Raw genomic sequence first — 71,170 nt, forward strand, 5'->3', positions numbered from 1 at the left:
CAAGGTCACACAGCTGATGGTGGCAGAGCTGGATGTTAGAGCAGCTGCACAACTTATACTCTACTGCCTATGTTAGGTTTGTTCATTTTAACAAGGGTCAAATGAAGCGAGAAGGCCCGGCCCAAGCAGTGGAAACGAGCATCCTCATGGATGTTAAACAGGGGCTTTTAGGAAATGGGAGACACCAGCCCAGACCACCTCCTGAAGGCCTGGACACTCTTGAATCCGTGGGAAGGCTTTCCGGGAAGAGGCAGACCAAGGAAGAGGACCAAAGACCCTGGAGGGAACTGCAGTGGTTTGAGTCGGGTGGGGAGGGTCAGCGCAAAGCCGCACAGGGATTGAGCTCCTGTGACTGTTAAGTGTTGAAAAGCTCTCGGCCGGCTCCTTACAGCCCTGGATGAGCTTGGCTGCATCATCACCCACAGACCCGACACAGCACCATCACTTCCTCCAATCTCTTCACACCTGCCTCCTCAGGGAGGCTTTTCAGTCCTAAGCTCTGTCTCCATCTGTACCACCAGCGATCCGCGCCCTCTCCTTACACCCTGGACTTCATCTTCTTATTCTGCTTTTTAACATCACAGGCATCAAAGAGGAAACAATGGCAGTATTCCCACAGCTCTCATCACATCCCAGGGCCTCTTTTTAGTGCTTTTACTCACTCACCCCTCACAAACCACCCTAGGCTGTAGGCACCCCCATTGTACAGATTAAAAAACTGAGGCACAGAGAGGAGAGGTGAGGAGAGGAGCCAGAGCCCAAACCCAGGCAGGGCATGTGTGCTCAGCTCCTGGGCCACCTGCCTCCCAGCATTAGAGGGAAAGAAGGAGGGATGCGCACCTGGGCTGGGAGGGCCATGGCGAGGCGCTGGTCACGGGGCATCTCCTGTGAGATGCCAGTGAGGTAAGACGAGGTTATGATGCTGTTATTTCCATTTTCTCAGGAGGAAACCAAGCCTTCAGGGGCCTTGGCTCAAGGCCCGCAGGTGGGGAGCATGGTGGGGCTGGGATGTGAAGGTAGGACTCTGTGTTCAGGGCCCACACCCCATCCACCTGCTCGGGAGAGCCGGCCTGGGTACCAACTGCCACGTGGGACTGTCCGCCCATGCCTCCTCTGCCCCGGCCCCTGCCAGCCCTCCTCCGGCTTCCTCTTCTCCAGCCGGGGAAACCCGGGCTGGAGTGTCTACCACTGAGCACAGTCTCTGGCATAAGCGTAGCTCAGAAGCCCTAGGTCCCTTCCTGACTGGCCTCCACCCAGGCCACCACTTCTGCTCTCAGGACAATATCGCCCATCATGGCTCAGCCCAGACGCGACCTCCTCTCCTCCCCCTTGGCCTCCAAATTCCTCAGGGCCTTATCAGCTGTCCGTTCCTGGTGGCCATATCCCAGGTTCCCTGCACTGAGGTCACTCATGCCCACGCATCACCCTCCTGTCCAGGCGGTCAGTGCCTGCAGGATGGAAACACGGACGGTCCCTCGCTGGGGTCCTGTTCACTGAGCCGTCTCCCCAGTTTGATGTATCCCCTCCTCCTGAGGGCAGGGCCCCATCTGTCTAGTTCACCGCCTCAAACCACGCTGGTCCATGGTTGAGGCTCAAAAAGTAAATGTTGAATTGAATCAGCACATCCTAGGGTGCATGATGGCGGGGACCCCCAAGCATCGTGAGGGGGAGCGAAAACTGTACAGTCTCAAAATGGGGCGGGGAGTGGGTGTGGACAGGGCTCTCAAAGTGACAAAGGCTTCTCTGCTCTGACCCAGAAATTCCTCTTCTAGGAATCTGCCCTCAGATGAATTCACACGTGAGTGAAGGGATGGATGTACAAGCATCTTCATGACAGCACCGGTTTTAGCAGCAAAAGATCAGAAACAATGCGAATGTCCCTTGAAAGGGAGCTAGTAAAACCCACACAATGGAAAACAGTGCAAGTGTTTAAAAACGGAATGAACAAAATTTATGTTCTGATGGGGAATGATCACCGAGATAAATGAACTGAAAAAACCAGAGCACAGGCATTGAGGTAAAACGGGCGTGTGTGTGTGCGGGTGTGTGACTGCTTAGAATACACAGGGTATCTCTGGAAGGAGTCATAAGGAACTGGGGTCATGTTTGCCTCTGGGAGGGGAACCGGGCTGGGAGGGAGACTTGCACCATATAGATTTCTGTGCCTTCTGAATCTTGAAGCATGAAAATGTCTTCCCTATACTAAAGACACATGTAAAATCAAACAGGAAGGTCACAGTGGGATTGCACAGAAAGACAGCACCTTCCACTGCGGGATTATAGAAGCACATGTATATCCATCCACCTCTGGTTTCCTACCCCCAACACCACCCCAAGCCTGTGCCTGTGTGTTTGCCCCCGCCCGCAAGGACTCTCTCCCTGGCTGAGCCCTGCTCATCTGCGGGGTCCACCTCAGTCACCACTGACCCTCCCTGACGCCTCCCCCGCTGGTCAGCCACTGCTTTGCGCCCCTGGACCCTGCATTCTCCCTGCTGCACCCTGCTTACGCCACGCGGTCTCCAGCTATCTGCGCATCCATCCCCGCAGGAGCCTGGAGGACGCGGACCTGGTGTGAGACCCCTGAGACCCAGCCCCCCAGTGCCTCGTCTGCCCCGGCAGGTTCTCAGGGAAATATTTGCTGAACAGACTGCTTTGCTGCAGGAGCAAAATGCCTCCCAGAAGGGCATGGCAGTGAATGGCAGTGAATCAGGCACAGGGAGAGGCTGCACTGAGCACCTGAACCGCTTGGCCAGGGGTCAAGCCAACCCTCTCACCCGATTTGCCTAAAAGCCCAGGTGGTTCGCAGCAGCGGGGGCGGGGTGTGCATTTACCTCACTGTGTTCAGGGCTCCTTCTCTGTGTAGCTCGGCCAGGCACCCCCCAAGAAGGCGTCCACTGCTGCTTGCTGACAGCCCCGTGTGACAAATGGTTTTCTGCAGAGGCAGCTGGGCTGGTCCATCTGGCTGGTCTCCAGAGGCCTTGGGTCACTCGTGGTGGGAGGGGCGGCCCGAGCCAGCTCCTGCGGGCTGGGTTCCTGCCTGTCCCCACTCGGTCGCCCGAGCAGGTCCTGTCCCTCGCCTGGGAGCATCTGACCAGGTTGGGCCCTGGCCCAATCAGGCCCACCAAGGGGGCAGCAGGGGAACACGGGGCCCCTCCCAAGGATGGGAGTCTTCGGTCGAGGCAAGGAAAATGCCGCAGTCTACCATCCACCATCGCAAACGTGTCACCAGGAGGAATCACAGCACAAAGCAGTGACCCAGCTTGAGGAAATCCAAAGTGCAGCCCCAGGCGATTCACGGCTCAGGTTAATAGTAAGTGGCTCCTGGCTTCAGAACGTGATTTATTATGGAATCATCGGGCCACGCTGCAAAGATTGCCGCGGCTTCTTTAATGGATTTTCCCCGGTGGCCTTTCTGCTGAAGCCCAGCATGTGAGCAGAGGCGGGAGGGAGAATTCAAGGGACAGAACACGGATGTCTGAACCTGGTGGGAGAATCTGGGGACCAGAAATGGCCTTGACTGCCTCCGGCAGGCTCAGCCCTGTGGCTCAGCTGGCTGCTCACCCCGACATCAGCCGGTTCATAGACTGTCTTCAGTGTACTCCCGGTGCTCAAAGCTGATGGCATTGTCCCAGGAAAAAGGGAGGAGAGGGCAGAAGAGGTGAGCACAAACCAGCGTACAGATCAGCTCTGCAGGACGCCGCACAATTGGCAGTTATGGGGTGGCGGTGCTGATTCAAACCGTGAAAGTGATGACTGCAGTGGTTTCCAATCTGGGGACTCCTTGGTGTGTGATGGGGCCACAGGGCTCACAGGAGGTTCTGGAGGATGGAGATGGGCATCTTCTGTATTCTTGTTTCCCAGCACCTACCCGAGGTTCCGGAGTTCACATGGCAGTTAAATTAAATGCTTAATGAACAAATGAATGGGTGGATCCATTGGTGACCTAATCCAGGGAACTGTGGACGGACGTGATGACCCATGACAGCCCCGTGGGCTAATGAAGATGGTGGCGGCTTGATGAGCTGATGCTCGCTCATGGATGTGCTTTTCTTATGCCTTGATGCCCCCCCCCCCCAGTTTTCCTCAAAATAAATGCATTCATTTCTGTCCTTGGGCTATGGTTAGGTACGTAAGGTGTTAACGTCAGGGGAAGCTGGGTGAGGGTGTGTGGGAACTCTTTGCGCTTTTCATTTCCACATACAAAGCTAAAATACATTAAAATAAAATCAATATGCTTTGCCTACTGCCCTGGGAGCCCTCGGTTTCTTGTCCCGGTCCTTCCTTGTCCTTATGTGACAAGCCCCTCACCAGCCCCTCCTAAGGAGAGAGATGATGACTCTGAAGGGTGAGCCCGGGCACAGGATCTGGGCACCTGTGGCCCAAGCCCCCTTGACTCTTCTTCTACCTCTGGGTCGCACACGTGGGTCAGGGCAGGGTCCTGTTCCCGGAGGAAGTAAGCGGTGCTGGGTAGGGATGAGGCAGTGACTCTTTGCACCTGGCTTGGCAAAGGGCTACTCTGCACATCCCCCCTCTGGTGGCACACCAAAGTTGTTTCATCCTCAGAGGCTTTGCCCTCGCTGTTCCCTCCTTCCCCACCTCACCCACGTACTGAACACCTTACCTCGTTAGGTCTATGGGCTCTGCTCAGCCATTCCTTCTGGAATGACCTCCCATTCCCCAAAGCCAGGCAGACCTGCCTTCAAAGCCCTTTGTCTCACACCTCACGGCACACTTAACCATGACTGCACGGTGAGCTGTTTACATGTGTGCCTCTGCTGCCCTGTGAGCCCCTGGGGCAGGGGCCAATGTGGACTCGCCTCTTTCTCCCTCATACCATATTGCCTGGTGTATATTAGACGTCCACAAATGTCTGTTGAATGAACGGACTTATCAGAAAGTTCTGACTGGTCTTAAGGTTTTAAAATGTGAAAGAGATAATTACTTTAATTGTCTCCTTTGGTAGACAAAAACCTTTTAAAACATGGGGAAGGGCCCCGGGCAGGAAAATAACAAAACAGTTCTCTGCAGCTGACAATGTTAGGAGCTATTAGATCAGGGCAGAGTCTCCCAACCCCGGCACTGCTGACATTTGGGCTGGACAATTCTTTGTTCTAGAAGGTTGTCCTGTGCACTGTAGGTGTTTAGCAGCATCCCTGGCCTCTACCCACTAGATGCCAGTGGCAGCTTCCCAGCTGTGACAACAAATAATTTCTCCAGACGTTGTCAAATTTTGCCCTGCGGGATGGGGGCATCAGACCCAGTGGAGAGCCACTGGGCCGGTCACTCGGTAGGTTTTGGAACAGAAAATATTCCCTTTGCTGCCTGGATATTTGCAAAGCTGGACTCCTAAGAATTTGCAAGTCCAGTATTTCTCTTGAGCTCTGACAATCAACACAGATCCCCAAGCCACAGGCAAAGCCAATTGCCACTGAATGAGGGTTTTGATTGCTACCAGTTTCTTAAGACGTTCTCTGAAAGTTCTGCTTCAAATATTTACGGAGTCTAGGAAATGGCCCCAGAGAGTGAGTGGTCCTATTGCATTTATAACTCCAACGGTGATTTATTGACCTGGGAAGTGCTGTAGATGCTTTGTCGAAGTTCTTGATGCAAAGCCAGGATCCTTGCGGGGCTCAGGAGCTCGGGGGATGGTAGGAGGTGCTCAGCTTGGAGGCCAGGCCAGGACATTCCACCTTTTTCTTGCAGACGTTGTACAGGGAGCCCTGGTTCCACAGCGATGGAAGCCTGGCACATTCCAGGGTCGGGCGTCGGCCCCGAGGGCCAGGGAAGCTGGAGGCAAGAGCACAACGAAATGGTCTCTACTTTTACACGTCCATAAAAGCCCCTTTGGTCCCACAGTTTATCCAAGGAAGAGATGGCAACGATAACAAACATTTATTGAGCACTTTCTGTGCCAGGCAGCTGCTATTACATTCTCAGTGAGGCACACGCCATCAGCACTGAGTTACAGACGAGGCAGTGGGGATTGGGGCGGGGAAGGCTCGAAGCCCAGGTCATCTAAAGGCCTGACAAGAGACGATCACTGACGGTATCTCCATAGAGTCATGTCCTCTGTAAATTTTGCTGTTCAAGGCGACAAGAGATGATGACCTTTCCATTAAAAGGAAAGCAATATCCACTGGATGCCAACCTCCTACTCCCCTGTTTTTGTTTTTGTTTTTTTTCCCTCTAAGCTCAACCATAAAATAATTGTGACATATGACAAATCTGGTTACTTCCCTTCAAAAATGACCTCATTTTCCTTCTAGGTCACTAATGCCCTGGTGTCGTTTAGAGTTCGTTTTCACCATGGGAAGCTCGTACCAAAAGCCGGCCCAGAGAGACGGCTTGCAATCTGTTTTTCCTAGGGCAGAGAGCTCTGCTCCCCAATGCCTGTTATAGCTAAACAGAACCGAGGCTGTGGGCAAAATGCAATGCTGGGGATAAGGACGAGGTGCCCGCATGAACTTCTAGAGAAAGAGCCCAACAGCCTCCTCCCACCGCCTCACTCTTCATCCAAATCCACCCAACAAGGCCTCCTGTGGACCGGGTACTGTGTAAAGCACTTGAACAAAGACATTTACATTGACTATTCTGTCCTCTGGCTATAAAGAAACAAAATTATCCTGTGGCCTTGAAATTATGTCCAGTAAAGGAGGAGATTTTATCCAGCAGCATTCTACAGTGTGGTGAGAACTCTGAAGAAGGTTGAGGAACACTTGAGAAACTTAGAACCGTAAGAGTATTAAGATGCTCTTGGGTTCATCCATTCATTCAATTTACGCTCCAACTATTTCCTCAAAAGCTTTGCTATCAGTTTCTGGCCAGTATCACCGAGTGCAGACATTGGAGGGTTTTTTTTCTCACGTTGAACTCCAGATTGTAACCTCAAGGGGGGCAGGAGAGACAACTCTCATCCCCCCAGTGAAGGCCCAGCGCGATCTGGACACATAATGACCAGAGCATCAGCTCTAGAGCCAGACTGCCTGTGTTGGAGCCCCAACTCTTTAGCTGTGTGACCTGGGGCTGGCTACTTACCCTCTCTGTGCCTCACCTTTTCTCACAGGTGAAGTGGAGTGAATGTCAAGATCGATTCTGTGGGCCTATAGTGAATACTGGAAAAGCTGATGCATTGCACATAGTAACCATTCAAGAAATGGAAGCAGGGGTTTTCTTTCTCATTGTTGTTCTTATCAACATCATCATTATGATCTCCTAGACTCCTCTCTCCTTTATGCTGCAGGCTCATTTAATTGCTTACCAATCCCCCAATGCTTCAGGAGCATTCACCCCTCTGAATGACAATGTCTGTGTCATTCCCTTTGCCTAAAATGCCTTCTACCTGCTTGTAATAAGGTAGGTCAAAGATCAAAAGTCAGATGTAATTTTCCTAGAAAAAGATCAAAGCTGGAAAGAAGTTCTCATTCCTAGATAATAAGCCTGCAGATAAGTAATTTGAAATGAAAGTCACCAGTTAGAAAAAAAAAGTTTAAGGTCAATCAATAACACCAGCTGTCTTTTATTGAACACCGCCTGTGGCAGGCAGTACAATAATTATGTTACGTGCATGATTTCATTGAATTGTCCCAAAGACCCCGAGAAGTAAATATTAGCTCCATTTGTTAGATTAAAAAAATTAATATGAGCATGAAGGCAACAGAGAAGCCACAGGAATAAAAGGAAGAAGAAAAACAATAATAATAAGTTGAAATAAAATGCCAAGAATAAGATCAGTTTCCTCCTAAGTAATGGCTGCTTTTTTTTTCTTTTTCGAGCATCTCTTATTTTCCAGAGACATATTCAACTCTGCTTATCTGATTTTATCCTCACATCAGCAGTAGGCAGCATTATCCCCATTTTACAGATGAGGAGATTTAAGCACACACAGAGTAAGTAATCCACCCAACATCACACTGAATTACAGCTGAGATTTGAACTCAGGCCTGTCAGACTCCAAATATCATGAGTAAAATAGGTTTTCTCTGGGAAAACAGAGTGCTTCTCTGGTTCTGACTGGTGAGGACATTTTGGACCAAACCTCCAGTAAGAGCATCTAGGAAAGCTGGACAAAATATAGCAAAAGATCTATTTGAAACCATCTGAGAGCTACAAAGCCTGTGAGGATTTGTGGGACTAAAATTCAAGATAGGACAGAAGCCAAGAGTAGTTGGCCCAGATTGAAGGCTGCATTTCCCCCCAAGTGAAGGTGAAGCCTGTGTGTGATTGTGGTGGCTGAGAGATAGAAAGCTAAGCAGAGATTTTGACAGCCTCATGGAGTGGGAGGTGGCTGGGGAAGGACACTGATAAACATTACAGGTTTTTGCTTGGAACCATGAAAGGCTATGCCCTAAGAGTAAGAGCGAGCAAGAAATAAAACAGATCTCATAAGTACTAAAATTATCTCTGAATCAGTTCTGATGTGCAGAACAAAGGAAGTCCTGTCTGGATGAAGACACTATTAAATTACATCTTCACATTTTCACACATAATGTCTAGCACTCAGTGAAAAATAACAAGACACAGAACACATGATATGACCCAATACACAAAATTTAAAAACAGATAATAAAAAGAGACTAGAAGGGGAAAACAGAGGGGTGCTTTGTGGTCACTTTCTAGTTCTGGACCTGGTGATGGCTTTATGGGCACATACCACTCCATGACAATTCATTGAGCTGTACATTTCCAAGTTGTACCCTTTTCTGTATGTGAGTTATACTTTCAATAAAAACATTTATTTGAGAAATTAAGTGACTGACGTCCTCTCACCTTCAAAGAACCCAGTTGAGCTGTCTGTGCTGGCCACTCAGCCTCTGGAATAGGCCAGGACTCTGAATGCAAAGGTCTTTGGAGGACACTGTCCATTTCAGGATTCAGGAGGTATTTCTGAGCTAGAAGAGAATGTTCTCAGTCAAGCCTCAGTTCAGAAGTCTATTCTAAAAATCAACAAGTCAGACTTCCCTGGTGGCGCAGTGATTAAGAATCCGCCTGCCGGTGCAGGGGACGTGGGTTCAAACCCTGGTCCGGGAAGATCCCACATGCCCCGGAGCAACTAAGCCCATGCACCACAACTACTGAGCCTGTGCCCTAGAGCCTGCAAGCCACAACTACTGAAGCCTGCGTGCCTAAAGCCCGTGCTCTGCCACAAAGAGAAGCCACGACAATGAGAAGCCTGAGCACCGCAACAAAGAGTAGCCTCTGCTCACCGCAACTAGAGAAAGCCCGCGTGCAGCAACGAAGACCCAATGCAGCCAAAAATGAATAAATAAATGAATAAATTAAGAAAAACCCTATATGTCATAAAATAATCTTAAAAAATAATCATCAAGTCTCTGAGCCTTTTCATTGTCTTTCATTCCCAGATCCTTTCACCCCACAACAGAGGCCCTCTTGGGTGCATTTGAACTCTGAGTGCCACATTCACAGCCCTCTGATGGTCCTGCCATGGTCTTGGGATATCCTAGAAAATTGCCTGCCTGCTTCACTGTCCACTACCAGGCGGCAAGCTCCTTCAGCACAAGGACCACCATCTTTGAAGCTGACTCATTTTTGTAAGCCCTACAACACCTATCAGGGATCTGGTGCATGGCAGCCTTCTAGATAAGCTGAATGAATAAGTAACTAAATTAATCTAGTACATTTCCTTCTTTTAAAGGTGAGGAACTAAGCCCAGAGAAGGGATGACACTTGCATAAACTAGTGGCAGAAGCAGGACCAGCTAGAATTTATGCGCCTCCAACTGTGAAAACAGATGCCAACTCAGACTTTAGGGGTAGAAGACAAAGGTACGGAAGGGCAGGCCCATCCTGACCAGCTAAAAACTGAAGCCAGGCACCTCTTCTTGTTTGTTGGCGCCCTGCAGTGTGTCAGGCACTAACACTTCTGAAAAAGATCATGTTATCCTCCTTTTAAAGATAGGAGTCTGGGGCTCAGAGAGGTTAATTAACTCACCCAAGATCACACAGCTTTAAGAACAGAATCTAGTAATAAGAATCGCTGAGCGAGCAGTTATCAAGAGCAGCTCAGTTGCCTAAAGGTAACTCTATCCATACTTTCTTCACTTTTATATTGAGCACCTGAAAACAAAGTAACCCTAAACAAACCCTTAGGAACGCCCCTCCTCCAGTGCTGATAGTACACTGCACTTGGAAAACAAGGCCCAGGGAAATTCTCTCTGGCCAGATAGCATCTTAATTTTCTTGTTAACAACAAGAATAATAGAACAACAAAACCCCACCCATGTTACCATCTAAGTAACCACTATTGGTATTTTAGTTTATCTTCTAGCCTAAGTTGCCAATCATTCACAGATGTTCACGTACAGTTGTATCATTGTAGTCATCCGATACATTCCATTTTGTATCCTTTTTGAACTTAGTAGGATATCCTAATTCCCATGCTATCACATGGTCCTTATCAGCATCATTTTAGTGACTAGCACTTCATACTCAGTGAATATGGGTTAATTAACAATACTGGAGTTTTTCCCCACAGCTTTTCACTGTTATAAATACCCTGGCATGAATATGCCTGTCCATTGAGCTTTTCCACATATTTACTTAGGATAAATTTCCGGGACTGAAACTACAGGGTTGCAGAATTTGCCCACTTTGGCAGTGGCAGTATTTTTCTAATGTGTTCTCCTTAAGTAGTGAAATGAAAAGGCAGAGTCAGTAGGGAAGAGAGTGCAAGATAGTGGGGTCGGGTTTCCTTTAGTCATCTGCACTTGACCATGGGCTTTTCTCCACCCTGGCCCACCTGTCAGATTGTTCTGCCGGTGTGGACTGTGTCTGAGCCTGCAGACTATTCCTAACTGAAAATCACACTGACCTCTGACAACTGTTGTCTTCTCAGACTCGACGTCCAGGTGATGGCTCGTCTGCAAGAAAAGACATCTCAGCAGTTATTCTTCATGACACAGCTGGAAAAGCCTTCTACAGACAACTGCAACTGGAAAAATCAGCCCCCTCACCGCTGCAGAAAGCGCATTCTATGGCCAGATCCACTCCTCCCTGTGTGTGTGAAAATACAGGCAGGACCTCCCCTCTGCCTACAATCCTCAGAGGGGTCCAGGACTTGCTCCCAGGGATACAGGTGCAAGGAAAAGCTTCCACTTCCTTTACTCAAATGGAATCTCCAAAGGGAAACTGCATTTTAAAAGCTGTTAAAAGGGGGAAAATGAGGGCAGCCGGACGGCAGAGTCTCCAGGAGAAATACTCTCTCTGTGTGGAAGTCCCTTCGACACCTTGTGAGAGCTGATTGCTGGGCTGCACCGGGGACTCCTGACTGAGTCACCCAGGAAACCAGGTCGGGCTGGACCTGAGTCCTTGCACCACCCCCTGGTGGACTAGTTGTCTTCCTGGACCCCACATGCACACAGGAAGAGGTGAAGCGGCAATGGTAACTCTGCTCTGAGAGCACTTCACTTATATCCCCTAAAACTGTGTGTCTTTGAGTACCATGACCCTTCACACCCCAGTGCCTTTGCTCATGCAGGTCTCCCAGCCTAGAGGGCCTTCCCTCCATTCTTCCAGCTAGTAAAACTCTTCTTTTTTAATCCTTCAAGGCCTATTTTTTGTGCTTCCTTCTCCAGGGATTATATTCCCAAATAAGTCTCCTTCTCTCTGCTCATTGCTGTGTTGCAAGTGAATGCTTTTGTTCACACTTGGGTTTGGAGCTAGTCTTACTAGACACAGACTTCTTCAAAGTGATACTGAGGTTTCATTGACTTTTGTGTCCACAGAGTAGTCTCACAGGCACTGAACTACTTCTGGAGCCACTGCATTCAGTACCTGATCAGAGATCTATAGATCTTTCCCCTGCTCTCTGCTCCTCATTTATCCCATAGGCCTGGAGAGGCTTGGAGCCAGGCAGCCTCAGGTTGAATCCTGGCTCTGCTGCTTACGGGCTCCATGGTCTTGGCCAAGTGAGCTGAACTCTCTGAGCCTTGTCCTCTCCATCTGCAGAGTGGAGCCACTAATATGGTCCTTGCAGGGTTTTGTCAGAGTGAAATAAGAATGAACGTCTACTAAATGTTCCACATACAGTAGCAGACGGATAAAGACTCACCCTACACACTCCACTCCCCCACCTCTCTCCCCAGGTAAACTTTTGGGGGAAAATTCTCAACTTCATAAAAGGTAGGACATCAAGAGAAAATAATTGCCTGGATCCTTGGGGGCCCAGGCTTGGGGTCGTTGATTTAATGAATTAAGGGAGTTTAGGGCTCTCAGTCTCACTGCTTCTTTCAAAATGTGATTCCATTTCCAAAGGCCCATATATAGATCTTGTTGACCAATGCCCAGAGGAGAGCAAGATGTTTCCAGGACATGGAAAAAAGAGGAAAAAGCAGGGCAGGAGGAAGTGGAATTAGCAGCCTCCTTGCCAGGGGGCTTGCATCTCTCCGAGGCTGGGGTCTCCATGACCCTCAGGTGTTAGTACACCAATCCCCTGACCTCCCCCAGTGGAGCAATACTTTGGTTCTGCTTGAAGGGACCCTACATCCTCTGTGTCTTTATGTGACAGCACTGTGAGGGGAATTTCAGGTAGGATCTTGTTCAACCCTCACAGAGCCTTACAAGAAGTCAGCAACCCCCGCCCCTTGCTACCAAGGCCTAAGAGAGCAGGCGGCTTCGGGAGGTGAAGGACGAGCACCGAGTGGCTTGGCACAGAGGACTGTCACAGAGTGGCAGTTCTTCAGGATCTGGGGTGTCTTTGTCTGCCAGGTGAAACTTGGTGTCTGAAGAGAGGGCAATAATCCTCACGTCCCAGGAACTGCAGGGAGTCAGGCAGGGCGAACCCATCCAGGTCTCTGATGGACCTTCCATTTGTTGAGCTGACCCCAGGCTGGACCCTGCAAGCATGGGCAGGAGGGCACCCCTGAACCACTTCCCCCTGGCACCCGGGCATCTGCCTCCAAGAAGGGGATGACACCTGAGTACAAGCAACAAAGAAGGTGTCTCATTCTTGGCTTGGGAATGTCAATAGCCTAGATCCTGGTGAAATCCAGAAAAAATAGGTTTCCTGGGACTGGAGAGGGGGTAGGAACTTAAGAGGCCCTGAGAAGGTGCCCTGAGCCCTGCCCAGTCAAGCCAGTTTGGGGGATGGGGTGGAACTGAGAACCCCCCGTTTCCATTTAGGAGTCCAAGAATGGAAGGAACCCACCCTCCCTGTGCTCCCATCTCAGCTAAAGCCAGGGAGGTGGCAAGACCCCATGTTCCCAGATGGAAGACAGTAGGAGAGCTGGCCAAGCTAGCCTCATGGAATCCTCCTGCTTCAGGACCAATGCCCGAGCTGAAGAGAACCAGCAGAGCTAGAAGAAGGACACCAGGGCGGATGCAAGGCCAAACTGTGGAAGTGGCAGCCGAGATTCTAAGGGATGGACAATACACCAGCTCAGGGAGATGGCAGCTCTGAGGGCCGGCTAGCCCCCATCCACCCATGCACCTGTCCTGGTCCCTCAGTGGGTATTTGGAGGTGGGGTCTTGGGGAGGTTATCAGGTCATAAAGACAGAGCCCTCAGGATGGAATCGGTGCGCTTATAAGAAAAGGTGTGAGAGAGCCGGCCTCTCTGTTCACCATGTGAGGACACAGTGAGAAGGTGGCTGTCTGCTCCCCAGGAAGAGAGCCCCCACCACCGTGCAGCACCTTGATCCCCAGCTTTCAGTCTCCAGAACCGTGAGAAATGAATGTTTGCTGTTTAAGCTGCCCAGTCTGCGGTATTTTTGTTAAATTAGTCCCAACAGACTAAGATACTTAGATGCAGCCCCGAAGAAAGGACACAGATGCTGAGCCGACCGAGGCTCAATTTCTATCTCCCACCCAACCAGGGCAAGAAAAGGAAGTCAATGGGAGGCGGTGAACGACCCTGAGCCACCGCTGTGGGGTGAGCACCCTCTTCCTGAAACGGTAGGAGCTCAGATGGACCCCAGCTCTGAACCCCCAGCCCGCCACCCCTGCTTGTGACCTTGACCAGCTCTCTGACCACTCTGGGCCTCAGTCTCCTCCTTGACAACGTGGGATGTTGGGAGGATGAAGTGAGTGAACCACAGAAAGTGCTGGCTCAGAGGAGGCTCTGTGAGTCTCGGCCGTCATCACCGCTTCCAGTGAATAAATGAACGGCAGCCTGTCCGGGGGGGCTCCCCCTACCCCGTCCTCTCTCAGGTGTCTGTGGTTAGTGTGGGCTCCCTCCCAAGGGCAGGGGCCAGTGCACATGAGCTTCCCGGGGCCCAAGTACGCCAGCCTTAGTGCTTCTGGGACTCCCCTGCTTCTCCGCTCTGGCACATCCCCTCCGCAAGCCCATGAGTGTCCCCCCCACCCCAGCCAGCCAGGCAGCCCTCCCGGGCTCTGAGCCTAAGCCCAATGTCCCCATCAGGAATTCCATCTGTGTTCTCTGAAACGAGAATCAGCACCCATAAAACCCACGTCCTGCCCAGCTGCCAGCAGGAGGAGCTGCCACCGCAGCCACCAGGGCCTCTGTGGCCCCAGAGCTCTGCTCGGCTGCCTGGGCCTTGGGTGTTCCCGGCCGGAGCCAACTGGCTGCCGTGTGCATGGCCTGCCTGGGACTTGGCAGCTCAGTCCAGCCCACAGGCCTGCAGGGTTCCTCTTCCCGAAGCACATCGATCCTGTTCCACCCCTTCAGCAGCTCCCCATTCACTGAAGGACCAAATGCAAACACCCCTGCGGGCAGTCAGGTGTCCGTGACCTCCCATCCAGCCTCTCGGAACTCCTCCACTTGGGATCCCTCACTGAAGCCAGCCTGGAGCCCTCTTTGCTTCTTAAACACATCACAGGGTTATTTTTCCCACTGCCTTTTATCTGCACACTGAGGATTGGCCTTCCAGCGACAAGAGGGACAGACTCACTGAAGGCCTAGTCTGTATGTGCCAGAGCCCGTGCTGCTGCCCACATGCCCCACAGCCCTGCAAGACACCCAACACATCCCCCTTCACATAGGGGTCGGAGCTTCAGTGCACAGAATCCCACGGCCAGGTTCAAATCCCAGCTCAGCTCAGGCAAACGATTTAACACACAAAAAGCTGAGCTAGAAAGCTGCTATAGACGTGTGTCTTTGGGCACGACCGGTAACCCCTTTGAGCCTCAGTTTTCCAGTCTGGAAAGGGGGATAATAAGAGCACCTCCCCCATGGAAAGACTACCTGAGTCAGTTACATAAAACCCCCACGGTAAGTGATACACGTCAGTGTCCCCTCCTAAGGCCACAGAGCTTGACAGCGGCAGAGCTAAGATTTGAAGCCAGGGCTCCTGGGTGCCAGAACCCGCCCCCTTGGCAACTGCCCACCCGAGGACCAGGTTCCTAACTCGTGGGACATCCCTACACAAGGTGCTTCATGATCTCCATCTGTCTTCATGTCCATTCTGCCAAGTAGGTCGTAATATTCCCATTTTACAGATGAGCAAACTGAGGCTCAGAGCAATTAAGGTCTTTTCCAAAGACACACACACAGTCTCTGTCTAAGCCCTTCCTTCTTGACACTTGCTATAATTTATGATTATTTCTCTCCTTGACTGCATGCACGTTTTGGCCTCTTTGGTTCACCATTTCTCCCCAACCCCAAGCACCATGGCAATAGGTGCTCAATAAATATTTGTGGAATAAAATGGCAGAGCCAGGCTTTTGTGGTTTGTGGAGGGAACAGTGAGCCACCCCCCGAGATCATGAAAGTGGGGGTGTTCTTGGTGAGCTGAACTGCAAAATAACGCAAAATGGGTCACGGCGGATTCAAAGTCACCTTAAAAGGAGGAAGTAGAAGCTTATGATTGCCCACAGCCTTTCCAAAGGTCTGGGTGGGGAGACACCCTGGCCCCAGGGGAGGCATGCGGAGCACATCCTTACAGGAAACTAACGCATGAGGCTGATCACACCATTAACACTCTCTGTTCTCATTGAATAACCTTCTGACTATAAATATATATTGACTTACAAATGAACAAATGAATGAATGAACTTGACTTTCTAGATAACTCCACTATAGGGAGAGAATATGCTGATTATTTTTTCATCCATCCAATATTTCATCCTGCACATAGTTTGATCTCTCATGGGAAATTGTTAAGTTAGTGTTCAGGTTTATACCTCAGTCTCTGTGAATTTGGTCAATGTAAGTCAGCCTGTTTAATCCCAGTGAACAAATCGGGTCTAATTTCAGAGCCTGCCAGACCGAGAGCAGCCCTTGGAGGGTGGGGCCCTCACTGCAATGATGCCTTCTCAGCACACAGCCAGCCTCCCTCCCAGGTGACACCTGCCACATCCAACATCTTCCCTGGAACTCTGCACACAGGGACTGTGCCCGGTGCCTTGACAAGATGCTGACCTCTCTCCCCATCCTTATTCTGCCTCTGAAGAGGCTTGAAACCCTCGGGAAAAGGGATGAGCACTGGACCGGGAGTCTGGGGCTCTGGATTCAAATTCTGGCTCTGAACCAAGTCGCCATGGCCCTGAGCAGGCTCCTTGGCCTCCTGGTGTCCATGTCCGCTGTGTGGCAATTTGGATGAGAGGACATCTAAAACCCTGAAGGCTGTGGGGGAAGGAAGGGACAGAGAAGGTCGGCCTGCAGAGGCTGGGCTGGGAAGGCTGAGGAAGGTGACGCAGGCCTGGGGCTACACTGCCCAAAGCAGGCCCCCCCGAGGGCAGATGGAAAACAGGGCTGGCTGCGTGCACAGCAGCAGCTGCATTTCGCCCTCGCATCGTCAGGAGCTGAGCTAGTCTGGTGGGGGCACAGCTGGCTGGTCCCCAGGAATGGGGCTGTGCGCCTGAGTATGTGTGCGCGCTTGCGTGTGTGTGTGTGCATGTGTGTGTGCGCACGCGCGCGCATGGACAGGCTCAGCTGAGCACCCGAGGGTGCTGCATGCACACAGACACCCAGGTACCACTGTTGAGAGCCAGGCAGAGACCCGGGAGCGTGTTTACTAGACCTGGGTCAGAACTGGTATCCATCACCATCTGCACTACCTGGTAGCTGTGTGACCTCAAGAGAGACTTCCAACCTCTCTGAGCCTGTTTCCTCCCGCTTCTGTAGACCATTAGGAGAGGAGATGCTCATTCATTTACTTCATTGCTTCATTCATTCAACAAATATTACCTGAGCAGCTTTTCTGTGCCAGGCACTAGGGAGACAGAAATGGATATGAAGCAGCTCTGGTTTCAACAGAGAAACGCTGACAAAACTCCCCTAACAGTAGGGGGCAAATCCCTCGAATGTCCCACGTCAGTCATATCCACGTACAATGAAGGATGGAGGGGCATGTGGCTAATCCTGTGGCCCGTGGAATTTAGAGCAGACTCCTGGGCAAGGTCACACCCGAACTGTGCCCTGAAGGATGGATGGGAGGACTACAGGACAGAGAAAAAATCTGCCAGAGGAAGCAGTAAGTGCTAAGGTCTTGAGGCACACGTGAAAGACCCATCTAGTGAAATAAACGCCACGGTGCTTGTCTGATGCTGAATTGACACAGGGCAGGGCAGGGAGGTGGAGGGTAGGTTGCTGAGCTCACAGCCCCAACAGGAAGAGGGCAGGGCTGTCTGTGGGAATCTACCTGTGGGACCCCCGGAGCCAGGAAGGTGGCTGCGTACTCAGCCAGAGCCACGTCATTCACCATGTTGCTTGCCGTCTCAGAGAGCTGGTGGTTCTCCACCCCGTGTCTGTGCAGCTCCTGGAGCAGGTGTGTGATCAGGTGGTTCCTCTCCCGACACTTCTGGACCAGGGAAGCCAGCTTAGCCTGAAAGGGTGGGAGGGAAGACACAGTCAGGTGGGTCCACACATGCAGGACTCCCAGGGGGGCTGGATGACTGAGCTGGGGGGCAGGGCATCGGCTCCCTGCTCTGCATCCAGCAGCCCTGCCTTAGCTCAGCCTCCTCCCTGCAATCCCTCCCTCCACCCAGAAGCCAGAGCCAGCTTTGAAAACAATGGGCCGCACTGCTGCCCACCACCCCAGGGGCCCCTCACTGCTGTCTGGATGCCTTCTGGGTGGGTAGGTGGCGTGGGCTTCAGCTAGCTATGAGACAAGCTCCTCTCTAGCCCTCGACTTGCTCATCTGTACTCTGGGCATCATCAGGGCACCAGGACCAAAGGAGATGGTGCAGGCAAAGCACGCACACGGGGCCAGCCCAGCCAGGCCCTCATGCACAAGAGGTTAGACCTGTCCCTGTGCCTCTCCAGCCCGATCACGACCACCCTCCTTCTCACTCCTCTTTTTCCGGACACACTGGTCCACTCCCCAACCCCGGCGCCCCAGAACTTCCTCATCACTCCTTTGTAGCTCATGTCCCAAGCCCAGAAAAGCCTTGCACAGATCCATTCAGAGGCCAGACTGGGCATTGTCTCCCCAGGCAGGCTTCCCTCATGCTCAGGACTTGGGTCTCTCTGTGCCCAGGCTCCTGGCTTCCTTCTGCCCCAGCAGTTAATCTTTGTATCTCTGGGTCTGTCTCCCACATAGCCTGGGGGATCCTCATGGTCAAGACTGACACTCCCCTGGATCGCCAGCACCATCCCTACGCCGTGGCTGGGCACAGCATGGCCCATGGGAGAGATGTGTTACATGAGTGATGCGAGTTCGTGACCCTCCCACCATGAAATGACCTCCCACATTTGTGCATGTCCGGAGGGACTGATAGACTCTCGCCATCTCCTGCTCCATCGGAGGAGGTGATGACCCCTTCTTGCCAGAACTCCCTTCTAAGCCCATCCCAGAGGGTCAGGGACCTTTGCACATTAGTGTCTAGGCAGTGATGTCCGGGTGCCCAGTACTGCAGGCAGGCAGCACAGGAGGGTGGTCTGACCTGGATGCTGGGGTGCCCCAGGCCCCCTGAATCACATCCCTAAAACATCGGGGCCTCTCCATTCAGCCAGCATCAGCTGAACGCCTACTATGTGCAGCTCTCCCAAGAAAGAGGCCATTGTTGATGGTGACAATGACTCCACTGGGCTCTTGGAGAGACAGCGAGGCCAAGGGGAAGGTTGCAGCCTTTGGCATCAGACAGAACTGGGTTAAATCTTGGTTCTGCCACTGAGTAGCTCTGTGTGACTATGGGCAAGGCACTGCACCTCTCTGAGCCTCAGTTTCCCTATCCATAGAGTAGCGTTCATGTTCCTGACACGTTCCTGACATGTTGAGAAACTGTGCTATTGAGAAAATATGTCTGGAGTACCTGGCACATGGCAAACATTCAACAGAGAGTGGCCCTCATCATTAGAATCCTTACAAAACCTCCCACGCCAGGTTACGAATCACAGTTCCCATCTGCGGATGAGAAAACTGAGCCTCCAGAGGTGAACGACGCCCCTGGGGAGGGGCTGGATCTTGAACCCAGATCGCTATGGCTCCTCCCTGCAGTCTGACCTCTTCTGCTTAGGCCTTGCCTCGTGTGAATGACGTGGTGCTGGTACCGCTTCCTTTTCCATCTTGAGTTTGTAAAGCGCTTTGTCGTGTACAAGGGGTTACGGTCCTCATTTAAGTAAATGGTATATAGCAAATGATGAAAATAATGAAGGAGCAAGAAAGCCTCCCATTTTCAAGAGCTTTACACTTTGTTCTCCATTTTTCCATGGACAACATCCATGGAGGGTCTGAAGAAGCTGTGAGAGCAGCCGAGCAGAATTACTGTTATTTCAGAGTGAGTGGGATTTGGCAAGTCGGTGGGGTCCCGGGGCTCAACCATGTCCTTCTAACTCCCAGCCAGAGCCCCTCCTAGCCCACCCTGCCCAGAGAGTAGAAAGAAAAAGCAGCCCCTCCAGGTCCACTGCCCAAATCCAAGTGCCATATTTGAGGTGAAATGTGTCACCTCAACCAAACTACACTTTCAATTAGCACGTTAAACCCTGTGAGCCAGTAATGTCATTTCTGGGAATCTGTCCTCAAGAAATGTCTAGATATGTGGGGAAAACTTTTCTAATAAAAAATGTGCATCATGGTGTTTATGTGCAATAATGCAAAAGAGAGAGGGAGGGAGGGAGAGAGGGAAGGAGAATGGACAGAGGGATTTGAACACCCGAAAGGGTCTGGCAGCTTTATGAACTGCAGTGGCTCCTGCTTTAGACTGCGGCATGAACAGCAGCTTCAAAGGCTAGCAAAGACAAGGACAGCCCCTATATGGGTTATACTCCCAAGTGGAAAAAGCCAGACACAGACGTACAGGTATAGTAGGACCTCAGACACATATAAAATATACTGGAAGAAAATACATGCAAATGCTAGATTCAAATAGGGACTTGGGGTGCCACTTGTCTCTTTCCTTCTTCTTTCCAGTGTTTTTACACAATAGAAATGGACTACCTCCTAATGGGAAAAATACTAAGCTCTTTTTTTCTATTGAAAGGGACATTTCATATTGATTTCACACACGTATTACCTTCAAAGGAGTCACAGCCAAATTTGCTTCCTGGTGCTTTTTCTGAAGTGCATCAAGCTGAAAGAGAACCAAGATTTTTGAAACCGTTGAGCCGTGGATTACACAGCTCGGTGCGTCCACAGGCGAGCCATGCTCAGAGAGCTTGGCTCTTATCCCCCTCTTTCCCCACAGGAGCTCTCGGTGGGAACAGGGACCTTTCCCATCAGCTCCTCGGCCAGATCAGAGGAGGAAGGATGCTCTGAGCACTGGAGAATGAGCTCTGCCAGATTGCAGTTGCCAGGGCCAGCTCTGCCAGACTGCAGTTACCAGGGCCAGTTCTATTGCCTCTTACTTCAGGAAGGAAGCCTTCCCCATTCCCCATGCAGAGGTGCCAGAGTTCTTTGGTGTGGTGTTAAACCTGTAGGTTCCCTAGCCAGACACCCTAACCCCAGCCCAGCCACTCACTAGAACTGTGACGCTGAGCAACTCAAGTCTTTCTCTGCCTCAGCTTTCTCAACTGTAAAGTGGGGTTAGTACTAGTGTCCACCTAACGGTGAGGATTGGATAAGGACTCTGTGACTCGATTCCTGTAAAGTGCTTAGACAAGGCCTGGCATCTGGTCAGCATTCGATGAACATAAATCATTATTACTCTCTGCGGCAGGCACATGTGTGAAGCCACCTTGGCCCTTCCAGCCTAGCCCAGCATCCAGCTGACTACCACCAAGTGATCCCCACTGATGCTTTGCAGAGCAGAAATGCCCAGCCGAGTCCTGCCTAAATTCCTGTTCCACAAAATGAACATTTCTATGCATCTATTTCGGCACACATTTCTGAATATATTTGAAGAGTAAAAGGCCGGCTCCAAGAAGACTGTCTTCTATTCAAAAGGCACAGTCATAAGCTACAATACGACAGGTGCTCTGAGAATTCTTCTCACTCACTCTGATTCCCTCTGTAGTCAGTACAAGAAAGCTAGATAAATAAAAGTACTTTTTCCTCTCCCCTTGAGCTCTTCTGACCTCTAATACTATTTTCAACCTTACATACCCATAATCAGAATTCATATGTGTATACACACACACACACACATACACACATGAAACTATACTATACAAAATGTATTACAGCTTGCTTTTGTCATTTAATATAAAATCGTGGTGTTAATTCCATGGTATTACATACAAACCGATCACATTCTTTTAAAATCTTGCATATTATTTAATCATGAGGTTGAAACAAAATTTATTTAACCAATTCTTTGTTTATGAAAGTGTATATTGTTTCTGCTTTTTTGCTTTACAAACAAGGCTTTAATGAACATTTCTATATTCCTATTTTGGCACACGTTTCTGAATATATTTGAAGAGTAAAATGCCGGCTCCAAGCAGACTGTCCTCTATTTGGAAGGCACACGATAATATTTGCAGGCTTGGATGAAATCTTCTCTCTACTTCAGTTTAAGAAATAGCATGAATATGTTTCTGTGAGCTGTGTACTGCGGCATTTGCAATTAAAAAACAGACGAGAAGAAAGTGAAAAGACAACAGAATGGGAGAAAATTTTGCACATCCTATAGCTAATAAGGGACTGTATCTAGAATATATAGCAAATTCTTACAACTCAACAACAAAAAAAGAAACGACCCAATCACAAAGTGGACAAAGGATCTGAATAGACATTTCTCCAAAAAAGATATATGAATTGCAAATAAACACATGAAAAGATGCTCAACACTATTAGCCATTAAGGAAATGCAAGTCAAAACCACAGTGAGAATAACCACTTCACACCCACTAGGATGGTTAGCAACAGAAAGACAGACAGTAGCAAATGTTGGTGAGAACGTGTGGAGAAGTTGGGACCTTCATCCATTGTTAGTGGGAATGTAAAATGGAGCTATCAGAGACAGACCTGAAAATAATTTTGATTGAAATGTTTAATAATTATATTACAAGAATTTCATCAGAGAACTGGAAGCTATAAAAAATTAGTCAAATGGAAATTCTAAGACTGCAAAATACAATACCTGAAATGAAGAACTAAAATAATGAGTTTAAGAGCAAATTCGACTCACCTAAAGAGTATTACGTAACTGGAAGATGGATTAGAAAGAAATATCCAAACTGAAGCAGTGAAAGACAAAAAGAATGAAAAGAATAAAAAATAGACTTAAACATATATTGGATAGGGTAAAAAGGTCTAACATGTGTAACTGGAGTTCTATTTTTCACAGGTCAGGGACAGACAGGACAAAAACGTCATCATACCTCCTACACTGGTTGAGGGCACAGTGACAAATATACCTTCATTAATTGCCTTGGCTTTGGAGGTAGGTGCCAATACTTTGGAAAGCAAATTTGCAATATGTATTTAGAATGAACACTATTTCGTCTCCTTAAACCAGTAATCCCAGTTCTCTGAACTATTGTATATAAACAATAATATATAAATTAATGGACATAAGTATAGATCCAACAGTAGGGGAACAGAAATCACATCCACCCCATAGATTACTGCACAGTCCAAAAAATAAGGGACAAAAAGGCTATGAAGCAACATGGACAGAGGACATAAAACTCCATGTATAGTGTATTCGATTATACAAAGAATGCATAAGAAGGAGTCGGAAATCACTCCAAAATGTTGATAGTGTATTTTCACCCATCGCTTTGCCAAAAAAATGTCAAGTGTGATATGATTCAGGGTAACAAGTTGTAGCCAAACAAATACACTCATTTATTTATGGTGGGAGTATACATGATGCAACATTTTGGAGGGTTATTTGCCATTATCGATCAAAGTTAATTATGTACATAGCCTTTGACCCAGTAACTCTTTCACTAGGATGTAGCAGAAACATATCCCAAGACAGATGTATAAAATGTTCGTTTGTAAAGCAAAGTAACAGAAACCATTTAGATTTCCATAAACAAAGAATTGGTTAAGGAAGTTATGGTTTGGTCTCTTGAAAAATAATATGCAAGAGTTTAAAATAATGAAGTTCAGTTTGCATGTATTGATATGGAAATATCACCAAAATTTTTTATTAAATGATAATAGCAAGATGCAGAATGTTCCTTATGGTATGATTTCATATATGTACACACACGTACTGAATGTGGGTAGATAGGGTTAAAATAAAGGAAGTTAGAAGGAGTTGGGGTTGAGGGGGAGAAAGGACTATATTTTTCTGCATTTTTTAAAGGTTGAGATAATTTTAGATTTACATACAGTTTAAAAAAATAATACAGAGAGATCCCTTGTGTACTTTGCCTGGTTTCCTCTAATGGGAACATTGTGCAAAACTATAGAATATTACAACCAGGTATTGATGTGGATACAATCCACCATTCTTTTTTTAAAGGTTTATTTTATTGAAGTATAGTTGATTTACAATGTTGTGTTAATTTCTGCTATACAGCAAAGTGATGCAGATATATATATATATGTATATATGTGTATATATATATATATATATTATTTTTTGTATTCTTTTCCATTATGGTTTAACACAGGATATTGAATATAGTTCCCTGAGCTATACAGTAGGACCTTGTTTATCCATCCTATATATAATGGTTTGCATCTGCTAATCCCAATCCACTATTCTTATTCGGATCTCTCCTGTGTACATTTGTGTGTGTGTGTGTGTGTGTGTGTGTGTGTGTGTGTGTACCAAGTTCTGTACAATTTTATCACCTGTGTAGGCTTGTGTCTCCACCACCACAGACAAGATACTGAACCGTTCCAACTCCACAAGGACCTCTCCTGTTGCTCTTTTATATTCACACCCACTTCCTCCTTTCAGAGAAAGGGCTTTTATTTATGTAACATTTAAAAAACTGTTTGACAAAAAGGAGGACATGTCAATCCATGGAGGAAATATGCCTTCTGAAAAGAATGAAGTTATATTTGGTTATCTACTTGGAGAAAAAGGTAATCAAATGCCTTCCTCATAATCTATCCCCAACTAAATTGCAGATGGATTTTTTAAAAAGCCATACACATGTATTATTATTTTTAGATCTAACAAAGGTTACCTGGATGGAAGGATTACAGGCTGGATTTTCTTCCCTATACTGCTCTGCACTTTCAAAATCTAATAAATACTTACAAACTGTGGGAAAGGGCCAGTGAGATCTTACCTACTTCTTTTTTCTACTCTCAAAACTTTCCCAAGTGAGGGAACATTGGTTTTCAGGCGGGAAAGGGAAGCATGGGCCCAGCCTACCTTGTCCTTGAGCTCACACCGGAGACGGGCAGCCTCATCCCGAGAAGCCTGCAGCTCCTGGTGTGCAGACCCTTGGTCTCGGAGCTGGCACTGCAGGGTCAGCACTTGGTGACGAAGTTGTCTGACGCACAGCCTGAGGTCCTCCTTGGAAGCCTCAGCTTCAGGGTCCTGGAGCTGTGGAATCACAGATTTGACTGTAATTCTTAGGTAATCTTCCAAGTAATTTGCCTTAGCCAACAGACAGTACCCGTTTTCCTTCTTAATTTGTTCTCCTGCTTACAATAAATTCCACAAAATAAAGTAACAGAGATCACTCCAAAAACTATTAGCCAGCATAAACATCATTATTATCCATATATTATCTTATATTTTCAGTCTTTCTGCTATGCCCTTACCCAGGTGCCCTTACCCTTGAATGGGAGAGTTGGAGAGGGTCTAGGGAATCACAGAATAGCGTTCTAGAGTGTTATTTTAAAAAAAAAAATTTTTTTTTCACACATGAAAAATATGTGAAATGGCATGGTACTCCAGAGTCTGTTTTAATAGACATCAGTCACCATTATACTGAAACACACTATGATGAATGAAATTTAGTGTTCAAGTCCAATTATGAGATACTTATCACACTAAACCTTCATGTATTTCTATGGAACAGAACATACTGCATTTTCCCAAAACACTCTTCTTAAATCAGTACAAAATAGCCTCTCACCCTTCTTGGGTCAAACACGAGTGGGTTTCATATGAACATCAAATAGGGAATTTCTGGGAGGGCAGAAAGTGAGAAAAAAGAGGCTGATTTATCACCATGGGAAGTGTGGTCAAATGGCAGTGATGCTACTGCCCCCACTGGTTCTGGACTCTAAATTTTTATTTTTTAATAATGTATACATACATATACATAAACATGCATATATATGTATATATGCGTATACACACACACACACACACACACACACACACACACATACACCCCCACATATTTTTTTCTACATACGTTTATATGCCATAGATATCTTTTGTATCCTGTTTTCCTCCCTTAATACCATGTCATGGTCATTTTTCCATATCATTAAATAATGTCAAAAACCCTGTTAGTATCTATGCAGTATTCTGTGGCATGGTGAACGCTCAGATTATTCTAATATACTGATGCTATAATTGAGGCTGAGATAGAAAGCCTTATCTGACACACCTCTGGTTCTTCCCCTGAGATCATCAGAGGGGAATTTCTGTGTCAAGGCCCTGAGCATCATTAAGCTCTTGATTCATGCTACTAAGGCGGCCTTGGGAAAGAGCAGCCCTGCTAATAGTAAAAGTTCCAATTGCAATGTGTCCAGGGTCCCGGAAACTCAGAGATGTCTCAAATGCCTTTGCTCCCGGCCCTGGCAGTCTAGCTTTCATTGAAAGCAGCCACCCCGGGAATGGAAAGCCCACAGAGATCATCTCTTCCACGTGTTCCTGACCTGGGTGTGAGATGGCAGGAGGAGCAGGAGAGAGAGGATGGAAGGGAGACAGAGACAGCAGAGTCAAGGCGACTCAGTGGCCCATGAGGCCTCTCCCTTGTAAGCAAGGAATACGATAGCAGAATGTGTTGTTTTGTTTTTTTTTAGTTAATAGAAATTCACAGATTGTGGGCCTGAGATTCACAGGCTGGGCCCTGTCAAAAACAGATGGGTACTCTGAATGGTTCCGTTAAGATCCAGCTCCAAGATTTGCAAAACGACTTGGCCTTTCTGGGAAGTTTGGTGCCTTTGCTGCCTCTCTCCTCTGCGGTGATTTGGGCTTCATCCCCAGGGTCCTAAGACAGCATCCACAGGATGTTATTCTAAAGAGAATAAAAGTGTGGGGTGGAGGCTGGCCCTGCCTGCCACGTGGGGCCGCCCCACTCAGTGACCCTTGTGAAGGACCCATGACTCACTTGCTCCCTAAGAGACCTCAGAGGCACGTGCTCTAGCCACAGGCTGCACTTGGGCTGGGAGCCCTGGGGAACACGGCCCTCGGGGAGCTCTGTCTGGTGGGGGAGGTTGACGCAGAGATAAGCCACTAGCACAGGGAGGTGAGGAGAAGCCAGGAGGCCGCCGGAGCCCCAGGGAAGCACTAAATCAAAGGCGTCCACTGCCACCCAGCAGTGTGTGGTGAATGCGTAACAACCACTCTCCAGGGAGGGAGAGGCACACGGATGTGTAGCATGTGCTGATTTCCGTGGTTTAAATACCATCATGGCCAACTGCAAGCTACCAAAATGGCACCACGGAAAGCAGAGTTGGGGAGAGACGTGCCTGAGTTGCCTCTGCACCGAATCCATCCTGGGGGATTGGGAGGAGATGCGCTAAAATGAGACCCAGATGGTGAGCAGCAGTTCTCAGGAGAAAGCTGGGGTGTGGGAGGGCCGGGTTGAGGAACTAGGAGCCCAGAGTCTAGGGAATGTATCTAGCAACAGCTGAAGCTCCCCAGGGGCCAGTTTATAACTCACCAAAAGGAGTTTGGACTTCATACCAAGTGTGACAGGAAGACCCAGAGGGTTTAAGGTTTTTATTTTAAGCAAATAAAAACAAGATCAGGTTTGTAACTTGGGACGAGGGAAACAGGAAGCTTTCTTCGCCCTCTGCCTCCTGTCGGTCAACAAATCCCATTGATTCTAACTCTAGTTTTTACCTGGAATCCTCTCTTTATTAAAAAAAAATTCCTCTATTCTAGCATCATCTCTTGGCAAAAATCCTCTTGACTGTTCTCCCTGTGTCCTCCCTGTGTCTTTACAGCATCAAAGATCGCATCATTTTACGACAGAAATTTAATCATGTTTTCCTGCTGAAAACCCTCCAATAGTCTCCCACTGCATTTGGAAGTGATCATAACCAGAGCCTACAAGGCCTCCCGTGATCTTTCTCATGACAACTTTTCCATCCTCATCTCATACCACGCCCCACCCATGCCCACCGCGATCCAGCCACGCTGGCTACTTTCTGCTTTTCAGCAAGCTAGGCTCATTCCTGCCTCAGGGGCTGGCCACTTGCTTCTCCCTCTGCCTGGAATGTTCTTCCTTCGCTGCTCCTTTCAAACCTTGAGACTCTTAGCTTGAAATTCACCTTCTCAGAGTTTTCGTTCCCACCAGGTCTTACTAGCTGGGATTTGACAAGATATGAGGGAAGTACATAAAAACAATTCTTTGCAGGCATTAAATGGCAGCCAATGCAGGGCTACAATCCATGAGAAAAAGGATGCACAACAAGGTGAGCTCTACGTTGTCCCTGGAACATTTTCCAAACCATGGTTCGGGGAAATAGATCCCGCGCTGAACATGGTGGTCCTGCTAAGTAGAATCAGAGACTGGGGTTCAGGAATGCTATGACAGCTGGGGTTTGTGGGACAAAGCAACAGAGAGAGGTGAGCCGCAGAGAAGAAATCCAGACACTGTCCTAGAAATACCCTTGGGTCCTTGGCTGAATCATACGTGGTGCAACATAGTGTAAGACTCTGAGACCTAGCAGAGAGCAGCAGCTGGGAGATCAATTGCTAAAGAGATTTTGGAGGTCACACACTGCTACAAAGATAGCAAAGTTCTGGCGTAGCCGAAGTGGAGAGTCTTTGGTGAATGCTCTGGGAACTCAGTTGATACCACTGAAAGGCCATGCCCTAGAAGCAAGGACCACCCTTGAGGAGTAAAATCAAGCCCTGGTACTGAGGGGAAAACTGAAGTAGACCTGCACAGGAATAATGGTCTGCTGGTCATTCAGCTACCTACCAGAACAAAACTTACAACATGCTTTAGAGGAAGCTAATAAGCAGGAATCTCTACATGTTCCACATAACGTCCAACATTTAAAAAAAAATTACTAGTCACATGAAGAAGCAGAAAAGTGGGCCTTAACCAAGAAATAAAATAGCCAATAGAAACAGACTCAGAGATAATCTAGTTATTGGGGTTAGCAGACAAGACCTTCAAAATAACTATGATTATATTTTTTAACAACATAGGAAAACACAGACAAAAATGAATGAAAATATGGAGTATTTCAACAGAGAATCAGAATCTCTTTAAAAAGGGTAAAATGGATATGCTACTGCAAAATACAATAAATGAAATTAAGAACGAATGGATGGGTTTATTAGAAGACAGGACACAGCAGAACTGAACAGCAGAACTTTTAGTGAACTAAAAGACAGGTCAGTAGAAAATTCAAACTGATAACACAAAGAGAAAAAAATAGAACAGTTCCAAAAGATGTGGGATAAAGTGAAAAAACAGTCTAGGTTTTTAGGAGAGGAGAGAAAAATAGAAAGGAACAAAATATTTGAAGAACTAATGGCCAAGAATTTTCCAAATCTGATTAAAGATATGACTCCACAGTTTCAAGAGGCTCAGAAAAACCAAGCAGGATAAACATAAATAACACTTCATGTAAGCACATCATAGTCTAACTGCCAAAACCCAAAGATGAAAAGCAAATCTTTAAAATAGTCTGAGGTAAAATGACACATTTCTTTCAGGGGAAAAAAAGACAAATTATTCCATTTCTGAACAGAAACTGTGGGAGCCAGAAGACAATGAAATGAGATCTTTAAAGTGTCAAAAGAGGGAAACATATCTTCCTATCTAAAATTGTGAATCCAGAGTGAAAAACATCTTTTAAAAGTGGAGTTGAAAAATTGTTTTCATAAAAAGAAATTTGAGGGGATTCATCACCAGCGAAAAATAACAAAGTTCTTCAGGTGGGTGTAAAACAGATCCACACAAGTAGAAGACAGAATGAACAGCACAAGAATGTAGAAAGATATGAATAAACATAAAAGATTATTGAGTGTTTAAAGCAACAACAGTAATAGCACTTTGTAAGGTATATATACGTAGAAGTAACATAGTTGACAAAAATAAACAATGAAAAGGATGAAAAGGAATAAATGGAGTAAACTATTAAAAGATTTTTGAATTATTTGAGACATGGTAAAAGTACTAATTTAAAGTAAATTTTAATAATTAATACCTACAATTTGAAATTTCTAGGGTAACCACTAAAAGAATGACACTAAAATGTGTATCAAAATAAGCTAATAGAGAAGAAAATGGAATAATAGAAAATAGTTTACTAATACCAAAAACAAAGGCAGAAAGAAGGAATAAAAGAAAAGAGAACAGAACAGACAAATAGAAGAAACAGCAAGAAGGTAAACATAGAGCCAATTACACAATTATGTATGTGAAATGTAAATGGACCAAACACTCCAACTAAAAAGCAGAGGATGTCAAACTGAACTAAGTTTAAAAAAAAAAACAAAAACAGCCATATGTTGTTTCTAAGAAACATACTTTAAAGATACTGATAGCTCGAAAGCAAAAAGATGGATGGTGTAAAAAATTTATATACCATGAAAATACTAATGAAAAGAAACTGATGTGGTACTTTAATATCAGACAAAGTCAACCTTAGGGCAAGAAATGTGAGAGATAATGACAGATATTTCATCATGATAAGAGTCAATTCACCAGGAATACATCATAATCCTATATCCATGTGTATCTAATAAATAATTTCAAAACATATGAATTAAAACTAACATAACAAAAATAAGAAATAAACAAATGCACACTCAGAGTTGGAGATTTCAAAAGCCATCTCAGGGCTTCCCTGTTGGCGCAGTGGTTGAGAGTCCGCCTGCCGATGCAGGGGACATGGGTTCGTGCCCCGGTCCAGGAAGATCCCACATGCTGCGGAGCGGCTGGGCCCGTGAGCTATGGCCGCTGAGCCTGTGCGTCGGAGGCTGTGCTCCACAACGGGAGAGGCCACAACAGTGAGAGGCCCGTGTACCGCAAAAAAAAAAAAAAAAAAAAAAAAGCCATCTTGGTAGATGACAAAACGAATAGACCATACATCAGTAATGATATTGAAGATTTGATCAGCATAATTAATCTGCTTGGGCTAATTAATAGCCAGCAACTGCAGAATATTCATTCTTTGCAAGGGCACATAGAATATTTACCAAAATAGACCATAACATGGTCAATGAAAAAAATCTCAACAAATTTCAAGATTAAAATAATATAGTGGGGTTTCCCTGGTGGCGCAGTGGTTGAGAGTTCTCCTGCCAATGCAGGGGACATGGGTTCATGCCCCGGTCCGGGAAGATCCCACATGCTGCGGAGCGGCTGGGCCCATGAGCCATGACGGCTGGGCCTGCACGTCTGGAGCCTGTGCTCCGCAGAGGGAGAGGCCACAACAGTGAGAGGCCCCCATACAGAAAAAAATAATAATAATAAAAAAAATAAAAAATAAAATAATATAGTGTATGTTTTCTGACAACAATGAAATAAAACTAGACATCAATAGCAAAAATATAACTAAAAATTTCTACAGATGCTTGGAAATTCAACAACACACTTCTAAATAACCCATGGGTCAAGGAAGAAATTACAATAGAAATTAAAAGCTAAACTTTGAACTGAACAGACATAAAAAGTACAACTTATCAAAATGTGTGGGTTGTACTTGAAACAGTGCTTAGAGAGAAATGCATAGATTTAAATGCATAAATCACAAAAGAAGAACAGTTGAAAATCAATGATCCAAACTTTCAACACAGGAAGCCTGAAAAAGAACAGCCAATGAAACCAAAAGAAAGTAGAAGAAAGGAAACCATGAAGATATTAGAAGAAACCAATGAAATAAAATACAGACATACAATAAAGAATATCAATAAAAACAAAAAATGATCCTGTGAAATGACTGATAAAATTGGAGAGAAAGAGAGAGAGACAGAGACAGAGAGACAGAGACAGAGAGGCAGAGAGATCGGATATGAATATATACAAAGGACTCAACACTAAATATTCTACAGACACATTCAAGACCACTGGAAAAATAAATTTCATCCTAGCAGTCCTGAATGTCGAGTATTGTCCACAGATGAGGAAAACAACTCAGAGAAGTCACGGATGTAGTCAGCACAGACCTGGGTTTGAACCCTGTTTGACTGAGTTCTAAAGCTCACTGCTCTCTCCTTTCAAGACCCAGTATTCAGTGTGATAGAGGTGTTGGCTAAAGCTATGGTGGTAATCAGATTGCAATATAGAAATGTATCAACTCAACACATTGCACATCTTAAACTTACACAGTGTTAGATATCAATTATGTCTCAATATAAATACATAAATACCAAAAAATAAAAAGACTCAATGTGCAGAATTATAACTTGAGGTGCTTGAAACACTCCTTGGTCTGAAAGTAAAAGCTCTAATATTAAAGTGTAAACACCCACTCCATGTCCCACCAGATACCAATTTGAACAGCCTGAGCAGCGGGGCAGACTCACATTATCTTGTCCAGGGTAAGAATAAAGACTCTGGAGCCTGACTGCCCAGGTAGAGTCTGGGCTCAACCCCTCCTAGCTGTGTGACTCTGGGCAAGTCACTTAACTTCTCTGTGCCTACGTTTTCTCATCTGGGAAATGGGGGTGGTGACTGTTCCTCCCTCCTAGGGCTGCTGGAGGACACGGTAGTAAAGGGTGTGGTCAGTGCTATAAGTCAGCAAGATGATTAAACAACCATGCAGAGTCAACCTACCCGGGGGCCACTGCGTGGGGACTTCAGAGCTCGCCCTTGGTCTGCAGAACACTGTGGTCTTTTGTCGTCCTTCTCCAAATGTGCTTCGTTCACTCCTGCCCCTTCGGTGTTTCCTTGCAGGGCACTGGATCCTGCGGTATTTCCCCAGACCAGTGATGTAGCAGGAGAATCAGCACCGCACCTGGAATTCTCCAGGCCTAAACAAGGTCCCGTCCACCCTCCAGCCAGACCCATTTCCTGCTCCGAGGGTGGCCCAGGGCCTCTTGCAGTCAGTTGCCCTGAAATCTCAGTCACCTGCACCCCCCTTTCTACAGCGTTCACCTGGTCCACCGCCATCATGTTTTTTCCCTGGAGATACTCCTCTGCTCTCACCAAAGGTCCCCCATCTGTGCTGCTCCCCCACATGACTTCCCCCTCCAGGACTTGGATCCTTTGTAGAAGGTGTTCATTCTCCCCTCTGAAGGCTTGGATCATGTCTTCTATTCCCAGCACTATATCCTTTATCAGCTCTTTATAACTGACCCCAAGTTCCGAAATCAGTGCACTGAGCTCCCAGTTTTCCAGGGTGATGCACTCCATCACGCCTTTGGATTTTCGGATGCTCGCAGACATGGCTTTCCGGAGCTGCCCAAGGTGCCCTTTCAATCTCTCGTTTTCCTCTTCGAGCTCAGAAATTTTGCAGTAACTTTTCCTGTTACAGTCTTCAAGGTCAGAAATGACCTGCACGTACTGGTCCAGCTCCCTCTTTACGTGAGAGATGTCTCCTAACAGCACGCCGTTATCCTGTTTGAGCGCAGATATTTTTTTCACATTTCTCTCCCTCTCTTTTTCCAGGACACGCAGTTTTCTGTGGCATCGTTCCTGATCTACCTGAAGCTTGGCGTTGTCACGTAAAACTTTGCTTCTCTCCGTCTTCAATCCAGAAATGAGCTGACGAAAGCTCGTCCTCGCTCTCTCGAGGGCTCTCGGCTGCTGAGAGAGCTGGTTCCGACCCCACTCAGAGGGCCCCTCTGGCGGGCCCGGGCTCAGGTTGACCAAATCCAGCACCGGCCCTGGAAGAACTTCGCCAGTGCCTAGGGCCTCATTCTCTCCCGGCTTAACGTCTTCATCAGGCTCCTCGGGGTTTGCTTCCTTGGCATAACAAATATCGAGATCCTGGTTTGCCAAAGCCTGCTGAGGATACGCGTCCTCCTGGCAGCTGTGCCATCTCCGAGCAAAGCTCCAGTTCTCTCCTGCCAACGAGGAAGCTTTCCGGCCATGCCCCCCACTCCCAGGCTTCAGGATAGAGAGTTGCTGGAAACAACCCTCCATCTCCTCTTCAAATTCCTCTATTTTTAACGCAGATCCCTCACGGCCTTTGCTCGGAGCCCGGGAGTGACTGGTAGGTTGGGCCCCCTCGGGCCATAAAGCCAATCCAGGAGACGGTGGCAAACCTCCCTCCTGCAGTAGGAAAAGCATTTCCTTGGCTTCACAGTCGTCGGAGCCAGGCTCCTCCCGGACATCCCTGTGGCCCGGGCTGGACCCTTGGAGATGCGACAATTCCTCCTCCTCTTCCTGTCCTTTGTCCTCAGGGCTTTCCTCTGGGAGAAGCAGAGCATTTCCAGACCACACACAGTCTTCCTCCTTGCCCGGAACTCTCCTGACGGCTCTGCCCTGCTCTGCAAGGGTTGGAGCACCTGCCGGAGGCGGCCCATTGGTGCCGTGGGCCCTGGAGAAGGCGGCTGTGGGAGCCTCTTCCTCCTGTGATGATGAAAGCCCTCCTCCCCCTTCTCCCCCTTCTCCTCCTTCTTGGGGGCTCCAGACATGCCTTCCCCCCCACCCCCTCCTGCTCAGGGATTCAGGACCCTCCGTTGACACTGAGGCCTCCCCCTGAAGAAGGGGCAGTGGAAGCTCCCGCCTGGGCCCAGGGCAGGAGGTTGCAGCCGGGGGTTCGGAAGCCCCGTGCTCATTCCATACACCCTCTGGGGCCCTGACACCAGCCTCCAGGCTCAGGTTCTCACGGCTTTCCTGACTTGACTGAGCCCTGGCACCGAGGTCATCCTCCTTCCTGCCGCCGGTCCTCCTCGCCTCCCGCATCTCCGGTCTCCACTCTGGGGTTCCTCCTCCCTCCTTGCAAGAGTCTTTTAGGCCCTTGGGGCCTCTCCTGGAAAATTGGTGATTTGAAATGCATGGGGACTCCCGGCAGAGGGAGGCATCGTGGCTCCTTGCCTGGCGATGACCCCGGCTGGGGTGTCCTGCAGCGGAGGAAGCAGGCGGGGGCCTGGCCTCCAGCACCTGTTGGGCTTGCAGTTCTTCTGGGGAATCTTCCAGGAGCAGCTGCAGTAGTGGCAGGGGAGCCGAGTCCCCAGCCTGCCCCCAGGGAGGGCGTGTGCATGTCTGCACTGGGAGGAAGGACACCTGGGCCAGGGTGGCTGCTAGGTTCTGCTCTGAAATCCAGGCCAGCTCCACCGGGAGGAGTGAGCTGTCCATGTCCTGCCCCGGGGGGCAGCCACAGATGAGAAGGAGGGTCTGTTCGCCCAAGCTGGGCTCAGCCGGAGTAAACTAGAGGAGGGAAGAGAAGAGAAGGGGTGAAGCGGCCCCTTCCCCCATAGAGCCTCTCCCCATCTCTCTGAGCTCATCTCCTCACCCAGCCATACACGTCTTCCAAACACCCCGGGTCTGTTAGCACTCCAGGGCCTCTGCCCCTGCCCTTCCCTCTGCCCCGCCCCCACCCCCCCTGCCACGGCTCACCCTCTGGCTTCATTAACATCTCAGCTCAAATGCTACTTCCTCAAAAAGGCCTTGCTGACCACTTCCACCACCGTCTGTCCATTCACCCCCTTTCCCTCGCTCTGTGGCGCCCTCCCCTCACTCACATCATGTAGGATATGTGTGTGTGTATTGTTTAACTCCTCCCATAGCCCTGCACTGTCCAACATGGTAGCCGCACAGGCCACACGGGGCTCTTCCAATTTAAAGCAATTCAGTGAAAGTTAACACTCAGTTCTGCAGTCACACCAGCCACGTTTCAAGTGCTCAGAAACCACGCGTGGTTCACAGCTCCTACTCTGGACCGCACAGGTGCAGAATATTGCCAGCACTGTGGAAGGCTCTAGTGGACAGCAAGGAGTGGACTGTCCGCCTAGAATAGTCCCAGGCACACAGGAGGTGTTTCATAGATATTTTTGAATATCTTTTTATATTTACTTATTCAATGAGCTTAACCAGAGAGGAGGACTGGCCTGACTCAGAGAACAAACGCAGGTTGGGCTGAGGCCCGGGAGAGGAAACTTGGCTTCATCCAGGCCCAGTAGGAGCCCTCGGCTCACATGTGACCACGACCCCACTCGCACCTCGCAGCGCTCCCAGCCTCACCACCTTTACCTGGCGGGTCTTCCCACCTGGCCTGCCCTTTCGCTGTCCATCCCTGGTTTCCTGTCTGTCTAACTACTTCCCCAGCTTCTCTGTGAAGCTCTCCCCACCCCAGGGGCTGCTCTGCTCTTTTCCCACTTTGGGTGTGACACAGCACATCACGCAGTGGCTCAGAGCAGGAGGTGAATGGATGAAAGTAGGTGAGCAAGGAAGGCCCCCCTCTTTAGAGCCACAGAACCGCATCAGGGCTGGCTGGAGCCAGGCTCCTGACCCGTAGGCCAGAGTGTGGTGCAGAGTGTGGGCTATGGAGACGTGAGGACCCCAGTCCCCTAGAGGGCTGTGAGGCCTTGGGAAATCACGACTCCCTCATATGCAGAAGGGTGGGGGGGGGGGTCATGGCTCCTGCCCCATCGCTGGCGGGGAGGTTTCAATGAGATGAAGTTTGCTACGTGGCAGCTGGGTCTGGGCACACAGCTGGGGCACACAGCCTTCCTGCCCACTCCCCACCCAGGGCTCAAATCTCCCTCTCAATTATTTCCAGAATGTTCTTCCAAACCCCAAGCTTCTTTACCTCCTTCTCCCATCTTCTGCGTGGTGGCCACACCGTGCAGCACACACAGTAGGGCTGATCAGACCCAGCTGGCACCCCAGGCACGCAGAAAGCCTCTGGCCTCACCTGTCCACGGTCAGATCCCGCGAGGTCTCCTGGGAACTTGTCCGTGGTCTCCGGGCCTGGGATCAAGACAGCAGTGCCTTGTCCAGCCCCGATGCAGTCCCAGGCACGGGGCCCCTCGGAGGGCTGGCCTGGGAAATGACAGGACCGGAGAGTTAAGAAGACCCTCCTAGGAGCTTTCCCATGATTGCCACCAGCAGTGCCATCTGCTGTTAGGATGAGACAGCACTTCTCATGACTCAGGACCTTTGAGCCTCCAAAAGTGGCCTGCTGGCCACCACTGCCTGTCAGGTGAGAAACCGAGGCTCAGGGATGCGGAATGACATCCACTGGTGAGCAGCAGAGTGGGGTCTGGAAGCCACCTCTTCTGACCACAAAGCCCACGACATCTCCCCGGCCCCGCACCCTCATGGTCACACAGGGTCATAATCCCTGGCCCCCAGCCCCTCACGGTCAGCACGTAGACAGGGGAGTTGATGCCCAGGCTTTGCCAGACACGCCCTGCCCCCTTCCCCAAGGACAAACCTGACCTCGTTTGACTTGTCAGCTCTGTTCCCCAGAAATGGGATGGAGGGGAAAGGTCAGCTTTGCTGGTCAACAGCCCCGCTGGGTATAACTGACCCCCTCATCCTTAAGTTGAATTTCACCTTGGAAAACTGTACATAAACCACAGACGGCCAGTTGGACACCGTGGCTTTGGGGCTCCCTGCATGCAGTGGCTTTTGCAGCAGGGACCCTGGAAGCTGCACCCAAGAATATTAGCAGAGATATTGGTTCCCGTTAGGGACAACTTAGGGATAAGGGGGTCCCAGCAACTCCCAGGCTTCACACTTGTCTCACACCTGAGCTGTCACTGGGGCGGGGGCGGGGAGTAGAACAGCTCCTGGTCATGACACGGTCTTCTGCGAAGACAAAGCCCCCTGAAGGGACCCCTGCTGCCTGAGGCTGGCACGTGCGTCGCCTGGTTGGCACCTTCTGAGGGCTGAGGGAGTGAGCCTAAATGTCGCGCTGAGCCTAAGTCACAGACCTTGCCGTGGGCATTGTGGACTCTGATCCTACCTTTCCCAGCTGTGTGGCATCAAGCAAGCAACACTACCTCTCTGAGCCTCAGCTTCCTGACTGTAGAGCAGGGACCGCCACCCTGCTGTGTCATCAGGATGTCGTCAGAGAGCTGGCCCATCAGTGGATGTCCACGCGGGGCCCCCCACGCACCTGCCAAGCCCCTTGGTCCAGGCGCCCCGTCAGGGCCTCGGTTTCCGCAGGCATCCGGAGCCTCCTCCCAGGGCAGGGGCAGCGATTCATCCTGAACACAGCCCAGGGCGTCCTTGAGGAAAAAAACACAAGAAGACAAGACAGCTGTGAGTGTCCCTGGTTGCAAGGGACCCTCCAAGCCTGTCCCAGCCAAGTCCCTCCCAAGGACCCCTGGAGGGAGTTGCATCCCCTCCCCAGGTGAGGACAGCAGAGGGCAGTGGCCTGGCCATAGGGCCCTGGTCCTGCGTTCTCGGTCCTGCCAACCAAACTGACTCCTGTGAGCACCCAGCGTCCATTTAGCAGACAATGGGGAGCTTGTCCATTCAGCCAAGATTTTTCTGGGCCCCCCAAGGTGGCACCAAAGGCTCCAGTCCCCTTTCCTTCCGGTGCAAAAGTTCCCTCTGTATCCACCCGAGGTGGGAGCCTGTCCCTCCGGGCAGTCCTGTCCCTCAACTGTCCACAGGCCCCAAACGCCGCAGCCAGGCATCTCCGGGTGGCACCCTCCTCCTCTGGATCTCACCCCAAAAGGCAAGCTGGGCTGCAGCAAGGAGCTACCCTAACCCAATGCCCACCCCCCGCCCCGCAGAGCACGTTAGAGGCAGCACCTTGACTGCGGCTCCAGCCACCGCCCGCGAGGGGCCAGGGCACAAGTCTCCTGCAGGTTCCCACTGCCCCGGGTACGCCTAGCCCAGTTCTAAGGGGCGCTGTTTGCTTCCCACCTGCTCCCACACTAGACCTGAGGTCGTTCAGGAAGGAAACTGGCCTTCATTCGGTCCGCACTGACACTACAGACTGGCACACACTAGGTGCTCAATGAAGGTTTGACAGTTGGATGGATAGACAGAATGTGCAGAAAGGCAGACATTTCGGACTCGCCGTGCGTTTATTCAGCAAACATTTATTAAGCTCCTACTGTGGGTCAGGTGCTCTGCTAGGGGAGGGAGAAACGGAAATGGACAGGTCATGCCCCGTGCCCGTCCCCAGGTCCTCACCTGCTCTCAGCAGACCCCTGCGTTGGCCACTAACTGGGCCTCCTGCTTCCCCTCCCGTCCTGCCCGCAGCTGCCAGGGACCCTCTGACCTGCAAGTCCGCCCTCACCTCCCCCACTCAGTCCACGGGATCAGCTCCTGTGCTGCGGTCAGGCACGGAGGCCGTCCAGGGCTGTCACCGCAGCCCGTGACACTCCTGGTCCTGGCTTCCTCTCACAGTGCCTCCCTGTTCCCCCACGCTGGTTCCTGCTGGCCTCTGCACGTGCGGTTCTTCCTGGCTGCCTGGCGCATCCTCCTGGGAAGGGTACTGGTTGCAGGCTGCCTCCTTGCAAAGCCCTCCCTGCCCCTGGCTCTCTGCCCCTCCTTTCCACACCCTTTGGCAGGCGAGCAATTGCACTGAAATGGAAACCGGCTCAGGTTGCCCTCCTGTTTCCAACCCTTCCATGCTTCTCATTGCCCTGAAAGATAAAACCCCTGCCTGCCCGGCCTCACCACACCCACCTCTGCTCTTTGGATGGACCCTTCTCCCTCCTGCCTTGGGGCCTCGCACCCCTAGTGCCTGCTGCCTACACCTCTCCTCCCCACCCTTCTGCCTGGCCCAGCTGCTCCCTTCTGGGCTTAACTTAAAGGCCAGATCCTTAATGAGGCTTCCCTGAGCCTCCCCCAAATGAAGCCCCTCCCTCACTGCAGCATCTTCTCCTCATACCCCAAGGTTGTGACCTTCCAGTTACTGTGTGACAGTTTGTGTCTTGTCCAGTTCTCCTCAGAGACCAGGGGAGACCAAGCCCTGGCCACACCTTAGGATCACCCAGAAGCTTTTAACAAGTACCAGAACAGGGCCCCAGCCAAGACCAATGAAAACCAGAGGGGTCTGGGCACAGCCCTGCTCTGCATCCAGACGGGCCGGGACAACCTGCCACAGGTGCCTTCTGCCCACAGACCTTGGGGTACCTCACGGTTTTCTCCACTAGCTTCCCCCTTGATCAGAATTAAACACTCTTGTCAAGAACTTAAAATCACTATTGGAAGGAGGTGGAGATGAGAAAATGGAGAGAGAGAGAAGGCACAAGAGAAAGGAAGAGAGAGAAGGCAAATGAGAAAGAAAAAAAAGAGGAAATAGGATGCAAAAAGGGAGACAGAAATTCAAAGACATGAGAGCAAGCAAGAGAGAGAAGCAGAAGGAAGGAGGAGGGAACAGATGAAGGGGAGGCGGAGGGCGGTGTCGAAGGCCACCATTGTTCTGCTGTTCATTTCTATTTGGATTTTGCTCCAGTACCCAAGTTTACTTCCATTCAGTTCAACAAATACTTTCTGAGCACCTACTATGTGGCAGGCTTTGTCCTGGGGCTGGGACACAGCCATGGGTGACACACACAGACCCCTGCCTCGAGGAGCTAACATCCAGGGGAGGACTTCCGAGATGATGCTATACCCGCTTCATGTCACAAGTGATGAAATCAATACTCAGAGAGGGACAGTGACTTGTCCAAGGTCACACAGCACACACAGTGGGAGAACAGGACCTGAACTCAGGTCTCTGAACTTGATCCGGGCCTTCTCTCCCGCTTCCTGCCCCCCTCTGCTCAGTGTTGCCAGCCCTCCCTGCTTTTCAACACTCACAGGAGCATTTGCCTGTAACTTTACTTGGCTTTAGTTTTAATGTGTAATTATTTTGAAAGAAGAAAATGAGGAATACAGTGATATCCAAACACAAATATTACAAATGTGTGAGAATATATCCCTCTGGGCTTTTTTTCTGTGCAGAGACATTTAAATTCTTCCAAAAGTCTGTTTCTACAAAATGTTGACTTTCCCTTTGTGCATTTTTCATGTGATGGTATCGAAGGATCATTTCTCCACAACTTCTTCTGTAATGTGGTGTTTTAGGGCTGCCGAATAATCTCTGATGTAAGGAATGCCTTCACTTACCAAATCAGGTCCCTCTGATCAGACATTTAGGTTGTTTCCAATTTTTACCAACTATAAACAGTATTGAGGTACCTTTAATATATGACAAATATTCAGAATACAGCGGAATCGTGAGGTTTTGCTCATTCGTATATTTTTTTTAAGTAATGGACCTTTTTTGTAAGACCACGGGCCATCTGTATTTCCTTTTTACGTTATTTGTATGTTCGTGGCTTTTGCCTATGTTTTGTTTTTTGACATTATCGAAACTGCTTTAAAGCCCTTGCTCGCTGCAGGAGCGAGTGACAAATGTGTAACGGGCACTTCTGCTCAGGTGCAAGCTTTGAGCAGGAACGGGCTGCCTGGACTCAGGAAACAATCAAGAGATTCTCATACTCGCCACCAGGGGTCGCTCTACTCATATCGCTGGGGTCGAGAAGCTGGCCTGAGCAGCCCGCATTCCTGAGGCCACTGTCACAAGGAGCGGGGTCGCAGCTCTGGGATGACAGCCTGACACTGACATCATGAGAGAGTGACTTTTAATCTCTTTATACGAGCCTCCTTGTTACCCTCCAGGCCAGGCCACTGCCCCAGGGTGTCCCCTGCTGTAGTGGTCATCCCCCAAATTGCCCTTTCTGCCCCTGTGTCTATCTCTCCTATAAACTTTTGAAGAGAAGGATCGCCTCCCCAGCCCCAGTGGTCGGCACGGTGTCTGGAACATACAGGATGCCCAGTGCACGCTTGCTAAAAAGCATCTGGACACATCTGCAGAGAGGCTTTGCTTCTCTTGCAAACCAGAGTCCTCTTAAACTTTCTTTCACCTGGGATTCTGACCAGAAACCCCCTCCCCAAACTCCTCCCCGAGTTGGGCGCTTGTCCTCGCAATGGCCATTCCTGTGGGGACCTGGGCTCCAAGCAACTTGTTCTAGAAACTATAAACTGTGTGATCCTGGGCAAGGCATGTGCCTCCTCTGTGGGATTGGGGACAAAATCATTGATCTCTGCCTGGCTACCTCCCAGTATCAAGGAGATCCTGTTTGGGGAAGTGCTGTGTAAATAGGAATCAAAATATCTTCTCATAACGATTACCCTCACCATAAATCACACCATGACACACATCAGATGTAACCAAGGGGCTGGTTTGGGTTGGAGGCACCCTAATAATTTGCAATGATTTTCAATATGATACACACTTCCCTGGGGCTAGACCTCCCTCTCATTTCCCAATTTCTATACCTCACTTCCCAGCATTGCCATCTTAGGCTGGTCCCTTCATCTGGAAGTTTCCATTTCCCATGGGCAGTGGAGCAAATATCTTCTTTTGGCCATTTATTCACTGAGTCACTTCCTCACCAAGTATTCCACAGCCTGTGGACAGGGGCTGGGATTTATGGCTGAATCGGACCCAGTTGGTGATGACGATGAAGGAACAGCTACGGGGGGGGTGGGCAGCCAGGCCCAGCACAGTGAGAATTAGGGTCACCAGAGGTGGGTCATATTATGATGGGGGCACCAAGGAGGGAAGGAGCTGGCGTAAAATCAGAAGAGTCTTCTTGGAGGAAGAGACATTCTCACCAAATGGAGAGAAAGAAGCAGGGGTTTACCAAGGGGCCATGGGGAGCAGACGGTAGAAGTCTCTAGACACAGGGAAAGTAAGCATGCTGGAGGAGTCTGGCATATTTAGGGACCTGCAGGACCACAGGGTGGGAGGAAGGGGTGGGCAGTGAGCCTGGAGGCAGCGGCTAGAGCAGCTGGGGCCTTGAATGCCGAGGTTAGGAAGTGGAGCTGGATCCCAAGGCGATGGAGCTGCTGGGGGCTTATGAAAAGAGATCATTTGGGGGTTACACCGTTATCCAGAGAAGGGCACTGAAGATCTGCCGCGTGGCTCTTAACCATTCTGGGTCCTGCCCCTTTGGAAATGCGCTGTCAGCCTTGGGAAATCATGCATGCATGCATGCAATGCTCTCAGAACACTGAGTACAATCTCATACATGCACAGCCATGGCCACAGGCCAGACCAAGACCTGAGGGACACCATCTGGCTTTACAGTGTTGTTATCAATAGATTCTAGCATTTTAACTTTAAAATTGCAAGCCATGCTGCCCCATGACCTGGTGACTGACTGGCATTTCCCATCTCTCCAGCGCGCTCTCTGGAGGATTTCTTCCTTTCAAGGTGGCCCTTTTCGACTCCAAGGTGCTCAGAGTCGGGGCTGTCAGTGCCCGCTGAGAGTAGGACAGTTTGGAAGACTCTGACATACCCTGTGGCCCTGTCATGGGGAATGGTCCATCCCCCATTCCAAACACCAAGATCCCCAACAGTGACCCACAGATTGTCGGGCCCCTTCCCCCTTCCTCTGTCTGCACCCTCTTTCTCCAGGCAGTCTTGTCATCCCGTGCAGGCAGGGGTCTTGTCTCATTTCCCAGCCCTGGTACCACGCTCAGGCCCGAGTACACCTCGTTGTACGGCACCCGTTAAGTGCTGATTTTGGACCCAGTGACCACTAGTTACCGGAGGAACAGAGCATGGCACTCACAGGCTCATCTCAGGGTCAGCCTGCCGGGGCGCAAATCCTGCCCCACCACTTACTATCTGTGGGACCCTGGGACTCTCCGGGCCTTCACTTCCTCATCTGTAAAATGGGGGTAAAATAGTTCCTCCCTTGAAGGTCGTTGAAGGACAAAATGAGTGGACAACAGATGCAGAGCACCAGAGATGGCGTCTAGTGCAAAGACTCCCTCATAAATATAGGAATCGTTTTGTACCCCCATGAAGCCGGCGAAGAAGCACATCAAGGAACTAGAACCGACAGTTCTACTGTTTCACGGGGCCTCATAATGGTGCATCCAGGAGGGCACTTGTTATGAGTTAAATTGTGTCCCCCCCCCAAAACTTCCTAAGTTGACTCTTAACTCCCAGGACCTCAGAACATGACCTGATTTGGAAATAGAGACACAATTGACTAAATTAAGATGGGGTCATTCGGGTGGGCCCTAGTCCAATATGACTGGTGTCCTTATAAAAGGGGGACATTTGGACACAGAGGTGCATAGAAGGAAGACAGTGAGACACAGCGAGAAGACAGCCGCCCACAAGCTAAGGAGAGAGGCCCGGAACAGATCTTCATTCACAGGCCTCGGAAGGAACGACCCTGCCGACACCTCAATCTCGGGCTTCCAGCCTCCAGGACTATTGTTGAAACCACACAGTTTGTGGTTCTTTGCTAGCGTAGCCCCAGGAAACTCTCAGAGTACCTACATTTCTATTTGCTCAATAAGGACATTAAGGCATAGAAATAAGACGACTGGCAAGGCTCCCAGGGCTCCTAGAAGGCAGGGCCAGGCTCCAGGCCCACCAGTTGGGGGGACTCGGCCCTGCTTGTCTCCATCTGGGAGAACTGCTGATATCTGGCTGGAGCAAGAAGCTGGTCACCCTGGTGCCGAGCCTCCCTTGGAGAGATCATGAGCAAGGGGATGGGAGCCACTTCCCGGAAGTGAGAGCAAGCCACACAGGAAATGCACAAACCACGATGACATGGACGCCGACGGCCAAAGCAAGCCCTTGCTAATATCACTCTCCCAGCCCGGATGCTCACAGGCTGCCATTTTAGATTGCTAAAAGCCAGCATCAGTGACCGTCCCATGACACTCTATGCTGAAATGGTAACTGACATTTGTTCCATCTTTAAAGGGCTCTTGCATTCACGCTCCCATGGGCTCTTCACTCTGACACACTCAGAAGACAGCAAGTGCTACTACCCCTTCACCCAGCGGAATCCACTGCCTCTGTCCACTCCGGGTCCCACCTGCCATCTTAGAGCATGAGCATCTCACCCCAGTGTGTATGGCTCCCATGTTTAAGGGTCAGCATTTTCTATTCCACGGGCCCCTGCTTCCTCTGCTACTCATCTGATAACAGACTGGCTTCTCCGGATGCTATAGAGGCAGAATTGGCTGGGGACCACACTTTATGGGAAATTTAGGGAATTTTTGAGAGACTTTTGACTGTGCACAGCAGCCTCCAGCAAGGTCTTGAGAGCATGCAGTTCTCCTTGGGCACTGGGTCTTTTAAATAATAAGGCATGAAACATCGAGAAGGTCACAGATGCATGTCAACAAGGGGCTTATACCTGATGGCACACAAGCCACCAAACGCAGCCACTGCCACTGCCCCAAACTCCGCAAGAACCAACGCTGGCCCCAGCATCTTAAGGTAAGGACAGCCTCTTGGAGTCACAGCCTTGATCTGGCCCATGTCCCCTTGCTGGCCCTAATACTTTGGAGCTGCATGCCTGTGGTCAAGTCACTTAACCTCCTGGGTCTCAGTTTCTCCGTCTAGTCAGTGGGATAATAGCACCTGGCTTGCAAGGCTGTACTAAAGATTAAATGAGAGAACACAAAACGTACAAAACATTAGGAGGCATCTCTAAAATATTTAGGTATTCACCCTTTTCCTTAGATAAAAGAAAGAGTAGCAGTGCACGGGAAGGCAGAAAGATTGGGAGAATAAGGATGTAAGCCAACAGCCTAAATTAAAATCTTACGTTTAGGAAAATTACAGAAAGGATTCTAAATGACAATTTCCATCTCTACACGATTTATTTTCTGAAATTACAACAAGGTGCCAATATGAAAGGTACACTGTATTCCTTTTACCTGATGAACATAATGGAGGAAGAACGAACAGGACACGCAGAAGTAACATGAGTAGAATGAAGTACTAAAAAGATAAAATATAACCACAGATAAACTCAGTATTAAAATGATCTAGGCAGGATACACTTCATTATCTTGAGAAGACTAAAGTTCCAGTTAACTTGAAATAGGTTGTCCAGGTCCAAAGATAAATTTGATTTTTTTTTTTAATGAGTAATCTTCTTTGGGCTAAGGTGGCTCCCTTATTTTTCCTTAAATGCAAATTAACCCAGTGGGATCTTGATGTCTTGGAGGGAGCTGAGTTAACTCTCCCTTTTCAGGCAGGCAGCCTGGTGCGGAAGAAACAAAGCACTCTGGACTCACATCCAATTTGGATCCAATTCTACTTCTGCCTCTTCTGAGCTGTGTGACAACAGGTCAGTGCACTGCCTCTCTGAGCCTCAACCTCCTCTCTGTGGAGTGCGGACACTAATAGTACCTGCTTTACAGTTTTATGAGCATTAAATGATGCCTTTGAAAACACCGTAGGGTGCCAAGCACATGGCAGGAGTATATTAAACGTTAAGTTTTTGCTCGTCTATCAATTAGGTGATAACATCAGTGCCCAGCCTGCTCTCGGCTCCAGAGCTTAAGAAACTTGCTTGGGGTCCCACAGCTAGCAAATAGGAGAACTGGAAAGGAGCTGAACCCTGCTTGTTCTCTACTGCACAGTCCTGAGGGCCTCCTGTGTGCTGCTGCTGGGGCGGCCGCTACAGAAGCCATCTGACCTGCCCTCAAGGGGCTCACAGTCTAAAGAAGGAGAAATGAAGATGCACGTACAGCACCGGCACGCTGGGGACCGTGGTCACCTTTGGAACTGTGAGGGAGTTGGGAAAGGGTGATGGCTTTCCCAGGGAGGGGCGGATCGGGGTGGAAGTCACAAGACCATGACAGTTAATGCCATACTGCACGTGGAGGAGCTCGCCCAGCACGGGGCCTGGCACAGGCAGGGACCCATCAAAGGTCAGATAGATGGATGGACAGGAGGAAACAGACGAGGAGGGGTGAAGGGTAACTGGATGGCTGCCTGGAGAGTGGCTGCAAGGAGAGATGGACAAGCAGATGGTCCGGTGAAAGAGATGATGGAGTGTGGGTAGAGGGGTGGGTGGGTGGGTAGACAAGACGGTGCATGAGGGCATGGACAGGTGGACGGTGGCTGAGCAGGTGGACAGGTGGTGGGGAGGTGGCTGGCTTGGTGAACGGGTGAGTGAAGCTGTAGGGGTGGATGGGCACCACCAGGTGGGTAGATGCGTGGATGAAATGAAGGGTGGGTGAAGGGGGCTGGTGGGTTGCAGGGGTGGTTGAAGAGGAAAACGGGGGAATGATGGAGCCCGTGACTTGACCAAGCGGCAGAAAGTTAGAGAAAAGCAGAAAATCACTCGTGCTCTGGGTTGCGGCCACTTACCAGGCTACCGTGACCAGCAGGGGCCGTGCTGAGCGCTCTCTCTCGGGGGGCCTGGGCTCCCAGCTCCTCTCGCAGGCACCTGTTTTGCTGGGCGAGCTCCTCCACCTGGCCCTGCAGGCCGATCTCCGACAGCTTCAGTCCATAGATGCAGCAGCGCAGCTCCTCCAGCTGCCCGCGGAGCAGCCGCTCGGTGGCGCGCTGCTCCCGCAGCCGGCGCGCCGCCTGGTCCCGCTCGCGCTCGCCGCGCTCGGCCCTGGCCCGCAGCGCGCGCGGCTCCGCGGCCTCCTCGGGAGCACCTCGGGGACTGGTCGGGCCCGGGAGTCGGGGGCCACCCTGGTTCGGGGCGTCCAGTTCGGCCAGCAGCAGGCCCGCGGCGTGGCAGAGGCGCCGCACGTCCAACTCCAGCCGCTGCACCTGCGCTCGCAGGATGCGCTCCTGCTCGCGCACCAGTCGCAGCTGGCGCCGCTGGAGCCGCCGACCGCGCTCCAGGGCCGCCGCCTGCAGCCCCAGCGCCTCGTCTTTGCGCCGCAGCCGCTCCCGCAGCCGCCGCAGCCGCCACCGCTGCCGCCGGGCCGCGCGCTCCTTCTCCTGAACCTACGGGTTGGCGGTGGAGGAGGGCGTCAGGAAGGCGGCCGGGGACGCACCGTAGCTCGCATTGAGCCTGTCTTTATTTGAAACTTCGATATTTTGTTGTTCAGCGCACCTTTTCTTTTTGCATTAATTTTTGCATTAAAACACTGCTGCAAAATATTATTGATCTCGATGACTGTCTTTTGGTGCCCCCTTAAAGTTTGCCCAGGAGACGAGCACCTTACTTCCCCCTAGTGTGGGCCCTGCACACCCGTGAGCTCCCCGAGTTCTTGGAAGGAAACTGTGCAACGGGCAGGAGGGGGATGGGCTGGTGCACACTGGGAGGGCCAGTGGTTCCAACATGTGATTCCCCCACACCAGTTTGTAAAGAGCTGCCACCTGGACCCCCCTGAGTGTCCCCACTTCCCCACTTGCAGAACTTCCCAGACCTCTCCATTTCCCAGTGCCTACAGGGTTAATGCCTGAACCAGTAAGGATCAGCTGACCATGGCTTCTGGCTGGTGAGACAGGACCACCAGTGTCACAGCAGTTGTTCCTTCCTGTGAATACGTCCTGTGGAGCTACTCAGAAGTGACCTGCACAATGTCACACGACTAAAAGTCACTGAACCACCACGTACTTGACTCAAGACCTTTCCTTTTTCCGCTTGGCCCGCTGCCTGTCCAAGGAACACATCTCCCTGTTCTTAAACCTTGCCCTCCCCCGACCCATGAGCTGGACTGGGGTGACCCATGCACTGCAAAAATGGGCGTCCTTGCCCAATTTTCAGAATTAATTTATGCAAATGGGTAGAACTGCCTTCATGTTAAGCTCTCTGTCAACTGCTAGTGCCTGCTGCTGATACTCAGTCACAGCCACGAGAGCTTGCAGAAGACAAAACAAACAAGCAAGAGCAAATGTGAAAGAGGAAACTTGGGAACAGCCCGGCAGGCTTTGTTTGACAGCGTGTTTTGGGGGGAATTGGGGCAGATAAAACTGGAGTTAGATTCCCTGCGAGGAAAATTGCTCGGGGTCTTCCCGATGGCATGAATCCTGTAATCGGTGATGCTAGGTGCACGGTGCCCCATCACCTGGATGGGTCTACCTTTATCACCTCTGGGAATGACCACGGGTCACCACAGAAGTGAGGTGTCTTTGTACGCAAATGCTTACTGCAAATATTGACAACAGTGGGGCAAATTGCCATTTGGCAGATATCAGGTACAAAGGGCAGAGGTCATGCACTCCTGCAAAATACGCTCTGAAATGCAGATAGCTCTGGGGACAGATCGAGGGTTAGTGTCTGGGCTGGGTTGAAGCTGGGCCAAGTGGTCTCCGAGGGGACCCAAGCCAGACCCCTCACCTCTCTGAAATCTTGCCCTTCATCTGGAAATGCGGTTTTGTGACAGGACATTCCCAGGAGCATACAGATTACAAGAGAATGCAATAAAGAAATGTGTGTGGGCCACATAACTGCAGGTCCTGCAGTGCCCCGAGCTCACTCATGGCATTTCCCTTGCTTGTCACCCTCATCCTCTGTCTCCCCGTCATACTAGGAACCTCTGGTGATTACAGGACTGTGTCTATTCACCTGGGAAACCCTATATGTATATAAGGCATGACAAAAAGTATTAATTACAGGATTTTCCACGGAGAGACTATATTCTTGATGGTGGGATCCCACATAACACTACTATACCTCGGGTTAAAAACTCTCAGACCCTGACGATGATGTGCTGTGAACCAAGGAGGATGAACTCAACTTTCTGCACCTGAAGTTCAATGCAAAGGGGAAAAGTGGCACTTGCATGTCTCCCTGGCATCTCAGAGACTAATTTCAATTTAATGGAACTTCTTAGCTTTCCATGCTTCACTTCTATTTCAGTTGAAAGCTAATCAATCTGGTGTTTTTCAAACATTCTGGACTACTTCCCATGGTAAAAAATACATTTAAGAACATGCCCCGTTATACATATGCACGTGTTGACAACTGAAACAGAAGTTTCAGGAAACAGCACTCCCCTTCGTACATGTGATGCCCTTTCATAATTCCTAGTCAATTCCATTTTTAAAATGCTGGTTGTGAGTTACAGAATTGATTTCACAACCCACTTACGGGTGTCAACCTGCAATTTAACAGTCGCTGTGCTGCGCCGTGAGTAGCAATTTACTGAAACCGGATGCCTCTCGGGATCTTTGGGTCTCTGCCTGCCAAGTCTCTGCCCTCCATCTCTCCACTGGAATATTTCAGTAAAGACTAGTAATTACGAAGGCAGCTAGGGCTATCCAAAAGCCTACCATTGTGAGTGTTTTACACGTATTACCTTCCTTTACCCACACAACAACTGAACGGGGTTGGTACTGTGTCATTCCCATTTCACAGATGAGGAAACTGAGGTCCAGAGAGGTTAAGTCATTTGGCCTAGATCACACAGCTCATGAGTAGCAGAGCCAGGGTTTGGCTCCAGGCATCTGCTTCCAGAGCCTATCCTCTTAACCACCCACTCCCTCTCCAATCGCGCTCTAACTTGCCCCCTGCCCCTGCCACCTCTCTCTCCCATGCAGTTAGAGTGATATCCCCCTAAACCCTGACTATGAGCCTCTCCTGCTAAGGTCCCCCTAAGTCCTGCTCCCCCTTGCCTCCAGAATTTGGATCATGCCAGGGCCCTGGCGACCTGTCCTCCCTGCAACCCTCTTGCCTCACCAACTCTGTCTCCCCACCACACACCACATTCCCCATGGCTCCCAGCATCCAGCTTTGGAGTTACTTGTTTCCCATCTGTGTCCCTGCCTTCAAGCCAGCTCCTGAGGGCAGAGACCCCGCATCAGTCCTCTCCTTGTCCTTAGGCCAGAGCCGGCTCCCCTGTCAGGCACCAAGTCCACAGAAAGGAACCTCTGGCCAGAGCTCCGAGCAAGTGCACAGCCCCCGCATGCCACCCAGTGGATCCCAGCCAGAGCCCTATGAGGCGGGCAGGACAGGATGGGAGCCCCGTTTTACAGATGGGGCAGCCGAGGCCCAGGGAGGCCACGTGACCTTGCCCAGGTCCAGCGGCCCCTGCCTGCACTGTTAGAATTGGGACCTCTCTTACCCCTCCTGGCTAGGCTCTCCAGGCCCGCCCCACTGTCTATGTTCAAGGGCAGCTGCTACCACATCCAAACCTATGGGGTGACTCTGCTGGGACAAGGAACAAGTACTGGAAAGAAGGAGGAGGGACTCGGTACCTGGCTGGCGAGCTCCCCCTGCAGCGCCTCCAGCTGTTCCTGGGCCCGGAGAGAGGCACCTCTCTCCTGGAACACGAGGGCGCTCAGCTGGTCCACCTCCTGGAGGAGTTTCCTCTCCGACAGCTCCAGCTCCTGGATTCTGCACATTGAAGCAGCAAGGCGCTTACTCAGGATGCAGTAAGTGTGGCCTACGCTTTTCACAGGCACCAGGATCTTCTTTGTTTCTTCTGTTATTTGGCCAATTTGATATTCTGACAAAATGACATTTTGTAAAACATTCATACCTATCTTTTTGAAGATGATCTAAAATACTTCAGAGACCTCTTTTGAATAGTAAGGCACTGGGAATCTCAACAATGTTCTCATCCCTAAACCAGTAATCCCCAGTTCAGGTCATACCAATGAAAAAGGACTGAACCAAACATCTGAACCATACATCTGCATTGTCTCAATTAATCCTTACAGGTGGATTCCCTTCCCCCTACTTCGCACATGAGAAAACAGGATCAGAGAGGCCGGGCAACTTGCCCAAGGTCACAGACCATTATAGAGTCCAGGCTGCGTGGCTCCCAAACTCATGCTTTAACCCTGTGCTCTGTTGCCTCCCATTTAAGCTAAATTATTGCAAATCTTTTCTAAGGAAATGACTGAAATGCAGAAAAAAGGTTTCTGCAGTTTAAAAAATTAATCTCTGGATTACAAAAGTGAGACGTTGGAAATGACCCACCAGTTAGGGATGGCTAAGCCACCTGAAGTCTTCAGCACTTCAGAAAGTGCTGAAGTTGTGCAATATGCAAAGTAATACCCAGGCTGGAAGTGAACCCTGACCTCAGCTACATAGAAAGGAGGAGCACATGTGAATGGAGGGAAGCCAGAAGGAACATCTGCCTAGTGGTCCCATGAGGAGCAGAGGAGCCACATAGACTCACTTGTCTGTCTCCTGCTCGTACCTAGTATCCAAGTCCCCTCAATGTGCCAATCTTACTTCTATAATAGAAGACCGTGAAACACGTGGCAAGGGCATTCTCAGCCTACATGGACAAGCTCTGCACAGCCTCACTCCTTTACCCAGCTCCACACCAGGTGACCTGCTCATCCAGGACAGACTCTGCTTCCCTGGGTGAGGACTTAGCTTTGCCTCCTGGCTCTGCCACTTACCTGCCATGAGGCCTTAACTGGGCTCATTCACCACTATGACCCTCAGTATCTTCATCCGTAAAACAGGTAATTGCACCTTGCTCAGAGGGTTATTGTGAAGATTAAATAAAGTGAGTCACTCTTATTAATAATAGGGCCAAGAGTCCCTTCTTCTGCTCTAGTTTTGAGGCCCTGGGGGAGGGTCTCTAAAGTGACAGAAGGGAGGGGGCCCTCTTGTGTAGATTAAAATTAAGTTCCTTCCAAAACGAACCAGAGGAGCGGCCGCACATTCGTCAGTCAGAGGCTTGGGTGGAGTGCCTTCTGATTGATTATAAAACGTGGTGATATCTGAATGGGAAAAGAAAAGTTTAACTTTTTAGTTTTTGAGACCAATCTGAAACGTTAAATCTGGGACAATATTTAATTCTGGCATTATCCTTATACTCAAACTAGGCAGAAAATGACTACTTTCATGGTGGCAGGCTGAATAACAGCCCCCAAATATATCCATGCCCTGCTTCCCGAAACTTAATGAATGTTACCTTAAGATGCAAAAGAGACTGCAGATGTGATTCAGTTAAGGAGTTTGAGACGGAGAGATTATCCTGGATTATCTGGGTGGGCTTAACCGCAATTACGACTGTCCTCATGAGCGGGAGGCAGAAGGGGAGGCCATGTGACCACTGAAGCAAGATGCTACCCTGCTGGCTTGAAGACGGGGAGGGGCCAGAAGCCAAGGAACGCAGCTATAGATGCTGGAAAAGGCAGACACAGGTTTCCCCTACAGCTTCTGGAGAGAGCACAGCCCTGCGGACACCGTGACTGTAGCCCAGTGAGACTGCTTTAGGACTTCTGCCTCCAGAGCTGAAAGGCAATGAATGTGCGTTGTTTGAAGGCAGCACGTTTGCAGTAATTTGTTTTAGCAGCCATAGGAAACATATACACACATAAACAGGAACTAGACAATGAAGTACCATTTTTCACTGATTAATGACAAGTTAAAAATATATATATTACAGTGTAGAGCTGCAAAGAGTGCTACGGAACTGGGAGACTCCATCAGGGAATATCCACCAGGATAAATCGGGCAGGCTGCCTGGGTGGTCCCAGTGCCCCCATGTAGCCGGGTGTGTGACCACGGAGAAGTTACTTAAGCCAGCACCTTCATTTCCCCATCTAGAAATTGAAGATATTGCTATTACTTCATTTCTAGTAATTTATTTTTAAGGATTGAGTCTGCTAATACGCATCAAGCATGTAAATAGTGCCTAGCCCAGAGGAAACACTCAACAAGTGTTCAGCTATTATTAATTTTGTTGCATTTAGATTGTAAATGAATTTGCAGCAATGATAGTATTACGGAGGTGGGAGTGGGGTTCTCATTCTCAAATTTCTAACATCGTGGTTGCATTAGTTTTGCCATAAATACTTTTAAACATTAACTCTTTAACTGAAGTGAAATCCAATGTACACTATCAGTCTTGTACTATCCCCTACTTAGAGCAAACCCATGGTGAAATTAGCCTGAAATCTATATTCACAGTTGTGCATTCAGACACTGGCTTCAGCTCTCCATGACACTGAGTAATGTATTTCATCCACTGAGCCTCAGTTTCCTCATCTGGAAAAGGGGATCATATCACTCTGTGTGCCACAGGGTTCAAGGGAGCAGCGATGGAGGCATGGTGGGGGGAGGTCAGCACTGTGCCCTGCACCACAGGCTCTTGGTAAGCCTTAACTCTTTTTTCTCCCAACCCCTGCCACAGATCGGGCCTCCCCTCCCAAAGCCCTGCTTCTACAGGATGGTGCGTCCCACCTTCAGAGAACTGAGGACACAGCCCACATTTCCCCACAGGCGGGTCCAGGACACCGCCTCCAGGATGGCTTCACCCCAGGCCCCAGCCACAGAGGCCCCTCCTCTCCGCCACTCGTGGTGCCTCCAGGCTGCCTGTCTCTCCCTCACATAGAGGGGTCTCCTCTGGTTTCCCACCCATCTTTCCCAGGCCTTGTGACCATCTGGTTTTCACTGCCATGTACAACCTTGCGTGAGCTATACTTCTATCTCTCCAGGGCTGGGGCCCTGCCTTTCCAGCTCTCAACCCCTAGAACTCATGTTTTGGGCTGAATATGTCCTCCCAAATTCATATGTTGAAGTTAGCCAACCCTAGTACCTCAGAATGTGACTGTATTTGGAGATAGGGTTTTTAAAGAGGTAATTTAGTTAAAATGAGGTCATTAGGGTGGGCCCTGATCCACTATGACTGGTGTCCTTATAAGAAGAGGAGATTAGGACACAGACATGCACAGAAGGAAGACCACAGGAAGACACAGAGAGAAGGCAGACATCACCAAGCCAAGGAGAGAGGTCTCAGAAGGAAACAACCTTGTCTACACTTTGATCTTTTAGTTCCATCCACCAGGACTATGAGAAAATAAAGCCCCCCAGTCTGTGGTGCTTTGTTCAAGACCCCAGTTTAAGCCCCCCAGTCTGTGGTGCTTTGTTATGGCAGCCCCAGCAGACTCATACAACAAACAGTATGTGATTCCCGAGGGCTAAGTGCACGTTGTAGAATGAGGGAATGAATGAGGGAATGAATGAATAAATGGATGAATGAGTGAGTGGACAATCACATAGACTGATACTGAAGGTGACAGAATAATTTTTCTCATATGTGAATTTTTTCACGTGAAAAGTTTTACAAAGAGGAGAAAAAGTATAGATCATGTAAATACACATTTACTGACTCGCCCTTACTAAAATGAAGGAAAACACACCAAAAGCGTGAAGTCGGACAAATTTAAGATACTTGGCTGTTGGCATATTGGTAAAGCTGTCAGACCCCAGCCATAACCGTACTGCATTTCCATGCTGGTTCCTCCTTTGATATGTATGCAAGACCCCACCTCATTCTACTGGCCTAGGTATCAAAACAGAGCATGGGCTTTGGAGAAAGACCTGGATTCAAACGCCCCACCTCTGGACCATGTCGGTTCCATCAGGAAAATAGAGCCTACACCAGAAGGTTCAGCAGCGAGAATCAATCAAACATAGGGATGGAAGAGACGAAAGGCCAGACAGAGATGACAGGCAACCCAGAGGTTAGCAGCTGCTGGGAGCCACTTCTGCCCCTGGGGCTGGAGGGATAGACAGGGAGGAGGTGGTGATACTGGGGCCCAGAAGCAGGACCACAGAGGAAGCCGAAAGCATGACTGAATGGCAGCCATAGTCAGAGACGTCACCCAGAGCAGAAGAGAAGGGGAGAATACCCTGGCTTCTCCCGTCGTCCTCCCTTCAGCGTCTCCCATTGGCTGGACCCAGATGGAAGCCAGTGAGCGAGGGAGCCTGGGAAATAGGCTCAGCCCCTATGATACAGAGCAGAGGAAGGGAAAGACAGAAGGAGCAGGGACTGCTGTGGCGGGTTATGGAACACTGACTGTTTTGCCTGCACCCTCAGTCACAGAAATGATTCAACGCTCCATCCTGACACAATTAGGATGCCCCAGGATTCGTACATACACAAAGAAGAGGTCCAAATGGTATATTTACCTGCTCCTCAGCCCAGACTCTGACATCACGTACTTGTCCACAGCTACCAACAGCTTCTGTTCTGAGGATTCCAGTTGCTTCCTGAGTGTTCCCGTGTCCACGTCTGGGCTTCTAGCTGCTTCTTCTGGAAGACATCCCGGCTCCTCACCAGTCTCCTCTACATCCTGGAAGATCCAGGACGTGTCGATCTTCACATCGACGTTCATTATATCAAACCCATCGCTGCTGGGGGCTCTGACAACGTAGCTGAAACTTTTTTCAGTCCGTCCTTTAGCTGTCGGCTCCATCCCAGACATAGTTCATGGGCCAAGACTTGATACAATTAAGTGAATCTGCAACATGGACTTTCTGTAGATTTCAAGGTGGCTGCGGTCCCTTCAGATTGTGCAGGAAAATACCCTTTGAGGAGGGCAAGAACAGGTGGATTATTTATGAGTGGGGGACTTGGGTTTCACTTGCAGAAATGTCATACAATATGAATGAAAGCCTCTCGTTTTACAAGCCAGCATGCCGGCAGTCACCCAAAGCAGAAAAGCCGTTTGGAATTAAAAACTTAATAATGTGTACAAAGAGCAAAAATAAGATTTCTAGGCAGGACCATCAGAATGTTATAAATTCTCAGCACTGAGGCTCAAGTTTTCACCACGTAATAAATGAAGTTCTAAACCTCCTGTCTGAGTCCAGCAAACATTTGTCACAGGCTTGGAGTTTACTAGGGGAAGGGGAAGGGAAACTAGCATTGCACTGGATCATCTCACCTTACCTAGTCCGATTCTCCTGGAAACCCCAGGAGGTGGGCATTTTCATAACCATTTTACAAATGCTGAAACAGAGGCTCTGGAAGCTGGGGGAGTTGGCCAGGCCCCACAGATGGGCAGTGGCAGAGTCAGGATTCAAATCCAAGTCTGACTCCAAAACTCAAGGGGTAAGGGATGAACCCAGACCCTGAACAGGAGGAAACACATCCTGCTGTGAAGGAGACTGAGGCTGTATAGGTGGCCAAGGAATGACCCATCGCAGATGGCAGAGGTGGGAAGAAGGCTCCTCCAGGCGGAGGGAGTCTCAGGACCATAGCCCAAGGACAGAGTCAGGACAGGTGAAGGGAGTGGGAGTGGTCGGGTTTGGCTGGCCCAGTGCACACCCTGAAGGGGGAAGTGAGGACCCAGGACAGAAGGTGACTTGGAGCCATATCCCTGTGGGCCTTGGACTCCAGGACATGGCATCTCTGTGTGGGAAGTGAGGGGGTCCCTGGAGTGTTTAGAGCCAAGGAGGGTCCTGGTCAGATCTCTGAGGATCGGGTACCGCGGGGGGTGCAGGAGGCGAGAACGGAAGGAGCTGGCCGGGGAAGAGTGCAATAAATAGGCCTGATGGAGTGGTGCAGGAGTAAATAGAAATTTAGACTACAGGACTTAATCCTCCCTGTGAAAAATGATGGAAGAGACTTCCCCCACCCTTTTCTGAGAGCTCCTACTTTAGAAAACTTGTCGTTCTTTCTTCATCTCTTTGAAATATATGTTGATTCTTTTAAAAGCTATATAGGCCCTTTGCTGCTTTTCTGACCCAGGAACGGGTTTCTGAAGATCCTGGGAGCCATCTCTTTGGCATGCAAACACCCAAGGAAAATAGAAGCCTGTCTCCCAGTTCCTGTGGGAGGGTCGGAGCCTAACTTCCTGGTCTCCCGGCTCCAAGTTGCAAAACCACCTCCTGTCATAGAGATAGGAGAAATTCCACTTTTCTTTGTACGAAACAAATGAACAAACACAGAGGGTCACTCCGATGGCCAGGTGGATTTAGGGTGACCTATAAGTAATAAATAGTGCTGCCAAGTTCTCTTACGTGACAACAAATTATCGTTTATCCCAAGGACCTGTACGAATTGGGCTGTATCTCCTTGGCTAACAAGAAGTGAGATTCTTTTCTGTCTTTGCAAATCTCTTAGCGGATGGCCTGTGATGCACATCACATTCTGGTTTGATGCTCTTTCGATAATAAAATTGTTTTCTTTCTTGTCTACCTTAGTGAAGAGATTGTCTCGGTCGGGAGAAAATTTTGTTTTAGAGTGTATTTCCCAACCATAATGGGAAAAAGATTTTTTTAAACCCAACGAGGTCCTATTATAGACTATAGGGAACTATATTCAGTATCTTGTAATAAGCCATAATGCAAAGGAAAAAAATTAAAATCTACTTCCTCAAAAGTGGCTGTGTAGGGTGGCGCAGGGGGCTTGCAATAGACATGGAGCGGTCAGAGGCAGCAGGGCGGGGTATCGGCCAAGAGGGGGCGCAGTGGGGCAACTCAGATCTCCGGTGCTTCTTGGATGGAATCTTGGACAAATCACTTAACTTCTCATAAAAGGTGGGTGTGGGTAGTGAAAATAGTACCCATATCAAGAGCTGTTTAGGCATAAATTAGTGGCTGTAGGGTAGGCAGTGCACAGCGCTGGGCACACAGTGAATGCAGCGTTCAGGCGGTGCGTGACAGGCAGAAGCAACATGTAGTTCAGATCGCCTGCCTGGGCTGTGTCCAGCTCTGCCTCTTATGCGCCAAGATCTTAGGCACTTAACCCAGCTCCCTGCAAAATGAGATGAACAGCAGTCCCCTCCCTGCTGTTGCACGAGTCACTTAGCTCTCAAGCGCCTGGTGCTGTGCCTGGCACAGCAAGCCTGCAGGGACCTTAGCTGCCAGGAGCATCCTCGAGCAGAAGGATTAATTGATAGCCGACTGGGGCCAAGTGACCACCTGAAAAATCGTGTTGCCAGGCCTGCAAGGAGGAGGAAGCAGGTATTGTAGACCTTTCTTAGGGGAGCAGCCTAGAGGAAAGGTGCAGCCGGGACAGGTAAAGGGCATTTGAGCCCCAGGGCCTCTGCCTGGGGAAGTGTCTTCAGACTTTTTTTGGATAAATGACTAAGACTGTGGGCTTCGTTTGGAATGAACCATCTGTGTCTGAGGGAGAAGGACAGGAACGCGGCTTGCCCGTGCATCATCACCCCTGCGGGCTTCTCAGGGCTGGAGACCTGAGGAAAGGGGACAGATGGCCATGGAACTGCTGTAAGGACGTGGCCCTGCATCATTCGCAGCCTGGGTGAGGTTCCCCAAGGCTGACGGCGACCACAGGAAGGACACAGAGCTTGGCTGAGGGCAGGACACAGGGGTCCCCACTTCAGATGAAATGGCAGCCCCAGAGAGATGGTGGGGAGGGGGCGGGAGAAGGGTTGGGAGGGAGGTGGGAGGAGGCCAGGCTTCTGGAGACCGGCAGCTTTGCCCCTCAGCTGGAACCAGGGTCACAGTGCGGGATCTGCAGGAGTCCCCAAGGCTTCTCAGACAACCTGGAGGGCACCCCAAATCGGCTGGTTGGGATCCCCAGTTTGGCAGGCCTCTACCAGGTCCTGGTTAAATGTGAGAAAAGAGAAACAAACGTGCTTTTCTGTACTGGAAGCGGCAGATGGGATTCCCGCTTATCAGCTCTTCACAAGCAGGTTCTGGAAGGTGAGGGGAGAGCAGGAGACCCGGACCCTGAGGCTCACCTGCGGAACGCGAGAATCCAGAAAGAGGGAAGGAGGGCTGGCCAATGGAAGGAGAGAGAATGATGAATTCACCAAGAAAGGTGCTGAGTGGGCGCTAAATCGCAGAGTCCAGCTCTCCAGGTGACCAGGGCCCCTGACCAGGGCCTGCGCGTGCGCAGTGCACCTGCGGTGCCACCACCCTCCCCCCGCCCCCGCCCCCTCCAGCCCCGCCCCACCCTCCGCCCACAGGGCCCTGGGCACCGAGTCAGTGCGCCTGGGACCTCTAGGGTGAGCAGACTCTAGAAGCTTCAGCTCCCGCACACGCCCGCCTGTTGCATTTCACCCGACTCCAACTCAGTACGTGCAGCGGGGGGGGGAAGTGCCCTGTGTGCCCAGGACTTCCCCATTTTAGAACTGGAAGTCCTGACCTGGGCAAAGCGGATGGCTGGTCACCCGCAGGGCTGGTCTCCGGGCCCACACCGCTGCCAGACGGTGGCGGCGGGGCACGGTCTGCCCCCTGGACTTTTCTACCCTGCCCCTCACTGGTTTCCACTGCCTGTAGAGGACTGAGGGATATGATGGGGGGGGGGAGTGAAGGGAGGGGAGGAATGAAGTATGAGGTGTGAGGGGAGCGGAGGGGTGAGATGTGAGGGGAGTGGGAAACAGCACATTTAAGTGGCATAGCATGGCGTCCCTGTGTCAGGAACTTGACCTGGGCTCTCCCTTCACCCCCCAAGTAGATCTGTGAGGAGGCTGGTGGTAAAGGGTTCACCCAACCCTTCTCCTTTCTGTGTGAGAAACTGACTTGGGTTCCGTTGCGTCTGTAGCTCTACCACCTGGAAACCTCATCTGGGCAGAAGGTCGGTTGCATTACTAGGCGACAAGCACAACGGCAGCTCTGAGCTGTGTGTCTCATCTGGGCGCAGAGGTACACGAGTACGCACCTGGTGGGCCGCCAGAACTCGGAGGCCCCCTGTGGCTCTTGTGACTGGGCCTGTCCCTGGCAGGGAACCTTGGAAGCGATGCCTGGGACCGTCACAAGAAATGCCGACTCGTTGTTGGCTCCCTGCACCTGCCTGTATGAGCCTCACTCGCTTGCACCTGAACTGTCTCCTGGGGGTCAAAGAGACTGGCCCCTGGTCCCCTGTGGGCCGTATGGTCTCCTTGGAGGACGACCTCCACAGCGGTGTTTCAGATGCTGCCCCTCCTGCCAGTATCGGAGAGTCTTTGGGTCTAACTGTCTACTTGTGCCCAAAGAAGACCTCTTGTGAGGTGCTGTGTGGGAACTATCACCCACCATTCCACAGATGAAGAAATTAAGACTCTGAGTGGCAAGTACTTTGCCGGTGTCCACTGCAGGGGAGTGGCTGGTCTAGGAGTGGACCTGGATGGGTCTGACTTCAAAGCCACTGCCATTGGCATCCTGCTGTCCGAGTGGGAGAGCTGAGAAGACAGAAGCGCGGGGCAGTAGGGCATGAGGCCCACACTCCTGCAGCAGGGAGGGATGGACACTCTGTGCTGTGGGACTAGCTTCCCAGAGACCTTGCACACCTCCTGGACTTCTGCTACTAAGTTAGCAAAGCAAGGCTTCTCTGTGTTTCTCTAGCCCCAGAGAAAGCAGACGTGCTTTTCATTTTCAGTTGCTGCATGGTTCCACATTCCCACTGCTGCCTGGAGTTCTCAGATGCCTGCTTTTTTCAAGCAAAGACATCAGTTCATTTGCTTTTGGTTATCAGATGTGGGAAAGTCATGGGGGCTGCTGTGGTGGTGCTTTGGGTTTAGATTTCAAAAGAGAATGATCACTTCTCAGCTATCTTGGGTGTGTGTTTTCTTAGAGCCCCCTAATCCTTTGGTTTGGTTTGAGTATCCCTCTCCATCTGGTTGGGTGCCCCTTCTGTGCTGAGCTCCATGTGCTTCTCCATCCTTGGGTTTATCCTTCTGAGAACTTTCAGCTCCTCTGTTGGATTCCCTGCCCTCCTCGATTCCTTTGGTAGCCTGCATTTCAGTCATTTTAGTTTTCTCCAAAGGTTATTCTCACTAGAAATTATAGCATTGCTCTTGCAGCCCAACAAACACAGAGCAATGAATCTTTCCATCCTTGGGATCAACCCATCCTTGCCTTCAGCTGCTCCTTCCAACAAGATGCAGCTGTCCTTTGCTTCACATTCACTACCTTCCATTTCACTTGATCTACTTTGATTCCCAACGTCTTCCTTCCAAAAGTTTGGGAGGGATCAGTCATATGAGCAGGTGCCTTTTCCTGGAGATGCTCCCCCACCCACCTGCTCACCCTAGAATAACAACAGCAACAACGTCCGAAAGTAACTTCTCTTCTCCAGGATTTGCTCCTGGGCTTGACTTCCACCAGCTGGTGTCCTAGCCTCCTCGGCAGCCCCACCCAATCCATCGTTCTCCTGGGAGGCGTGGTGCAGAGGCAGGTCTCCTGGGATCAGGAACGGCTGAGGTTGTAAGAAAGTGGACCTGGTCTCAGACCACTGCGGAAGGAGCCTCATTTCCCGCGGGTGCTCCAGGGATCACTCCACAACCCAGCATTTCTTCCTGGCCAGCCCCTTGCAAATTACCACCCAGATGTGAGACAGCCCGAGTGTGGTCTAGGCGGGGATGCTGTCCACCTCTCAATCCTTGATCTACAATGGCCCAGGTGCAGTCAAGCTCTGGGACTTTCACCCTCAAGAGTGATGGAGGCTGTGGCTTCCCCCTTGTAAATCTGAGGTCCTGGGGTCCACCGTCCACAGCGGGCGAGGCTCCAGTCCTCTCTCTCTGGCCAACAGCTGCTGAATTCAGCTGCACACAGATCTGGAGGGTTTTGTTGACTGGGGCTTGACTTTGGGTTCAGATCACAGGGACATTTGCAAGTCACTCTGGCTGATAGACTCCAGGATTCACACGGCACAGTTCATGGAGACATATGTACACAGTCAGTGTCTAGCCGGGCACACACACCACAGCTAGGGGAGGCATGCTGTGCAGGGACAAGGATGCAGTCTGTCCCCAGACAGTGCAGTGGCTCTCCAATCAATCCATTTCTAGTAATTGCACTTAGTTTCCTGGTATTCAGGTCTCTGCCCCTCGGGCTCTTGAAGGTGCCACAGTGGGGACTTGGATGTGGCCCTGAGCTTGACAAATTCCCCATCATCCTTGCAGAGCTCCTACAGCTTGGCCCAGCCAGGACCCAGCCATAGATCCTAAATGCCTCCCGTTCAAGCTGTCGTGTGGTATCTGTGAATTCTGGTTTCAGTTTCTGGGCTTGGAATAGCTTGTTTTGCTGTTGAATTTTGGTTTGAGTGGGGTTGGGTTTGCCATAGGACTCAGTTTATTCCATAAGCTCTTTTTCTATCCTGGAAAATTAAAAAATAATTTGACATGACACAAGAACCAAGGGGGAGAATCTGCCCTCACCTGTTCCCAACACTGTCCTGAACTCTCCAGCTGAGCCCACTGAGGGACCTTCCCCGACAATCCAGGGAGCGAGGAAATAGGGCTCAGATGGCCTGTCTCCCAGCACCCACCCCCAACCCACTATGGCAACCCCCACTCCCAGTCTGATCAGACCTGGGATCATTCCTTTATTTGCTGCACAAGCACGGAATGAGCATCAACCATGTGCCAAGCGCTGTCCTAGGACCAGGGCACAGAGGATCCAAGGAAGAGCCCACAAGGACATCAGGCAGGGACAAGTGTCAGAGCTCAGCCTGGGGGTCCAGGCGGCTAGTAGGCTGTGGGCATCCTCAGAATTCACAGGGCCCTCACCTGGGCTGAATTCAGCAGCAGAATTCTAGACTCTAGGGGCCCTGGCAGACCCCAGTCCATGGTGGGCACTCAGAACAGGGAGAATGGGGGAGGCCTGGGTGCCAAAGAAGGAACTCAGGACAAGACACGCAGGGTCCAATGATCCAGAGAAGGACCAGCTGCCGGGATGGCATCAAAACCAGGCCTGGGGTCCAGGGCAGGTGGTGGGGGAGAGGCAAGGAGCGTGGGCTCTTTACACAGGCTTCCTGGGCATTTTGTACGCGGGTCATGGACTTGCCCATCAGCCTGCTACTCCTGCAGACCCCTGATCCCAGAAGCCCACCCTGGTCTGGACCCTACGGTGAATTTACTGTCCCACAGGCAATAGAGAGCACCCAAAACCAAAGCCAAAATAGAAAGAACCTTTGGGAAAAGCCACAACCGCCTTCTCAAGATAAAATACAACAGGGGGACAACCAGGTCCCCGTCGTCCAATCTTATTCACAGAGAGCTCCCTGATCTTCCTCTCAGGGGTGGAACTCGCCAGTGACCCCCGGATGCCCCGGGGCCAGTGAGCCTGACCAGGAGCAATCTACCACAAGGCCACCTTCCATAGCACCTAAAGGAATGTTACAGTCAGAGCTGGGAGGAAATCTCCTTTTTAGAAAAATCATTTTTATCAGTGAAAATGAAAGGATACCAACCCGAGTTCCTGGCTCACTGACGTCATCAAGGCCACAGAATGAATGCTAGTGAGAAAAACAAAAAAAGGAACAAAAACTATAAAATAAGACCAAAAGAAAATGAGGGGGAAAAAAAGAAAAGAAAAAAAGATGTAAGATATGTAGTATGGAACTCAATGACAGCATTTCACAAGAACTACACCACTGGGGTTGGGTTTGGAAAGAGAAACAGGAAGTCAGTGGGCTTTAGGAGCGGATTTCACCTGAGAAACCCATATTGTGGGATGTGTCACCCAGGGTGGGTTGTCCCTACACAGTCCCCGAATATCTGGCTAATTTAGACAGGGGAGATGTACACCATGGACCAGGGCTTTTTGGTGCAGAGGTGTGACTTTCTTGAAGAACCCGGCAGGACAGAATATATAGAGGAAGACCTCTCCAATAGTCATAGTTGATGGTCCCACCAAAGACTAGGCATGACATGCGTACAAGGATCAAGGAAGATTCCACCCAGGCCACAGGTCATCCAGTCCGACCTGCGGACTGGCCCCTGTACCATCCCTGCCAGGGCCCACTCTCCCAAGAGATTCCACTGTTTAAAATCTTTTGTGCCATTTGATTAGTCTACTTTAAAAAGAAAAAATCTGCAGAAAAAAAATGGCTTTAAGGGAATGAAAAATTATACAGGTCAGTTTGAGAGTAGAGTTTTTTCCCTTAGTTTATTTATTACTTGCTTTATTCAAAAAGAATTGCTGGTGATTAGGTGAAACATGTCTGAACATTATCCAGGGCTTTTGAAAAGAATTCATTATTTTTTTCCAAATCAAGGTAATAGCTCCCCTAAATTGTTATTGAAAAAATGAAAATCCAAACAGACAGCCACCAAATTTTAAACAAAATTTAGAATCATTGGAAGTTAGAGCTAGAAGGGGCATTTAGAATCACCTAGCTCTTCATATTCTACATGAGGAAACTGAGGCCCGGGGTAGGGGAGGTCCTTGCCAGGACCAGCCTGTGGAGTATGGCAGGGACAGAGTTCCTGACCACTGACCATGGTGGCTGGAGTTATTTTTCGACCAGCCCAGCCCAGTAGTGCCCGCGGGGAAATCCTTGAAGTATCCTTGAGATCCCCCCAGCTCCTCAAAATAACCTTGGAAGCTGGGGAGGGGGGTTGGCATGCAGCAGATGGGGGCTCTAGGAATCTGCTTAAACCGAATTTCCATGGGATTTCCATGGCGCCAACAGGAGAACTGGCCCAAATCCTCCAGCCATGAGCCTCTGCCGCCCCGCTGCTGGTTGTGCCCCAGGGCTCCAGGTGCAGATGGGAAGATGCCAGGAAGGTGAATTAACCTGTGTAATAGCTGACTCCCAGGAGAGAAAGCTGGTGTACCATCTGAAGAGCTGGTCTGTCTCTTTGGGCCATTGTATTTGATTCCCTCTAGACAGAGTGGGCTGTCATCCCATTTGTAGATAGCCCTGAATCTGCTCTCTGGTGGCTTTCGTGACTTTGGCCTCACTCTGTCCATGGAATGAGACGGCTTCCTCTCTCCAAAGGCCAGCCTTAGATACCTGAAGCCCAGAAATGCCCTTTCTCCATCTGCTTCCCCGGGGTGACGGCACATCACCCTTCAAGCTTCCTGAGGCACATTGTCCCCAGAGGACCACCCCAATGGGGTCAGAGCCCTTCACCTGTTCCCACATGTGAGCATACCTCTGCGATATAAAATGTGCAGTTTTAGGTTTTCTCTCTACTCATCTATTACTCATTCTGCAAACATTTGATGATGCCCTATTCTGTGGCAAGAACTGTCTTGGATAAAGAGATGAATAAGAGCTAGTGGATGGACAGGAAGTGGTAAGTGCCCTGACAAAGATGCCGCATGTGTGGACTCATTTGTCCATCTGGACCAACAACGTGTGGCGGGGGCACTGGTGTGACATCCCTGGAGACCCCGGGTATCCCTCTCCAGCTGTGGGATCATGGACAAGTGTCTGAATCTTTCTCAGGCTCAGAGTTCTCACCCTTAAAATGGTGATAGCCGTAGAGAGACAATGGGGCTGGGTGTCAGCCATACTTCCTGCTGGAGGGAGGAGACTTCTAAGAATGCTCACTGGTTTTTGGCATATATATCGTTCAAGGTGAATGAGTCCAATGTCTGTGGCTGGTTTACGGCTCACAGATGTCAGAGGGGTTCACCTGAAGGTCTTTGGTGGAAAAAAAAATAGACACCCTCCTCCTCCCTCACACAAAGTTGATCCCAGACTGTACTTTTTTTTTTTTTTTTTTTGCGGTACGTGGGCCTCTCACTGTTGTGGCCTCTCCCGTTGTGGAGCACAGGCTCCGGACGCGCAGGCTCAGCGGCCATGGCTCACGGGCCCAGCCGCTCAGCGGCATGTGGGATCTTCCCGGACCGGGGCACGAACCCGTCCCCTGCATCGGCAGGCAGACTCTCAACCACTGCGCCACCAGGGAAGCCCCCGGACTGCGCTTTCCTTCCCTAGAAAAGTACTTGATGGGGCTACCTATTTCTTGGACTGCCAGTTTGGGGAACATGGGCAGAAAAGGGAGGGCTGGAGACAGAGCCCATTCCTTGGGTTTCATGAAACTGACAGGAGAAGAGAATATTCCATGTGAACGACTCATGGAGAGAAGCCCACGGCATGGTGTGAGCTCACACCACTCACCTTTTCCTCCAGCTCTTTCAGATGTCGCTTCTGGACCTCCAGTTTATCCTCCAATTCTCGGATTCTCTGCAACACATTAAGTTCTGTATCAGAAAAAGTAAAATTTCCAGGTTCAAACCTTACTCTTCGTTGTTTATCGTGGTGTGGCGTATAAGCAGTGACACATACAAATAATAAGTGGGCAGCTCAGCTAGCTTTTATACGTGTGCAGGCCTGTCTCTCCACCCCCTGAATCAAGACTGAGGGCTTCTCCAGCACCCAGGAGGCTCCCTCAGGCCCCCATGGGACTCTATTCTGACCTCTGTCACTAAAAGTTGATTTTGCCTGTTCTTGAAATGCATCGTAATGGAATTATACAGCGTGTACTCTTTTAAAAACATAAACATCAAGATTGACCAAGACACGGAGGTGCCTTGGGCAGGTTAATAAAGACCATGGATTTGAAGTAGCACCAAATGACTTGTCCAAGATTTATTTAGCTGGAGCCTCAGAGCTGGTGCAGAGATGAGTGCCAGTGGTAGGCATGGCTGTAGCATCCACTCAGATTCTTAGAAGCCCACGTAGTGCTAGGTTTTAGGATGACAAACTGTCCCCATTTGCCTGGGACTTTCCTGGTTTTAGCACTGAAAGTCCAGAGTCCTGAGAAACTCATCAGTCCCGGGGAAACAGGGACAGTTGGTCACCTACCTGGCTCTGCGCCTGCCGAATGCCCCTAGGGGTGCACACCAAGCCTCGGCGGTTTATCAATCTGTTCCTTCCAGTTCCACACAGCATCCCACCCAGGGGGTCTGGCAAGTACAACCTTTTCCAGATTGTCATGTGTCCAGTAGCACTTCAACACCCCTCAAGGGCTGATACCCCTGGACAGCTGCTTAGCTGGCTACAGCCTTGCCAGTCCTGAATGTACATGGAGACCTCACTCCTCTGGAGAACGCTGTCGGGCTGAAGGGCGGCGACTCAGGTCAGCCCGAATTAAGAAGGCGGACCCATCATCAGTCCGGAGAAGCCTTCTGTCCAGGTTCTCAAACTCAGATCAGCATCACCTGGAGGCCCTGCGGATCCCAGGAGCCCTTCCCCAGAGTTTCTGACTCAGCAGTTCAGGGTGGGACCTGAGAAGCTGTATTCCCCACAGGTCCCCAGGTGATGCGGTTGCTGCTGGTCGGGGGACCCCACTCTGAGAACCACCACCGTGGGCACATTCACCCACTCGGCAAATATGGCTCAATATGCCCGGGGCCTCGAGTCTGTGGTCCCATCAGGTTCAGACAATGGTATTACACAAATACATAGATGGTGCCCTGGATGAATACAGATGTCATGGAGAAAGTCGAGCAGGGGTAAGGAAGGAATGGGGTGCTATTTCATATGGATGCTCAGGGAAGATCACACTTGAGCAGAAGTGAGGGGTGTAAGGAGTTGAAGTGTGGGCTGGGGGGTCCAGAGGAAACACAAAACCCAGCCCACTGTGGTTTTCCAGACACCAAAGAGGGAAGGGAACTCCAGGCAGAAGGAATGCTGTGTGTGTGTGCAGGGAGCTGGGAGTGCAGGGGGGGCAGAGCTCAGAGGGTCTGGAATGTCCCGATGAAGAACTTGCAGATTTGGGGGTGTCATGGAGAACTCATGAAGGATTTCAAGTAAGGAAATAATGAGATTTTGATTCTGGAAAGATCACACTGGCAGCAAAACAGAAGATGGATTGGCACGGAAGAGAGATGAAAAATACTTCTGCTCTCAGATATGTGACCTTGGGCAAGTAGTTCAGCCTCTCTGGCCTTGGTTTCCTTCTCTGTGAATTGGGGGTAATAGTGCTGCCCACATCTGAGGATCTAGCAAGTGAATCTGTGCAAAGTACTTACAGCAAAGTCGGCAGAGACTACGTGCTCTATAAAGGACGAGAAGCCCAGTACGTTTCTAATTCTCTCCCACCTGAGGGAGACCGTGACCGCCCTCCAGAGACCCGCTTGCAAGGCGGGCAGGCAGAGAGCATCTGCGAATGAGCACAGAGCTCGGCTAGACCCTTGCTGGGATCCCGGGCCCCAAATTTACCAGAGGGTGGACTTTGGAGAGTCATGTAATCAAATAATCTCTCTGTGTGGAACGCCTCTTCTGTAATAACTGCACAGTGACCCTGTAACCCTGGGGGTGAAATGGGGACCTGGGGGAAAGTGCCTTGCAAATCACAATGCCACGTGCAGGGAGGACAATGCTTTACAGCTTTCGAAGGATTCGCAAAAATCTCCCAGGAACAACTTCTGGGCTTTAAAAATCAGCCTGAGTCCACTTGTGTCATTTTTTTTAGATTCCAAATATAAGTGATATCATATGGTATTTGTTTTTCTCTGACTGACTTAGTATGACAATCTCTAGGTCCATCCATGTTGCTGCAAATGGCATTATTGCATTCTTTTTTATGGCTGAGTAATATTCCATTGTACATATGTACCACATCTTCTTTATCCATTCATCAGTGGATGGACATTTAGGTTGCTTCCATGTCTTGGCTATTGTAAACAGTGCTTCTATGAATAGACACTGGGGTGCATGTATCTTTTCAAAGTATGGTTTTCTCTGGATATATGCCCAGGAGTGGGATTGCTGGATCATATGGTAGCTCTATTTTTAGTTTTTTTGAGGAACCTCCATACAGTTCTCCATAGTGGCTGTACAATTTACATTCCCACTAACAGTGCAGGAGGGCTCCCTTTTCTCCACACCCTCTCCAGCATTTATTGTTTGTAGACTTTTTAATGATGGCCATTCTGACCATTGTGAGGTGACACCTCATTGTAGTTTTGATTTGCATTTCTCTAATAATTAGTGATGTTAAGCATCTTTGCATGTGCTTTTTGACCATCTGTATGTCTTCTTTGGAGAAATGTCTATTTAGATCTTCTGCCCATTTTTTGCACTTATTTACAAAAGAGAAACAGATTCACAGACTTTGAAAACAAACTTACGGTTACCAAAAGGGAAAGATGGGGGGGGGGAGGGATAAATTAGGAGTTTGGGATTAACATATACACTCTAATATATATGTAATAGATCATCAACAAGGATCTACTGTATAGCACAGGGAACTCTACTCAATATTCTGTAATAACCTATATGGGAAAAGAATCTGAAAAAAATGGATATATGCATATGTATAATTGAATCACTTTGCTGTACACCTGAAACTAATACAACATTGTAAATCAACTATGCCCCAATATAAATTTTTTTTAAAAGATTAAGTGAAAAAAAAGTAAATAAATATTTTTATTTAAAAAAACTCAGCCTGAGAAGCTGATTCTCATTCTAGTCCTTCCTGAATTTTTTTAATAACTAGGGTCAGTCTCTCATCCAGTCATGGGAGGCTGGAAGGGGCAGTGCTTAAGAGCTTTGTCATCTCATGACATGGGTTCACATTCCAGCTCTGCTACTTCCTGGCTGTGTGACCTTGGGCAAGTTGCTTACCCTCTCTGAGAACTCACCTCACCTGTGAAACTGCATCAATGGTTCCCACTCAGAGGGTTGGTGTGACCATCAGTGAACCAACATTTATGGAGCCCCTTCTATGTGCCGTCACTGATCTGTCTCCCTGCACTGGAATATAAGCTTCATGAGAGCAAGTGCTGTATCCCCAGCACCTAGAACAGAGCCTGGTATGTAGATGTTAGAAAAATTGCAAATGAAAATGGTGTGACATGGAGCAGGAGAAGCTCGTGAGAGAGGCAGCCAGTGCATTTGTAGAGGTGAGCACAGGGCCCAGGGGGCTCAGGGCGTGAGGCTAAGCAACCCGGACTTCATCTTCTGGGCACGGCGGAGCCAGGGAGGGTCTTTGGGGAGGGATGGTGCTACGCTGTGTTAGGCAGGCTTCTGTGGTGCAGTGGATGGATTGGCAGGGAGGGGCAGGGAGGGGTGAGGGTGGTACTGCAATTGCTTGTGGTCCCAGCAGATATCTGTGGTGCAGGCCAGCTGGTGCTGGGGAATAAAGCCTGGGGAGGGAGAGGACAAAGCAAGTTTATATGAGTGGATCGACTCCAATCTTCACGCCGGGAGAACATTTTGCAAACGTGCAGAATCGTTCTGTTGGGAAAGGTACCATGGGCTGATTGATTTTTTTTCCTGCACCCACTTTTCCCCTTACTTAATAGGGCTTGAAAACTGAAATGCCCACTGGGGCCAGGCTGATGACGTCACATCACTGCATCCCATGGGCCAAATGCAGGCAAAGCGGACAGGGGCCATCCAGGGCAAACTGGGACACATTCTTCCCATCAACGCAGGCAGCTGGTGCTCCAGGCCGGGTCAGATGCCAGAATGCCTGGCAGTGCTGTGCTGTGTTGTGTTGTGTGTGCTGTGTGTGCTGTGTGTTATATGTACTGTGTTGTGCATTGTGTTGTGTGCGTGTGCTGTGGGTTGTGTGTTATATGTACTGTGTTGTGCATTGTGTGTGCTGTGTGTGTTGTGTGTGCTGTGTGTTGTGCGTGCTGTGTTGTGCCTCTGTGCCGTGCTTGCACTCAGCGTTGTTCTGGGCACTGGGACACGGCAGCTCCCCTGCCCTCAGAGCCTCGTGGGGAGACAGTCAGTCAGCAAAGACCAGGTAGTGAGAAGTGACAGGAAGAAAAGTCAATCAGGGGAGCAGCTGGTTAAGCAAGGCCATGGGGCAGCCGCTCTCGGGTGACATTTGAGGAATGTGTCCCCAGCAGGGGGACAGCAGATGCAAGGCTGGATCTGGGCACAAGGGCTGGGGTGACACGGGGCCAGAGCGCACGCACCTGGGATCTTCTTCCAAGAATGAAGGGAAGACTTGGGGGGTTTGGGGCAGGGCCCATTCCTTCCTACCCTCAGGTGTACATGTCGAGGTCCCCCCACCAGCAGGTCTCTCCCTGGCTCCCAGCACCCCCCAACCCCCGTCACGGCCACCCCCTGCCCAGGGCCTGCCTCTGTGTTCACTATACCAGGTGTGAGCTCTACAAGGCCAAGGGCATCTCACTCTCCCTCTTCCCAGTCCTGGAGCACAGCCTGGACCACACTTGCCTGATCAGCGTGTGCTGGGGACCCCAGCAGGGGTCGCGTTACTGTGAGTGACAGAACGTGCAGCGGAGGCCAGGCTGGGTGGGAAAGGCCCAGGGCAGCGGGTAGGAGCTGACACCTGTCCAGGGCTTAATTCATGGTGGGTTCTCTTCCAAATGCTTCACAGAAATTCTCCATTGACCTCAACCCTTGAGGTGTGTGCTGGCGGTGTCCCCATTCTGCAGACGGGGACACCCACCCGAGGCTCACAGAGCTGAAGTACCTTGTCTCAGGTTATGCTGGGCGGGGCCGGGGGGATTTAAATCCAGACCTGTCTGACCCAAGACCCTGTGCTACTAATGCCACATCGTAGCTCTCCATTCGTAGCTTTAAAATGCTGTTTTTTTATGTTCCTGGGGGGAAAATAAATCACTGCGATGCACGTTTGAAATTCTCAGGCTCCTAACGCCCTTCTCCCACTGGAAATGTAGCTTCTTCAAAATTATTATTTTTTTTAATGCCAGATTTCTGGAGACTCTATCAAATTCAGGACAAACACTTGCCAAAAACAAGTAGTAAACCTCAGGGAATTAGTATGACGTGAACTCAGAACTGGCCCCTAGTGGAATGGCCACGGCTTCCTAAAGGCGGGTTGGCCTTAATCAAGTT

At 49.9% G+C, this 71,170-nt stretch overlaps 2 protein-coding genes across 2 annotated transcripts in view; both read right to left on the minus strand.

Moving 5' to 3' along the window:
* Positions 1 to 5,541: 5,541 nt before the first annotated feature.
* CUNH4orf50 (chromosome unknown C4orf50 homolog) lies at positions 5,542 to 55,169 on the minus strand. The gene is made up of 12 exons (XM_029234717.1): positions 54,883 to 55,169; positions 50,199 to 50,337; positions 46,407 to 47,000; positions 37,371 to 37,482; positions 36,162 to 36,289; positions 32,135 to 34,675; positions 24,577 to 24,750; positions 20,365 to 20,421; positions 17,553 to 17,735; positions 10,828 to 10,876; positions 8,767 to 8,888; positions 5,542 to 5,787 (listed from the first exon to the last, which is right to left on the minus strand). Exons 1-12 carry the CDS (start codon positions 55,167 to 55,169, stop codon positions 5,542 to 5,544), a joined length of 4,632 nt encoding a protein of 1,543 aa, XP_029090550.1.
* Positions 55,170 to 62,835: 7,666 nt separating this feature from the next.
* The window catches only part of JAKMIP1 (janus kinase and microtubule interacting protein 1), a 128,596-nt gene continuing 120,261 nt past the window's right edge, over positions 62,836 to 71,170 (minus strand). The window contains exons 20-21 of the mRNA XM_029235365.1: positions 65,504 to 65,569; positions 62,836 to 62,915 (exon numbers count right to left, since the gene is read on the minus strand). Of these exons, the coding sequence (XP_029091198.1) occupies positions 62,865 to 62,915; positions 65,504 to 65,569 (117 nt within the window). The 3' untranslated portion in view covers positions 62,836 to 62,864. The remainder of the gene's footprint in view (positions 62,916 to 65,503; positions 65,570 to 71,170) is intronic.

This window comes from Monodon monoceros, unplaced genomic scaffold (genome assembly GCF_005190385.1).
Source record: "Monodon monoceros isolate NGI ecotype Baffin Bay Population unplaced genomic scaffold, NGI_Narwhal_1 Super_Scaffold_20, whole genome shotgun sequence".
NCBI classification, from domain to species: Eukaryota; Metazoa; Chordata; class Mammalia; order Artiodactyla; family Monodontidae; genus Monodon; species Monodon monoceros.

Coding starts and splice junctions, on each gene's coding strand:
- CUNH4orf50 (XM_029234717.1), bottom strand. CDS start 55,169: ATGGAGCCGACAGCTAAAGGACGGACTGAAAAAAGTTTCAGCTACGTT. Junction 47,001..50,198: donor AGGGGGAGCTCGCCAGCCAG/GTACCGAGTCCC, acceptor GCCAACCCGTAG/GTTCAGGAGAAGGAGCGCGC. Junction 5,788..8,766: donor CTCAACTGGGTTCTTTGAAG/GTGAGAGGACGT, acceptor TCTTGCCTCCAG/CTTCCCTGGCCCTCGGGGCC.